General features: G+C 44.3%; 2 protein-coding genes and 1 pseudogene across 2 annotated transcripts; 1 reads left to right on the plus strand and 2 right to left on the minus strand.

Moving 5' to 3' along the window:
• Positions 1-1876: 1876 nt before the first annotated feature.
• Positions 1877-8027, minus strand: LOC115404591 (uncharacterized). Its single transcript, XM_030113999.1, has 5 exons — positions 7675-8027; positions 6558-6612; positions 6275-6351; positions 4354-4710; positions 1877-3820 (listed from the first exon to the last, which is right to left on the minus strand). Exons 2-5 carry the CDS (start codon positions 6593-6595, stop codon positions 3609-3611), a joined length of 684 nt encoding a protein of 227 aa, XP_029969859.1. The 5' UTR covers positions 6596-6612; positions 7675-8027; the 3' UTR covers positions 1877-3608.
• Positions 8028-15781: 7754 nt separating this feature from the next.
• LOC115404387 (anoctamin-4-like) lies at positions 15782-51698 on the minus strand. Its single transcript, XM_030113690.1, has 30 exons — positions 51390-51698; positions 49964-50038; positions 44388-44609; positions 40721-40723; positions 36137-36337; positions 35536-35687; positions 34930-35079; positions 34527-34627; positions 34289-34333; positions 33979-34110; positions 33797-33903; positions 33591-33646; positions 33289-33410; positions 33044-33178; positions 32842-32938; positions 32704-32764; positions 24750-24832; positions 22660-22800; positions 22103-22267; positions 21603-21639; positions 21335-21446; positions 20762-20819; positions 20240-20337; positions 20013-20155; positions 19553-19705; positions 19275-19422; positions 19048-19167; positions 18765-18870; positions 18446-18685; positions 15782-15798 (listed from the first exon to the last, which is right to left on the minus strand). Exons 1-29 carry the CDS (start codon positions 51616-51618, stop codon positions 18491-18493), a joined length of 3447 nt encoding a protein of 1148 aa, XP_029969550.1. The 5' UTR covers positions 51619-51698; the 3' UTR covers positions 15782-15798; positions 18446-18490.
• Positions 51699-63560: 11862 nt separating this feature from the next.
• LOC115404714 (NXPE family member 3-like) overlaps positions 63561-72089 on the plus strand; it is an 8853-nt pseudogene continuing 324 nt past the window's right edge.

The raw sequence follows: 72089 nt of genomic DNA on the forward strand, positions 1-72089 counted from the left end.
CAATAAAACACCCCATAATTAAAAAAAAAAAAAAAAACTCTAAAAATGAAAAAGCTTTTTTATTGAGGAATGAGGGCATTAGATGATACATGATTCATGGATAGAGAGAAGTAGCATCCACCAGCCACACTGAAATTACATACAAAATACGAGTTGGACTGACAACCTGCAAAAGCGGCAATTTACAACGAAGGCTTCCTATTTTCCATGAGTCACACATATCTAAACATACCGGAGACATTTGACACATCAATAAAACTTAGGGATGCAGCGATACTAATGTCAGTATCAGGTCTGATTTTACCCGGAGTGTAAAGATCTCTGATCCAGCTCGGCGAGGCCTACGTGGCGTCAGGTGTCAGCTACATCGCCCGCCGGTACGCAGCAGAGCAAGAGTTCAGAGATTCTTTAACATCATCCGGGAGTTACTAAAAGTAAGCTTGTTCTTTAAAAAATAGTATCAGTGCATCCCTCATGGAAATATATACAAAAATCCACCAATCATGTGTCCACTGTCAGAGATATCCACATTCTGGGTGTGATTCAGGTATTCAGTGACCTGAGGCGGTGTACCATGAAGAAAGGTCAAGACAGTCTGACCCCAACCCCGAAACAACCGCAGACGTTTATTCATAGTACACCGCTCTTACATTCAACAAATACATTTCACAACATATTCGTTTCGTTTCTCCTTCAGTGCTGACCTCCACAGTTCACTGAAGTGAGGAGCAGCTTGTTGAAAGCATCTGACCAGTGCCATCAGCAGGAACCGTTTCTTTCAGTCAAAACAAGCACCAGAATTTTGACTTGAACGAGAGACTCTCCTGATGGAGGCAGAAAGCTTTCTGCCTTAGTTGCGGTAGTCATTGTTCTATGACCTCAGTGCAATAAAAATCATTTCAAGTGAATATTCCATCATATTATTGAAGGATTCCTTATTGCACCAGCAGCACCAGTTCCTGGTGAGGTTCAGAGCAACACAGACGTGCATGAGTGGTGCTGTCCACCCATGAGTGTGTTGCTCTGGCAATGAGGTAGAGTAAAGTGCATTCCCCGCACTTTCTTCTCATTTGGTAAAGGAAAGTGATTCCACTACTGACCACATGTTCAGTCAGAGTGAGTGTCTCTCTCCCTTTTTTTTCCCTCAGGCTGTGTTCGCTCTCCAGAGTTAATGCTCCTCCGGTCCTTCGTTTAGCGCAAAGAATCTGAACCAAACAAGTCAGTTTGATGAGCAGGTTTGAGTTTATGCTCAAACCGGTTCTGTGGATCAGACCGAAAGATCTCTAAAGAACAGACAACGCAGGATGTGACAGACTTCAGACAGGGATGTCCGATATTACAGGTCCGCTCATATTAAAGGGACTTAAGGCAAGATTTGTGAAAAACTACACATGCATTTCCAGTTTTTTCAATGCTAATGGGCCGTGAAGCATCAAAAACCTAAAATAACATCCCCATCCGCGTATCTGTCTGTTGCCTTATACAGGCTGTGTGCCACAGACTTTGTTGCAGTTCGGGGTCTGAATTTCGTGGGGATCGTGGGGATGTGACGTAAACTGACGCTGTACGCGCATTCCCGACAGCTCTGGAACAGAAAGAACATGGCCGCCGTGGACACGGACTAAAACACTGCAGGTAGGGTTTCCGCCAGACCTTTTCAGTCCCTGTGCCCCGTCTGCACTAAATTGTGCAGTGCCCAGACAACGGAGAGGAGAAAACCCCCCCCCCAAAACTCTCCGACGGTCGAACACTGGCAGCTGCGTGAGCTGTGGAAGCACCCCCCGCCCACCCCCGAGCCGACGGCTCACATTAGTAGCATTCCCCGCGGCACCACACCCCACCCCAAAAACAACAACCAAAAAAAAAAAAACCACACTCGCTCCCCCCATCCAAACTTTGTTCCTGCAAGAAACCCTGCTGCAGGGATACAAATGGATTCTTCAGCAGCCATCAAACGACCTGCATCCAATCAAAGCCCGAAAAAAGTGCCACCACGAAGAAAAAAGGACTTTATCAGCGTTATCTCGCGAGTCAAAAAAACAAAAAAAAAACGAAGACGGTGCACGCTCCCGTGCCGCTTGGCTGCTGGCTGCAGTTCCCCACAGCGCCTATCGCGGCAGCACTGAGGAACATTTTGTAAAGTTGACTTCAGTCCCTTTAACATGATGATCTAACACTGGTAACGGATTTTATGGCGATAATGAAAACCCCATTAAATAATGCTTGTTCGAAATGGGGTCCTGAGAAGTTTACAGGCATCAGAGAGGCATCACAGTGGAATAATGAGAGTTAGTGTTGGGGAAAACACTCTGCACATATTCATCAGTAGATATGAGAACTAAGAATTAAGAGTTGGCCAATATTGGCGTATTGGACATGGAGTGAAAAACACAACATCGAACATCCCTGGTTTCAGAAGCTCTGCCTCCTTGAAGCAAAGTGATTCCTGTTGCTGGTTCTTTTTTCATATGAGAAACTGTTGGTGAGTTCTGATAAGAGTCCCACTCCAACACGCATCCTGCTACATTTCTACCATAATGCAACACGGCTTCAGAGCTCACAATTCTTTTAACACTTATTTGTATCAGTAAGAATACAGAGGAATATTTAGCTTTATTTTATTTCTTTCATCTTTTGTGAGCTCCACCCCGAAGTGTGAACACAGCCTGGAGGACCTGCTCACACGACAACTTTTTTGTGAAAACGGCAAACTTTCTCTGCGTTTTAGCTGTGAGTTAAAGTGACAACGGTTTTGTTTCCAGGATGGAACCATCTCTGTGTAAACAGGTAAAATAACAGTGGAGGAGATGGTTGTGCCGTTCTTTTGAACTCCAGCTTAGTCCAACATCCCTGAACGAGGAAGGAAGACAGTTTGAAGGCACTTCAGTGTTTACATCGTCTCCTTCTCAGTGTGTGTAGATGTGTGGTCGTGTTGGAGATCAGCAGTGACACCAACTAGTGGCCTGACATCCATTTTTCTGGTGTTTCCTTGTGTGTAAACATTGTCTTTGAGAGGTCGCCGTCTGAACACAAAACGTTTGTGAAACCAAAACGCAGAGAAAAGAGTCGTTTTCAGTTGATCGTCGTCGTCGTGTGAACGAGGCCTGAAAGTGCTTTTGTATAGATGAGCTCAGGCACATCTATGAAAATCAGACAGCTCGATAGCAGCAGATTTTCACTTTGATCTGTCCGCCATCTAATAAAGTGCTGGCAGTGAGGTATGATAACTTTTCATACTTCTCACTTTTCTGATATGGCAGCTTTTCAAAAAAATACACTTTTCATTTGTTAGCTTTTTTTGTAGCTGCCACATTAAAGCCTGGTCACTTCAGTGAATTGAATAGCTTAAATTCACTGGACTGGCTAAACAGTGAAATAATATATTTCACTTTTCATGCCATTGAAACTGGCAGCATTTGAACTGGCGACCGCTGACAGCAGCCTTGTAACAAACGGAGGTAGACTGTGTAGCGATCTGTCAGCTGAAAACCCTACATTCAGAGTTTCAATGTAGTTTTTGAAAAGTGGAAACATAACTATATATACATGATGTCTACAGATTGAAGAAATGTGTGGTTTCCAAACCTAAATCTGAAAACCTGGACCCTTTAACACTGACTGTCCTCATGGGAAGGATTAAAAGTGAAACAACGTATTAAAAGAGCGACGATCACCACTGTCATCAAACACACACATACATAAACCCCCATCCGGCTTGGTGGCTGGCTTGGTGGCTGGCTTGGTGGCTGGCTTGGTGGCTGGCTTGGTGGCTGGCTTGGTGGCTGGCTTGGTGGCTGGCTTGGCAACTCCAGTTCCCCACCTTCAGGCGGAAGAAATTTCATTCGACAAGAAACCTCAAATTTTTCTTTACTAACTTGAAAATTTATTGAAGTGATATCGAGCAGGGTTTTGGAGCTCACACACCAGCATTGCTCGCTGAGCATGAGTAAATTATGAATGAAGCATTAATTAACAGTGAGCTCGGTCCCCCGGTCTGCAGTCCACTGATCTACAGCAGATCACAAGATTCATTTATGTGTCAGGAAGAGGGAAACACATGTCTACGTCTCATTTGTTCATTCATGTTCATAATCTTAGTTCAATATCTGCTGTTCCAGAACCTTCTGCCAATTTGTTCCTCAGCTTTTAGACCACAAAAAGCCTTCTTTGTTTTCCTGCGGTCCTGGAGCAGCTTTCTGTTGTTACACAGTGACATCTAGTGGTCACTGATGGTGTGACGAGTCATTGACCAAATATGGCCAGAGAAACAGCATAGAAAGTTAGTGGAGAATGACTGATCTCGAGAACATCGTGTTTTAAAATATCAAACGAGCCACAGTGAGGTTGACCTACCTGTAACCACGAGATCAAAACTGGTGAAGTTGCTTTTATCACCAGCAGCGATGATGAAGACGTATCTGCCCGAGTCGCTCAGCCTCAGGTCAGCGATGGAACACTCCACCCGGCCTTCAGAGGGGAACTTGAAACACTCCAGACGGCCGCGGTAGTCGTTATGGACGTACTCCCTGGCCTCAGGATAACTGTCGTAGTTGTAGACACTCCGCACAGTTTTGGGGCACATCAGGTCCACGTACAGTGGTGGAGGGGGTCCGTCGGGGTCCGAGGGGAAAAGCAGCGTCAGCGAGACGTTTTCCTGCTCCTTCGCCTGGAGGAGCTTCGGAGTAACGCTCACCGTGAACCCCTGCTGACCTGCAGGTGACACAGAGGTACAAACAGGAGTAGAAGGTCAGGAGGTCAGAGAGCAGTACACCAGGGGTCAGGAGGTCACAGCAGTGCTGAATGATTCATCACACTGCGCTGTGTGTACTGCTGACGCCGTGGTGGACTGGAGCCTTCAAAGGTGTTGGAGGTGACGTGTTAATGCTACTGTAGTAACAATCCAGTCATATTGGAGGATCTTCTGTGGCGCTGTAGCAGCTTTCTGTGGCCATATAGTGACATCTAGTGGTCTGAGATGGTCAGCACAGCCCTATTTTCAATTTCTAAATTGTATGAACTATTAAACAAGTGAAGAAGATGGATTTGTAACACAATATTGTATTAGCGATTAGGGGTGTTTAAAAAAATCGATTCGGGGATATATCGCGGTACTACGTCACGGGATTCTCGCATTGATTCAAAATACTTCCATATCAATTTTTAATTATTTATTTTCTGGGCAAATATCCACTGCAGCGTCTTTTTGTGTGCTGCACTTTTACTCCTGGCCACTAGTTGGTAGCACACCACACCAGGAGCTTTGCAGTCTGCCAGAGCAAGAACAGCATCTCACAAGAACTGTCCTGAGTGGCTTCTTTACACTATAGTCTTGCGGTATTTTGTTCACACAACAGTCTCCCGTGGTGGAGGAACTGGAAGATGCTCCGAGGAATATTTATAAAGCTGAAATCTGGACGCGCTTTGGCTTTTACAACAAAGACGGAGGGACAGATAAGAGCCACGCCATTTGCAAAATGTGCTTCGAAAGAGTCAAATACAGCGGAAACACCACCAACCCACATGAATTTGAGCAGGATGTCCCCATGCAGGACACCCTGAGGGCCCTGGAGAGCTGTGTGAGGGACAGGCTGCGTCTCCCCAGGTGTGTGAAGGAGCGTTGCCTCCTCAGCAGGTCCTTCCTCCCTGCTGCTATCAGATTCTACAGCCAGCACTGCTCCAACTAGTCCAAACACACACCACACACTGTCCTGATCTATCTAATTCATAGCTATTAGTCTATATCTGTTATTTAATTGTATTTATCCTAGTTAATTTTCTATGTGTGGTTGGGCCTTGTAAATTCTCATATGTTGCATTTCTTTTCTATTTATATTCTTTTCTCTGTGCTGCTTAACATTGCAATTTCCCCCTGTGGGTCAAATAAAGGACTTTCAATTCAATTCAATTCAATTCAGTTCAATTCAAGGTTTGACTATGATTGCACTTTATTTTCTTAGAACATGTTACATTATTGAAGGTATATTTAGCCTTTATTTTTATTTATTGTTTGAACGAAAAAACAGCCTGCAACTTGTTTGCTGTTAAATATAGTTTCCTGAGTGCTGCTGTTGCATTTGGGATGAATAAAATGTGTTTCATACAAGTTTTCTCATGAAGTAGTAATAGTTTACAAATGAGTTGTTCCTAAAGTATCGCAATGATCGTCAAAAACACTGGTATCGAGATATATCGGGATCGTATCGGATTGTGACCCATGAATAGTATCGCCAGATACGAGGAAATACACACCACTATGCGCGATTCAGCTACTCACCAGCTGCAGGATTCGGGAAATGCGCAGCTATCATCAGAAGAAACCCCACACAGGTCAACGTCTTCCATCGATCCGGCCTTTAGAGTGAAGCCAGAGAAAAACGTTACATTAAAATTCAGGATGAACTGATGCCGAAACTAGTGTCAGGTATCAGGTCTGGGTTTATCTGATGTGAGCAAATCTAATTTCTAATCGACTAACTGGCACATGCTGCACTAACTTTAAATAAAAGTGAAATAACATATTAGAGTGCTCACAACATCAACCGTAAACAAACACCTACATGAAGCACAGTCCGGCTTGTTTCCTCTGGTTCCTCATCTCCAGATCGGCCTTGGCTGCAGAGACAAAAGAAAAAGATATTACATGCAAACAGAAGCCTCAAGTGTTTAAAGTTAGAGCTACAACGACACCGATACACCAGCACTGGGTCTGTCACTACACAGAGAACTTGGAAAAAGCTCCCTGAGCTCAACATCAAGCGTCAGCAGCATCAGCAGCAGAGAGACAAGAGAAGAAGAGCGATTCACAAGGGTTGGAAACCAGATGGTTTCATTCATGTTAATGAGAATGACAAACAGATTTCATACACTTTTCAATGACTTTTCCCTGATTGCTCCATAACTTTTCACCAGATTTCCACAACTAAAACACAGCTTCACTTTTTAATCCAGTATTCAAACATAAGGTATGTTTGCCATATTAAATAGAATAACGTATCCCAAAAGTAATGCTGAGTTTGTACACCCTGTTTTTGTTGCTAACAATCCCCTCTAACTGGGAGGTGCGAATAAGAATGACTACATGGGAAAAAAAAAATGGAAGACTCCTGCAGCAGCGGCCCGCCCACCGGGGACACTGTTTAATAATCGTCTTGTGTAAGCGATAGTGCTCATCTAAATGTGGCATTTTCCTGCTCGAGGACCACAAAAACTGCATTGACTGTCAGCAAAGTAACCCCAGCTGGTCATGCCGTTTTTATTTTCTTATAAAGTTTGGCTCTTGTCTTGGTTTCCTTGCACTACAGGAAGGCTTGGGAGTGCAGGCCTGCAGCCAGAGCTCCTGATCTGCCTCTGAAATCACTGCGGGTGTCTTCACATTGAGATACAGCCATAAAAAATATATATAGAACCACAACAACCATCCTAAAAACTTACGGAAAAGAACAAAAGTGCTTTTTAATAAGTTTGATTATTTGAGTTCCTTTGCTTTCACTTTCATTCTGAGTCATCCGTTCTTCATAAGGGAAAAAATACAAATATAAATCACATCAACCATGCAGTTAGAGGCAAATGTGCAGCAAGAAGCATGAAGTCAGTCTCATCTGTGCAGTTTTAAGGTTTGACAGTAAAAAGCGTGGAACGCGCGTGAAACACGGAAGAAGAAACATTAAAACTCACGTTTTTCTCCAGTAATCCTTCCGTAGGAGACACTCACCAGTGTTCACAGAGACATCTGCAGACACGGCAGTGGTTTTGTATCAGAATAACAACAACAGCAGAGAAAATAAATAAAAACCTGTAAAAAATAAGTGCGCAACACGCGAGAGGAGCGCACGATATGGATTATTATGCGCGATAAAACCACAAATGTCTCCAGGCTTCAGTTTGTTTCTTGTTTTATCCCTCACAGGTCCAAGGAGGACGACTTGTCCGCGCCAAAGTAACTATATTTTATAATTGTTCTTCGAGAGAAGCCGCACTCCGGAGCGCCGAAGCGTCACACACTCATCACACACACACGCACACACACTTCACGGCGTGGCCTATGTCAGCAGCAGCCAGTGGGCGGGCGGTCAAACACCGGTCTGTTTGACTGCAGTTGTTTGACTGCGGTCAAGCCCGCCCTCATTTCAGAAAGCACGGTCAACCTAGCACTCAATTGACTCTGTGGTGCGCGCATACTCTGTGCATTACGGGAACAGCGTTTTCACAGTGACTTCACAATAAAAGTTGGGTTAAGTTGAATGAGATCTTCCTTTTGATTTGGTTAGCCGAGTTAGTTTTCTTAAGTTTTCACGACCTGGAGTGACAGGCACAGTGAAACTGATATTCTACTGCGACAATACAAAGTATCAAAATAAACACGAACACACACCAAACACGAACAGACGCCCAAAAAAAAAAAAAAAAAAAAAAAAAAAAATCCTGTTGGCAACAACCCAGTCCACTTCTCACTGAAAGTAGGCCACCCCAGGGTGCAATTCACCAAGTGTCATCCAGATCTGATGTGTATTTTCAAAGTAAGAGCCCTCTGAAAAAGCGCATTTTTGACTCATCCAGCCAAATTCAAAGTTGCATTGCTCCAAAACGCCCTGTTGCCGAGCAACCATTCCACTTCTGACTGATAGTACGCCCCCCCAGGGTCCCAGTCACCAAGTGTCATCCAGATCTGATGTGTATTTTCAAAGTAAGAGCCCTCTGAAAAAGCGCATTTTTGACTCTTCCAACCAAATTGAAAGTTGCATTGCTCCAAAACGCCCTGTTGCCGAGCAACAGTTCCACTTCTCACTGATAGTAGGCCCCCCCAGGGTCCCAGTCACCAAGTGTCATCCAGATCTGATGTGTATTTTCAAAGTAAGAGCCCTCTGAAATAGCGCATTTTTGACTCATCCTACCAAATTCAAAGTTGCATTTCTCCAAAACGCCCTGTTGCCGAGCAACAGTTCCACTTCTCACTGATAGTGGGCCCCCCCAGAGTCCCAGTCACCGAGTGTCATCCAGATCTGATTTCTAGTTTCAAAATAAGAGCCCTCTGAAAACTCACATTTTTGACTCGTCCTACCAAATTCAAAGTTGCATTGCTCCAAAACGCCCTGTTGCCGAGCAACCATTCCACTTCTGACTGATAGTGGGCCCCCCCAGGGTCCCATTCACCAAGTGTCATCCAGATCTGATTTGTAGTTTCAAAATAAGAGCCCTCTGAAAAAGCGCATTTTTGACTCATCGAGCCAAATTCAAAGTTGCATTGCTCCAAAACGCCCTGTTGCCGAGCAACCATTCCACTTCTGACTGATAGGAGGCCCCCCCAGGGTCCCATTCACCAAGTGTCATCCAGATCTGATGTGTATTTTCAAAGTAAGAGCCCTCTGAAAAACGCATTTTTGACTCATCCAGCCAAATTCAAAGTTGCATTGCTCCAAAACGCCCTGTTGCCGAGCAACAGTTCCACTTCTCACTGATAGTCGGCCCCCCCAGGGTCCCATTCACCGAGTGTCATCCAGATCTGATTTCTAGTTTCAAAATAAGAGCCCTCTGAAAACTCACATTTTTGACTCGTCCTACCAAATTCAAAGTTGCATTGCTCCAAAACGCCCTGTTGCCGAGCAACCCTTCCACTTCTCACTGATAGTGGGTCCCCCCAGGGTCCCATTCACCAAGTGTCATCCAGATCTGATTTATAGTTTCAAAATAAGAGCCCTCTGAAAACTCACATTTTTGACTCATCCAGCAAAATTCAAAGTTGCATTGCTCCAAAACGCCCTGTTGCCGAGCAACCATTCCACTTCTGACTGATAGTGGGCCCCCCCAGGGTCCCAGTCACCAAGTGTCATCCAGATCTGATTTTTAGTTTCAAAGTAAGAGCCCTCTGAAATAGCACATTTTTGACTCATCCTACCAAATTCAAAGTTGCATTGCTCCAAAACGCCCTGTTGCCGAGCAACCCTTCCACTTCTCACTGATAGTGGGTCCCCCCAGGGTCCCATTCACCAAGTGTCATCCAGATCTGATTTTTAGTTTCAAAGTAAGAGCCCTCTGAAAACTCACATTTTTGACTCATCCAGCCAAATTCAAAGTTGCATTGCTCCAAAACGCCCTGTTGCCGAGCAACCATTCCACTTCTGTCCTGGGGGGGCGTACTATCAGTCAGAAGTGGAATGGTTGCTCGGCAACAAGGCGTTTTGGAGCAATGCAACTTTGAATTTGGCTGGATGAGTCAAAAATGCGCTATTTCAGAGGGCTCTTACTTTGAAAATACACATCAGATCTGGATGACACTTGGTGAATGGGACCCTGGGGGGGCCGACTATCAGTCAGAAGTGGAATGGTTGCTCGGCAACAGGGCGTTTTGGAGCAATGCAACTTTGAATTTGGTTGGACGAGTCAAAAATGTGAGTTTTCAGAGGGCTCTTATTTTGAAACTAGAAATCAGATCTGGATGACACTCGGTGACTGGGACCCTGGGGGGGGCGACTATCAGTCAGAAGTGGAATGGTTGCTCGGCAACAGGGCGTTTTGGAGCAATGCAACTTTGAATTTGGCTGGATGAGTCAAAAATGTGAGTTTTCAGAGGGCTCTTATTTTGAAACTACAAATCAGATCTGGATGACACTTGGTGAATGGGACCCTGGGGGGGCCGACTATCAGTCAGAAGTGGAATGGTTGCTCGGCAACAGGGCGTTTTGGAGCAATGCAACTTTGAATTTGGTTGGACGAGTCAAAAATGTGAGTTTTCAGAGGGCTCTTATTTTGAAACTAGAAATCAGATCTGGATGACACTCGGTGACTGGGACCCTGGGGGGGGCGACTATCAGTCAGAAGTGGAATGGTTGCTCGGCAACAGGGCGTTTTGGAGCAATGCAACTTTGAATTTGGCTGGATGAGTCAAAAATGTGAGTTTTCAGAGGGCTCTTATTTTGAAACTACAAATCAGATCTGGATGACACTCGGTGACTGGGACCCTGGGGGGGCGACTATCAGTCAGAAGTGGAATGGTTGCTCGGCAACAGGGCGTTTTGGAGCAATGCAACTTTGAATTTGGTAGGACGAGTCAAAAATGTGAGTTTTCAGAGGGCTCTTATTTTGAAACTACAAATCAGATCTGGATGACACTTGGTGAATGGGACCCTGGGGGGGTCGACTATCAGTCAGAAGTGGAATGGTTGCTCGGCAACAGGGAGTTTTGGAGCAATGCAACTTTGAATTTGGCTGGATGAGTCAAAATGTGAGATTTCAGAGGGCTCTTATTTTGAAACTACAAATCAGATCTGGATGACACTCGGTGACTGGGACCCTGGGGGGGGCGTCTATCAGTGAGAAGTGGAATGGTATCTCGGCAACAGGGCGTTTTGGAGCAATGCATCTTTGAATTCGTTTGGATGAGTCAAAATGTCAGTTTTCAGAGGGCTCTTATTTTGAAACCACACATCAGATCTGGATGACAATCGTTGAATGGGACCCTGCGGGGGCGGGGGGGGGGCGGGGGGGGGGCGGGGGGGGCGGGGGGGGGGGGGAGTTCTATCAGACAGAAGTGGAGTGGGTTGTTGGTAACAGGGTATTTGTTATTGGCGTCTGTTGGTGTTTGGTGTGTGTTGGTGTTTGATTTGATAGATTTAGTTCTGACATTGTCGCAGAAGATTATCTATTTTACTGTGCCTGTCAGTCCAGGTCGTGAAAACTTAAAGAGCGTAACTTGGTTAACCAAATCAAAAGTAAGATCACATTCAATTTAACCCAGCTTTTATTGTGAAGTCACTGTGAAAACGCTGTTCCCGTAATGCACAAAGTATGCGCGCACCACAGAATCAATTGAGTGCTAGGTTGACCGTGCTTTCTGAAATGAGGGCGGGCTTGACCGCAGTGTCTGTTTGCAGCCTGCAAACACCGACAGTCACGGAGAAACACGCCAGATATGAGAGTTGTGTGTGTCCACACTGTAAGTTTTAGCATATTTCATTCATGTAATAAATGTAAACGACTTCATTGTAAATGACTTCATTTTTGATGTCCTTTTGCCAAAGATTGTGTTGTTTGCATGAAGTGACTCATGAACGAATGAGTGTGAATGTCATGTGTGTATTAAATCCAGTTGATGCGTCCTTTAATCGCAAACTGCATCCTAAACGTGGAAAGTTTAAGGGACATTTTTATGATTTTTTTTTCAGGTTGAAGTTAATAAAATATTACATATATTTTCCTTTTGTTAGTCTTCCTGTGAAAATTAAAGGACTATATTAATTTGTGATAGTTTTTAGTTTTGTGTTTTTAACTGTGCAAATTTCTTTCTTCTGGTCCAGGTGACAGTTGCAATTCTGGCCGAAAAGCCTTTTTTTTTTTTTTTTTTTTTTTTTACTTAAAATGAAATGAAAATGTTGGCAAACATGACGAAAAACCTGTCGGAGGATGGTACAGTAAAGCTGAAAGCTTTTGGAAAAAGAAAAAAAAACAGCCCTCTCCTCTGAGGCATTCCTTCAGAGACTTTAGATTTTTCATCCTACACACACTCGTACATCTCTACTTTGTTGTCGGGGAGACCGGGAATCGTAACACTCTCAGTTTGACCAATCAGGAAGGAGCTGCTGTCCTCCATACAGCCCAGCCCACTTCTTAAGTGAGCTCACAGGGGAAGTTGTATGTCCCTATTGTAAAAGCTCTTTGTTTTAGAGAAGAAAAACTATTTTTCAGGCAAGAAAGTAGAAATTTTCTCCCTAAATATTTTTTGCATATTGTCCTTTGTGTTGCAGATACAGTTCTTTCACTTAAATAAGTGGAATTATTAGTTTCTGTAGTTTAATTTGATGTGTTGGATGTGTATGGATATTTTACTTAAATTTAGAGATTATGTGTGTATTATTGTGTGTACTATCCAGCTTCAGTGGCCAACTCTGACCAGCAGAGGGCACATTTGCTGGTTAGAGAGAATGGTGATAACTAACCCCTTTCCTACTGGCCAAAAAACCCGTTTAAACCGCTAATAATCGGCTCCTCATGACAGTGTGAAAGGGTTTAATCAGCATTTCGACCCGGGCCGTTCAACCCTGCAATCGACCCGGGTTTTAATCGGCTCGGCTTTCTATCTGCTTTCGTGGGAGGGACAGATCCAGGAAGTTACGTGATGACATCGACACAGCGTGGCTACGTTAGCGCGCTTGTTGTTATTTCTGGACACAGCTGAGATATCTTTTGTCAAGATGACCCAGTATTGGCAAGATAGTGAGACCAGAGAGCTTCTCTTGATCCGTGGGGAAGAGGAGATTCGTCCACAGGTAATGGGAACTGTGTTTACTTTCATTGTGCTCTGTTGCGCTGATGACATCATCACCGTGGGACACCATCAACGCGGGAAACAGCCTGCAGGCGCTTAAAGCTAGGGTTGGCGATTTGAATGAGATACATTTTTTTAAATACTGGTTAAAATGATCTTTATGACCCGATGGGAAACAATTCATAGCGTGTTCTTAAAGTAGTTTGGAAAATATCCGCCATCTACAGCAGGAGTAAAACGGGAAAAACAGCAACCAATCGTCTTGACGGGACACCTTTTTTTAAACCAATCAAATCCCTTCGCCGTTCGACCTGCCCCCTGCGCGTACATGTCAATGGCGTGCACTGACCCTGATTCAGTGCGCGCGTAGAAGGACGGAGCGTCGTTGCAGAATGGCGGAGAAGAATGTTTGGGGCTTTACTTACCGGTGAGTGCGCCATACTTGGCATAATGCAAATAAAGAAAAACAAAGAAACGAAGCGCTGAGGACAGGTTACGCCAGGAACGCACTGGACGCGGAAGTGCTGCGCGCGCGGAATGTCTCTGCGTCTCCGCTCGCAACGGAGCTCCTCCAATGGGGTGGGAGCTGGGCGGAGCCTTGGGAGATGCTACATTCGTGCTACATGCTAGTTTTCCAAGATCGCCAACCCTAGCTTTAAGAGGAGGACTCGTCAGAGTGACTTTTCAGACCGCTCAAACTCCGAACATAGGATGAATTTTGGGGAGAACAAACTTATATACTATGTTTTTGGACTTCGGAGGCCTGTATGACGTGACTGAAAAATAGCATAATGTAAGACCTTTAAACTCCTCGCCTGAGTGGGCAGCAAAGGCTGATGAGCCTTCACCTGCTGAAGAGTTCAAACTGTGGCCCCTCAGACATGTTGAGACCAGCTTGTCAATCCTTGACGATTTCTCAATGACCCTGAAGCCCTGGAAGAAGAGGACGAGTGTGAGGAAACCTTAAGACAGGAGAAGAAGAAGATCTAATTGTGGAAGAGAACCCGTCACTTCCTGGGTTTGAAGAAAGCACAGGCCTGGAAGAAGAAGTGAACCTGAAGGGCAACAGCCTGACCCTTCACCCCACACCTGGTTGGAGCTTTAAAAGAATGAAAAGTAAGGCAGGCATGGTGGAACAGTGGTTTGCGTTGTTCCACCAAGTGCAATGGCTTCTTCCCACACCCCAAAAAACATACAGGTCAGAGTTCATCCAACATCTCCTCCAGGTGTGAATGAATTCATTCAGACTTTGGAGAGCAGACTTGCTTCAGTAAAACCATTGAAAACATGACTTTTTTCTTCTCTAGATCGACAAACCGGTAATCATTGAAAAGGATTTACTTTAATTTATTTAAAGTAATTAAACTGCTTCATAAGAGACTGAAAAATGATTAAAAGTGAAAGCAAAGCAGAACTGTCACCTCTCATACCTCGAGTCGAACTGTATAGCTTTGTATTAGTCCTCCAGGCCGCTGTGGTTCTGAACTGCAGTTTGGTGTCAAATCTGTTTTCAAACAGGAAGTGAGGCAGAAAAATATCGGCAGCAGCTTCCTCCTTCTAAAGACATCCAGGTTGATTTTGGACAAAAATAGAAAAAAAAAAGTTGTGATAAAATGAGCAGGAGCTGTTGGAATAGAATTTCACGCCACAGTAAGGTACTTCAGGAGCGAGGAAAGACGCCACGCCAAAAAGTCAGCAGCAACCACTTCCTCTGTCCTCAGACAGTCAGTAGTTACCATGGTGGGGAAAACAGGTGATCTGATGAGCACCAGAGCAGAGCAGGAGTCTTGATGGGGAGCGTGATTGACTTCAATAAACTCAGGTGTGGCGTGGAGGAGGGATGGAGAGCAGAGGGGGCGTGGCCAGTCAGGCCCTGGAGCACAAACCCACAGGAGAGAAGGGGAAACAGCAGATACAAGAGGAAAGAGGAAGGACACTGCTGATAGCAACACTTTTCTGGGTAGTGAGTCGTCACATAACGACACTGTCGACATACAAGGAAGACAAAATCACATTTATTTACAATAAATAAGATTTATTACTGCTCTTATTGATCTAATTTGAAATGGAGAGCTTTTCCACTAGAAGCAGACTGTGCACGGTGTCACAGCCTGGCAGAATAGATCTGTATGTAACCTGTATCTTTATTGCACTACACTACAGCAGAGCAGATGGCCCGACATTCATTTAATTAGATTTATATACAGTAAAGCAAAAGTGAACTCCCTGGTGAAGGAGAACTGTAAACAGGGTTTTTTGTCATTCAGTGAGCTGAATCTCTTAAAAAAACTGAAAAAGTCGCGTCTGGCTTGAACGTTACATTCAGGATCTGAAGACGAACGCTGCAGGGAGTCCGAGTGGTGAATAAAAAGCAAAACGTTTTGCTGCCAAATGTTCCAGAGTCAGGTTTCTTTGAGTGCAGACTGCAGTTCAGAAACCGTCCAGCAGGAGGTGCTGCTGGTCCGACATGGCAGGAGGAAGGTTCAGTTCATGCAGGAACCCCGTTGGTTTCTCTCTGTGTGGAAAAAACACCCAGACGCCTGGAAAGAAAAGGACACATGCAAAGATGTTGTACTTCATTTGCATTTTGAAGAGTAGAAGTTGAAATTCTAGGACTGATTCAAAACTAGAATCATCTAATCATGTGCTGCAAATATTTATTCATATGTTAACAATTTCATGCTTTTGGTATTTCCTCTCTGTGGCCTTCATACATTGAACCCAGCAGGTTCGAGGAGACTTCCAGATCCCAGAGAAGCTCTGGAAAAGCTCATTTATAGAAAAGTATGCAACCAGGAATCAACCACCAGGTGAAGTGGAAGCTTAACAGGGTTGGCTTGTTGATTATTGAGCTCACTGCAACTGTGTGAAAAGCCAAAGTTTTTTCTGTTGTTGACATACTGTTGCCTCTCTTGTCTTCAGTTTGTAAGATAGTGTGATTCTTTAGTCAGAGTGTGAAGGGAAGGAAGAGACAGACTTATCTTAGAGCATACTGTTTAAAAATTAGTTCACAGCTCAAGGCAAGATGTTTGTGTTTTGATTCCAGTAAAGTGGAGCGTTTTCACAGCAGCATCAGAAAGAATGAAATGATGTAATTTCCTGTGGTGCCACTAGAGGGTGCTGTTTGTTTCTGTAATGAAACCATAGAGAAATAGAGAACAAACAGAACACAGCAGACATGGGATCTTTGATGGGAGTAACAGCGTTACTAAGAGCATGACTATTTTAGTAATCAAGTAATCTAATTACCTTTCCCAGCGTTGTAACGCCGTTAACATTACTGGCAATAATGAGGCGTGGTTCAGTTACTATAATTTACTACTTTCAGCTGGATTTTGCTCCTTCAGAGTCCAGCTGAGCATCAATTGTAATTATTGTGTTTATTTTTTCTGTCTTATCCTGTATTCATCCCGTGTAATGCACCGTCGCCAAATCAATCAATCAGTCAAGAAAGTATGAGGGAAGGAACCAGTTTGGTGTAAAGTGCGTCACTTGACGTGACAGAGATACAGCCATAGAGCCCTGATCATTCAAAGGGATCTTTAAAATAGAAGTACAGACATCTGTTGACATACATCTAGATGTATGTCAATAAATGTAGAAATGCAAATCAAATTTGATTGGTGTCTTGCCTCATGGAACTGTTGGGTTTTTATCTGTAAAAGTGTCGAGAAATGACTGTGTTGTACTTTGGCACTATATAAATAAGCTGAATTAAATCTAGAGTTGTGTTGAATGTATTCCATTACCATAATAATTTAAATGAAATACATAATGTGAAGTGATGATAATATTGACATTAATTTCTGAATTAAATATGACGCACTTCCTCATGCTTTGTAAAAAGAAACAATGTTGCTTTAAAACCGATACATTGTTGCAACTCCTCAGCCGGGAAAGTTCTGAATGACATCATCTAATTTACATAGCAGCTCATTTGCATATCTGGGTCAAATTAGATGATGATGTCATCTAAATCCGATACATTGTTGCAAATCCTCAGTCAGGAAAGATCTAAATGCGCCATACAGACATACAGCCATAGAGTCCTGATCATTCAAAGGCAGCTTTTAAATATACTGTATGTACAGACATCTGTTATGTTTTATTATTATTTTAAAAATAAAGAAATACTATCTACAATTCCAAATCAAATTCACAGCAACATTTGAATAATTTAATGTATCGTTTCCTGTTTGAAATTTATTCTGACAAGAGTCCTGAATCATGTATTTGGTTTGGTATTTGGTTTTATAATCAATAACTGAACATACAAATTAAAGTTCCATTAACAGAGGATCCAAATTCTTTGACATGTTTAAACATTTTTTGATAGTTACTTTGCCTTGTAATGAGTCACTTTCAAAATATTTTAACTCAGTTACTAGCTCAGTTACTTTTTTGAAGAAGTAACTGGTAACTATAACTAATTCTTTTTCAAAAGTTACTTGCCTAAAACTGCATGGGACCAAGTCACACATGTGAAAGTCTCAAGTCTTAACCTTCAAGTCTCAGGTCATTTTTTTCTTGGGTAAATCCAGTCCAAGTCAAAGTATTTTCATGTACTGTTGCAGCATAAAGAGTATTTATCATACTTATGTTGTACATACTTACTTTGCTAAGTTTTGAAAACATTTATGTCATGATCTGTTTAATTTAGCAATATTGGTGGAGTTTTTGCTTGTAAATACTCCATTTTTGAACTTGTTTGGTATGAAGATGTTACTGGTGAAAATGGTTTGAGCTCCTGTAACAGTGGGATTTGTGGCTGTGTGCAGTGTTAACTTCCACAATAAATAAAAAACAAAATTACAAATGGAGAACTGCAAATGCTTGAACCTTCCCAACAAGTCACAAACTGTGTTTCCTTCAACTATAAATCACAGATCGCCCGGCCACTGAGACATGTGGTGGAAAACTTATCTGTGTTTGGTCGATGAAGAAAAAAGTGGAGGTGATCTGAGATCGACTGACTCTGCAGCCAATCAGAGGAGAGAGCAGCAACAGGGATCCTGCCATAATGCCATTCTCAGCCTTTTCAGAAACCATCAGGTGTGTATTTGTGTGTAGAAGCTGCCTGTGCAGATTCAAATCTGATTTAATATTTGTTGCTTGTTCGATTAATTTTTTTCAGAACTCATCCCCTCATCAGAATTTGCACCTGCTGCTTTTAAATTAAAACCTCACAGGAGTCAGAGGACGTTCCACACACGTCTGTTCCGGCTGCTGCGCTCAGGGCCATTCCTTGTGATGGGTCCGGTCTGTCTTCTTCTTCTTCTCGTTTTTCTCCTTCTGCAGCCTCTCCAGCTCTGCCTCGTACATCATCTCCTGGATCAGGTATTTCTCCCGGCGCATTCTGTCCCGCAGGTCCTTGGGAAGATCCGGGATCAGGTACGCGATCAGGGTCTTTATGGCGAAGACCATGTGCTGCGAAGACAGAAGCAGAAGCTTCCGAGTTTTCACTCTGAGCTTTTTCTGCTTTCTGAATCTGTCCAAACACACTGACCTCAAAAACAATGATGAACGCCAGCCGAGCGGCCAGGACGTGCCAGAACTGCAGCGTGTAGGAGTAGGGCTCTGCGGAGTCTGGAGGCTCCCTGTAGTCCCGATACCTGGAGGACAGAGGAGGAGAAGGTTTGTTTCAGTGCGAGTGAGAAGAGCTGTGTGGATATCTTCTCACTGAAAAAGGCTTCTTGTGTAATCCTGGTTTGTCTGGAGATTCATGTGAAAATGGGGCGTTCTTAACTGTCTTGAGATCGCTCGGTCGCGGTTGCGTGTCAGATAACTACCTGCAGTACTGCACGGCTTCGCCAAACAGCTCGGAGCCGTTGGTCCTGGGCTCCGACGTCCTCTCAAAGTCAGCCACCCGGAAAACGGAGAGGCTGGCGTTGACGTAACCCATCATACACCTGAGGCAAGACGGACGTGGTGCCAGATGGGGCATGTGGGAAAACGTACAGGCTTTGGTTAAAATACCGGCTGCACGCCACAATTCGGCTAAAACTGCGTCACTCACCCCTGCCCCGCTCGGCCCTGGCCGGCACACGGCCCGTACTTGTAGGCGTAAACCAGGCGGGGGATGAAGTCTGAGGTAACGGCGATTACGAAGGCGTTGGTGATGACGGACAGGATGCCGATGCCCTCCAGAATACCGTACCAGATCCCTGCCGGGACAAAGCATCATCATTTCCCTTAAACTCACGCTGCTTTCACTGTGTTTGGTTAAAGACTAGAACATTTCTAATAACGTATTCCATTTCTGGTGCTGCTATGTGTCTTCTTTGTGGCGTTTACCGATGTCTTTGGCTTGTGAGGGCAGAGGTCGCCGCCACTGTGTGACAAACTTGTAGGCGTCCAGACGGATCTCGATGATGTTGTTGAGCAGAGCCAGGAGGGGGGCCAGAGGGAACGCCGCCACGAAGATGGTGGTGAAGCCAAACTGGAGAACTGAGACGGACACAGGACTTCAGCTCTCCTGATCACGGACAGGCATCACAGCTTAGACACAATCCAGCCCCCCCACCCTGGTTGGGAATCACTGACAAAGACAACAGTGACTCCAAAATAACATTTACTGAAGCCAGTCAGTCTAAAAAAGCTCAAATCAAATCAGTGACAGGATTATGTAACGTACACTGCAGCTGCCAGGTCAGAAAAGAATTGCTGAGAGGAGATTAAACTGAGGTTAAATGTGATGAGGTTTCTACTAAAGATTATCAGTACACGGCGTTCCGGGGCTTGCGGCGCTACGTACTCATCTCCAGGTATTCGTCGAAGAGTCCGTACGCGTTCATCGGCTGCAGGTTGTAGTCTCTCTCCCACTGGGGGAAGCCGGCCTTGGCGTTCCGGCCGTGCTCTCTCCTGAGCTTCCGCCGGGTCCACCAGTTCTGGATCAGCCTTAAAACAAAAAAAAAATAACCTCCTTTGTGTGTTGAAGTTAAATTTCAACAACAAAGGAGACAAAAACCAAGAAGAACTGACGGGTAGCCGAGCTCCATGAAGTTGTTCCAGGTCTGCTTCAGCACCATGATGATCCCCATCTGCATGCAGAGGTCGATGAGGCAGCCGCTGGGGTGGCACTGCAGCGACAGGGACAGAGAGCGCCGGCTAACACAGCGGTCTGCACAGGCTGGACACGCCTCGGCATCGCACCCGGGTCCCGTTTCACACGACAAGGCTTCGAGTGAAAAAATGCACTGAGAGGCAAGAAACTTCCTGCACTTCAGCTGCACTTATAGCGAACAAGAATTTTTCCATTTCTGAAAATTGTATTAGTACGGGTGGGGGGGCATTAGCTCAGCACCTAAAAGCGTCGGCTCAGGTCTTCTCTCCCCTCGGACCACTTCACCGCGTTATTTTCACCGCATGTTCCCATAAGAGCCGCTTACTGCTGATGGGCCGGTCGAACATACAGTATTAGCTTAATGTCCTATTTAGAAATAGAGGGATCCATAATGCTTTGCTGTTATTCCCCAGCGGGGGGAGAGGAAAGTCATGACTCACTTCTTCCAGTTTCCAGCGATTGATGAGGCGTAAATACGCACCAGGCCGCCCTGTGAATCTGAGAGGGACAGAAGGAGTCGGTGAGGAAGTGGAACTAAATCCTCCAACATTCTAATAAAGCTCTACTGAAACCTGCAAATCACTGAAATAATACATGGAAAAACGAGAAGTTTTAAGTAAATGTAACAAAGCACTTCTGTAACTTAGATATTTCAGCTTTATTGAGAATTATTTCATGCAAATAATTTCATTTTGTGTGCCTGACGTAGCAACATTGATATTTTCTTCACTATTTCTGGTTATTTGATACTTTTTATCTTTTGCTGCTACTTTACTGATACTCTCAGTTACGAGTTACATGACGCCTTCCTGTGCAAATTTTAGAAATTGAACATTTTGGGCTACAGAGAATGACATCAGTGTGTACAGTGCAACAAAATCAGTCAAATCAATAAAGATCATAATAATTAAAAATTGACTGTGTGATGGTGATGCCTTCAGAAGCCCCTCACTGGACACAGTTACCTCAGGCGCTACCAGCATGCATGTTTTCAGAGTGCCCGTCGTCCTCACCTCCCCAGAAAGAAGGCGATGTAGAAGGTGGAGCTGTTGAGGTTGACGAACTGGAAGAGGAACATCTTGAGAGTGAAGCTGTTCTCCCACTCCGACTCGGTCCTCGGCTGCTCTGTGGCGGCACAGAGAGTCGAGAATGAGTCAGAAAAAAACAGCAAAAAAAAAACAAAAACTGAAGCAATTCTGTCAGACGGCATAGAGGAGTCTTTATATTAAATATAGAATAGTTCAAATCTTCATTTGATAGACTCCCATCTTTCCAACTTACCTAAATTTGTAAGCAGGAGGGCTACTTTTTCATAGAGCTGAAAAAAGGACCAAAAAAAATTTCCATTATTATTAATACAACACTTCTGCTCAATGACACTGAAGAAGTGTTTAAAGTTATGGAGAAATTTTCTTCGAGTGAAGACAAATATTCACGCAGGAAGCGTGCTGTACTCCTCAGTGATTGCAGACTTTGTTAATAATCGGCTGCCTCCAAAGCTCAGTGAGCCACTGATGTCCTCACTCTGGCTGGTTTAAGATTCCAGCTTTTTCCAACACTTTCAAGCACATATATTCCTTTCTTATCCATTATTCTGTGATGCTTCGGCTTGTTTTCCTAACAATATTGACACTGTCTTTCTAAAATGCCTCCAGTATTTAAATACAAGTAAAACTAAATGTTTGCTTTTCAACACAAATATTCCACATGCACTTTATCCTGACTTGCACATATTTGCTACCAGGAGGAGGGAGCCACCGTGTGCCGCCGCCGGGACTCACCACGTTGAGGAGCATGATGATGCAGAAGTTGATGCAGACCGCCGTGCCCGTGGTGGCCACCTGAGAGTTGTTCCTGATGAGAGCCCAGCCGAAGGCCGCGAAGGTGCTGACGGTGATGACGCGATAGATGACGATGCCAAACACGGCGGCGATCACCACCAATATCTGGGGAAAAACACCCCCGCAAATTTACACTCTGTGTGAACGAAGAAGCAGATTGTTTTTGCAACTTCAGCACCATGGACAGCGCTCAAAATGATGAAGAGTTAATGGCGTGATAGTGGTTTTGATCTAATCTGCTCTTGTCATGTGGTGAATTACTGTCGGCCTCCTGATGGACGAAAAAATGATTACATTATGACATTTAAACTTTGCTTCTTGGGTATCTCTGCTGTTTTATTCTCTCTCGCTTCTCTATTCGCTTGAAGGTCTTGGAAAAAAAAAAAAACACCCTGAAAACCAAAGATAGCCTGCCGGAAGAAATACATTTCTTTCCTATAACCAAGAATAAAATGTGGATTCAGTGAGGAAGCAGGTCTCGTCGGGACTGAACTCACCATGAAGAATATTCCGGAGGCAGAGACGATGAGGCGGCTGTATTTGTCGGTGAAGGCCTGGTAGGGCTCTGGCTTCCCAGATATGGGGTTCATCCTCTCCTTCTTGGAGTATTTTGCCTCAAATTGGGGGCGTATCTCATCCTAAACAAACAAACAAACAAAAAAAACAAACCACACGTTAAACCGGATGTGTTTCTCGACGGCCGAGGCGTCTTTCATCCACCCAGCTCACCGAGCTCCGGCTACGCTGCAGAGAAAACCTACTTCCATAAGAAGTTTGGACCAGATGCCAGAAATGGAGTTTATTGTGTGTTTTGTCATCTGTTCTGCACAAAGCGAGTTGAGGCTCTGAGTCACTTTCACGCCCACGACGAGCCGCGGCTTCACAGACCACATTCAGCAGTCTAAGTATGATTGACACACAAAGGTCGGTGGGAAGCAGGAAAAAAAAAAAAAAAACAAACAAAAAAACATTTTAAACCCACTGCTTAAATAGTCTGAATCCGTGCAAGGTTTGAGTTTGTTGGAGCTTTTACTGCAGACGTGTTGCAGCTCTTACATTTTTGTCGGTGAGTCATAAAGAGACGGACGCTCTTCACCGCAGCTCTCAGGACATTAATGCCTGCAGGTTGATAAGGGCTGAGAAAGTAAACAGGCAAAGGTTTCCCCGCTGTGAAAATCCATTTAGGAGGCTTTTTCAAAACTGATGATTTATTTAATTTAGGAAAAAATATCGGAATAAATCGTCGAGTACAAGGTCCTCCCACTCAAAGCACCTGATTTATGCATTTATCTTTAAAATGCAAACAAAAACTGTACGAAAACCACATTCAATGAGTACATTTAATTAATGATGCTGCCGTTTCTTGTCAGATATACACTTCTGATGATGCTCATTATATAGAGCACTCTCGTTCACTTAATAGAATGGAAGTAACCAAAAGGCAAAGCTTAATAGGAATCTAGGTGTCTCAATTTAAATTTTCAAGGAGAGATTTTGGCATTTTTGAGGTTTGGTACTGCGGAAAAAGAAAAACTATGAAGCAGTGTTTTTGTCAACACTGACTGATTTTAGACTTAAATAAATCAAAATAACTTTAAATGATTGGCCAAAAGAGACAAAATAACAGTTGAAATGTCAGTTTTGTGCATCTGGGTAACAACCAAAATCAGCAAGTTTTCCAACTTGTTCTTCTGTGGGTCATAACTGGCAAAACCACTAAACCAACAAAAAAATGGCAAAAACTTCAGAGAAATTGCAAGTGATGCCTGAACTAAAATGACTCTGTCATCCCTGTTGTTGACTTTTCAGTCTTGTAATACATGTTTGCACCACTAGATGGTGTATTAACTCATGTATGTCACTCACAGAAACAACAAAAAGTATAGAGAGATTATCACACGCAGAAATAACCTTCCTCTCCTCTGTCTGTGGGCCGTGGCAGTGCAGCACGTCGTTCACGGCAAAATGAAGAAAAAAGCATCATGTCTGTATGACAAAAATTCTAATACGATATTTTGAGCAGAATTTGTTCTTAAATGAATCTGTAAGAAATGGACCCGTCAGAGATGGATGCACTAATCACTGGTGATCACAGCGAAAAGGAGAAAAAAAGAAAAGCAGTTTTAGGACTTCCTGGTAATGGGCCTGAAGATCCAACAATTCTGCAGAATAAAAATATAATAAAACGTGTCCATCTGGATCATATCTGGCTGTAATGTCTGTAAATTCCAGTGAAACTCAGAGTCGAAACAGACGTCAAGTGTTAAATCACAAATTATATTAATTCTCCTCCTTTATCCACTCAGCTGCATCTAACAGGTACGGCTCATGAAGACGTATCCCATTCACCAATGTTAATTTAGCAGCAGAACTTGTTTTATTACCAGGTTAACCAGATTAACTGTTGTAGAACGTGGACAACATCGCTAGTTAACAATGCAAGATAACCAGATAAACACCAACGAAGAAGAACCAGGTGAAGCACAGTCTGATGCCAGAATGACTCAACGCTGCCACCTAAAGTAAACTGAAAGCACTTCTTGCAACTTCTCTGACATTTAAAATAAAAACACAGTTGTTTGTTTACCTCTTCTTCCTCCCAGTCGATGAGGTCCCAGTCGTAAGCGAGGACGGCTCGCCGTCTTTTCCAGAACTCCAGGAAGACGGTAGCTGGAGGAAACATGGAAACAATTTAAAGTCTTAAGCTCTAATTAGCTGGACCAGTCTTTCTCAAACTTTTAGAAATAATTATTAAAAAAAAATAAAAACTCTTCCTTTTTGTTTGTTTTCTTCTTCTGTTTGCTTGAGAGCCACAAAGCTTAAAAAAAGAAAGATTTATGTTGTGAAACCTCCTGGACATGTTTTGGAAGTCCAACTCCTCGAGCAATTTAACTGGAACAATCCAAAAGCTATTTGGCTTTTTTTATTTACACACCGTGGAGCACAAAGTGAAAAAAACACAGTTGTATTGTTGCATTTAAACTTCAATAAGAATCTTTTGTCTTCTAACCTTATTTCTGATATAATTCAATAACATAAGAGTTTCAGTATAAAATCCTTTGGGGTTCACACACCAGCGATGCTACAAGCTAAACATGGTTAAAGTATAACTGATTGATTGATTACAGTTTTTTTTTCAATTGCTAAAACCCAAAAAGCAAAAATTAGGCACAATTTTCACAACCTTTACTTCTGTCCCCAATCTCTTGACTCAATTTGTTACTACTTTAGATTTCCTTATCATATTAGAACTCTAACTTTCCATCTTTACACTCCCAGATAGCATACGGATGTGGGCCACTTCAGGCAACAATCTGGCACTGTAGGCATTCTTCTGGGCCGCAAAAAACAGATGTAAGCCTAAACTGGCCCATGTGGTAAATACTACATTTGGCCCATACCTCATAAAACAAATATGGCCCATGTTTGGCAAATACGTGGCAGAGTAGGGAATACTTATTCTGTAGGTGAACCAAGGCTGGGCCACATATGGTTCGGCACACGTGGCCCACCTTTGCTGAAACTCATTTGGGCCACTTTTGGCCGAAAGACGGCAAATCAGCATCGACTAATCTGGATGTGAGCCTAAAGTGGCCCGCATGTAACATGGTGGGGTCCATACTTTGTGAAGTACAAATGTTGCAGGGCAAGAAAAGACAAGAAAAGCTATGTTAGTTTGCTTCTCTCATTGAACAGCTGTCCACTATTACTTGCTCCTAGTTGTATCTACAATTTCAATTAGCAGACACTTTTGTCCAAAGCAACGTACAACAGATATAACATACAACCATTACACTCACATTTAAAACTAGGGACAATTTAGGGTGACCAATTAATCTGACATGCATGTTTTTGGACTGTGGGAGGAAGCCAGAATAGGGAACCCATGCAAACTCCACACAGAAAAGCCCCAAGCCCTGGCCAGTACTTGAACCCAGGACCCTCTTACTGTGAGACGAGAGCATTAACTACTACGCCACCATGAATAGCTATGCAGACTGCTACTGCTTTTCTTTTGTCCAGATCATCCGTTATTAACTAAACCATAAACATAAGATAAGATAAGATAAGATAAGATAAGATAAGATAAGATAAGATGACTTTATATTCCTTTTTCAGTGGAATGTTCCATGATGTACCTGAACATATCACCCACAGTGACAGGTTTTGTTTGTTTGTTTGTTTGTTTGTTAATGAAGTCAACTACTAAGTCTGTATGCCGTGAAGGATCATATCTTTATTCAAACTCTACTTTCCGTTATGGTTTTTCCTGCTTCAAGTCGGAGTTTTCCAAATTACCGAGTCCTTTAAATGCATCATATTTGAATTGACGAATGGGCGCAAGGAAGCAATTGCTGCAAACCTGCAGCTGTGAATTCTATCCAGAACAGAAGAGAAGTCATGGTGAGGTAAGTCCCTGAACAAAAAATAAAGGAATGAATTAATCTGTCTGTTGGAAACATTTAGCTCTTATTGTTGGAATGTTACATTGTTTTGTCAGGTTGCCAGTGCTGCAAAAATGTTAGGTAGTTAACATTCACTTTTATGTAAGGATAAAGTGACCAGTGCTGAAAAGGCGTGCCACACAGCTCACATGTAAGTCAGCCACAATACCTATTTTGCAGTATACGTGTGATGCTGTTCTACAGCAGAAATCAAGATGAAGCTGTCACCATATGTAAAAAAAAGAAAAAGAGGGTGAAGTACAGAACAAATCTCCCCAATTCTAAATGAATTGAACTCTATGTTTTATTACTGTAACTTCAGGTTAAATGTGAAGTTTGTCAGAGTGTTTGATCAAACTGCTTTACTCAAGTTCACTTGGCATGTATCAGTGCCATCTTTCATTGTTGTCTGAGTGAGCAGATATTGGGTCAGTGATCAGATACCTTCAGATTAATTTTATTTAAAAAACCTTTTTTTTGTTTGGTTTCATGATAAGGTTTTTGTAGTTAGCACTTCACTGCAACCGTGTCCAGTAACCACAGAGCTGCTTTACTGAGTCAACAAAATATGTTCTTTTGTGCATTTCTTAAAGGGCCAGATGAAGATGAGACGATGCTGGGGCCATGATTGTTTTGCAGTGAGCGTTGGAGGTCAACAAGTGTTCCACTGAGTCAGAATTTTGTTATTTTTTTATTTTGTTTTGCCTATTTTGGGGCACAGGTAAAAAAAATAAAGGATCATTAGTTCTCTACTTTTCACAAGTTGTTTCTCGTGTCTGGTTTTTTCTTCATTTCTTCAGAAGGTATCTTCATCTTTGACCCTGATGAGTCCCAAGACTGGACCACTGCATGCCACCATTTAACACAATATCTGGAGGCACCGAAATAATATGTAGCCACAAATTCACACGACACCAGTTCTGCTTCATTTATATGATGTGTTCATGTTTGACCTAGAACTTTGTCATGGTGTAGGATCGACAAGATCTGCCGAGATAGCAAAAATTTTTCGGCCTATATCTGGCCCATACCTGACATGTTCACACGGCCCATGTACCACATGGACTGATGGCACTTGGGAGGTCTGCTCCTGTTTGCCAAAAGTGGGCCACAACCAAGCCTTCACACTGCCAGATGTCAACCAAAAACAGGCCAAATAAACTTGCACTCAACCGAATGTGGGCCACTGTATGCTTTTATTCTGGCCCATATACGATATGGAATGATGGCACAAAGGTGGTCCACAGTTGTTTGCCAAAAGTGGGCCACAACCAAACCAGCACAGTGCCAAATGTCAGCCAAGAGGAGACCAAATAAATCAGCGCTCACCCAAATTTGGGCCACTGTGCACAAAATTTTTTTGCTAGTGGCCCACATTCGGTTGAGTTCTGGTAGATTTGGCCGGTTTATGGTTGACATCTGGCATTGTAAAGGCTTGGTTGTGGCCCACTTTTGGCAAACAGGAGCGGACCTCCCAAGTGCCATCATTCCACGCGGTATGTGGGCCATATGAACATGTCAGGTATGGGCCAGATATGGGCCATAAGAATTTTGCTATCTGGGCTCTGATGTCAATTTCACATCACCTTGTTGTCAAAACACAACACACAATTTTTCAGGTGTGCACACACTTCTCACATGAAATCTCAACGCATCAATCCACAACACACAGATATGCAAATCTCTAAACTTTCGTCCCACAGCTTCAGTCAATGGAGGAGGCTGGTGGAGATGCGGGCTTTGAGGCAGAGCCGGCCCGGGCTTGTTATGCGCCCCAGACGAGCCCGAGATGAGCGCCCCCATTCAGTGGGGTGGGGGGACAGAGAGGAGGGCTCACATGTACCATTGGAGAAGGGGTGGGGGGGGTGGGGGGGGGTGGTGGCACGTGGACAGCGGCCTACTTCACCGATACCCAGAGCCACCTATACCTAGCCAGCCCTGCTTTGAGGCCTGTCAGGGCTTCATGCGGCTCTCGGCGGTTCTTCCAGCGCTGCTTGGACCTTGAGGACATCGCCTGCGATGATGAGGCCGTCTGGCCAGACAGGAACCGGAGGCATGATGCCCCATGATGCTTATGCTTGAATGGGGGGGTGGGGGGAAACATTTAAAAAAAAAATGTTTTGTCTGAAAATTTGTGACAGGCCAGCTGACAGCTTTGCCTGGGCCCGGGACAACATGATGTTAGTTGGGCCCAGTTGGACTAGGGGGGGGGGGGGTTTGGCGGTGTGGTACGGTGGCGGTGCAGAGCGGTGCCTGCATGCTGCGTCGGGATACGCGAGTGGGGTGCTGGATGGGCCCCCCCCGCCTTTAATTTTGAGCCCCCCCACCCCAACCCTGGGCCCGGGACAACACACCCGTCTGTCCCCCCTTGTCGGCGGGCCTGATTTGTGATGTTTTGTTTGTCTATGAGAGAAGGGGGCATTGTCATTACGTAATTCAGTTTGTTCCATTTCTGTAATTGTGTTTTCAGTTTTGCTCTGCAGTGTTCTGTGCATGCTTGGTAGTGTTCGGCCAAAAGCTTAGTTTATTCAATGAATGGTGTGTGTGTGTCATGTGAAAATATGGCTGTGTTTACCAAATGAAAACAGGAGTTCCATTTTTTGAAGATGTTAAGAGATTTGATGGCAGAGCTGTTTTGCAAGGGGATGTAAGGGTTTAGCAATTTGTGTGTGATGTTTGGAGTTTTGTGTGTGCAGTTTTGAAAAAAACATACAGTTTTGAAAAAACCTGTTTTAGCAATCGAAAAAAACTAACAGAGAACTCGGTCCCTCCATCTGCAACATGTGGCTCCACTAAAGTCAGGAAAAATAACTGACACCATGAGAAACGACAAAAAAAAAAAAAAAAAAATCCTAAAATACATTTAAAAATCTAAAATAACAACAATTCTTAAAAGAAAAATATTAAAAATTGAAAAAAGAAAAAAGAACTAAAGAAAATAATGATGATTATCATGATAATAATGGTGTTAATAATAATATATATTGATCTAAAACAGCTGAAAATGTCAACAAATGTTTACCATCCTATATAGTCTTTGAAGCTTTGTCAGCTGTTTGCCTCATTTTACAGGTTCAACAAGTTTTGTGGCTCCAGGTATATTTGCGCGTTTAATGTTTAGGAAGTAGCTGTCACCTGTCAGGCTGGAACAACTGCACAGCTTTACAACTCTTTCTGCATTGTGATGTAACTCCTAATTAAAGCGAAGAGACGCAGAGAGCGCGGAGGGTTGGTACAAACTGGACAAAGTCCTCCAGATAAGTTACTTATCTCTCAAACAGCGACCGGACTCACGAGTGAAGCCTGCCCCCGGGTCGGCGCGGCCAGCAGAGAGCCTCATTCTGCGTATCTGAGGGTCTGCCTCGCAGCAGGCTGTCACATCGATGTCCACGCTGAACGCTGCGATGTTTTGAATGAGAGCGAGGAGGAGCCGCCCAGCAAGGGGAGTCAGCGGGGAAGCCCACTTCTGAGGAGCCTTAATGAAGGGATTTACTGCAGCTCAAACCCCAAAGCATTGATTTGGACAGCAGCTCAGGAGCCGACGGGAAGGTCAGTACATTAACGGCAGATAAAAAGTGGCGTATAAATGTGTTTCTTGAATTGTTTTCTGAACTCCAGCAGTGCTCCGATCGGCCTGCACAGCTGTGAAAACATCTCGTCCTCTTTACTCGTCAGTGTTTACATTTTCCTGAACAACAATTCAGCTTTGAAGCCGCCTTATCAATGCTGCCGTTCTCTGACATAATCCTGGTTTATAGCATGCAGTTGGAGGTTGTGTGACATTAAAACCAGAATGTTATTTTGTTATTTATTGGTTTAAAGGGCTGCGATTACATCAGGACTCGATCAGGTTTGTTTACAGATAAGATAAGTGAAGCAGTGACTTTAGCTCTAGTTTAAATTCCTGAGTGTCAATCTAATATCGCACCCAAATAGCATCCAGTTTCATGTCAGGGGTCACGCTGGCTTTGATTTCCACTATAACTTCATATATTCTGCAAAGGGATCCAAAGAATATTTCATGTTTGGTTCAGTTTGTTGAAGTATTAATTATTACAAAATAAGTTGTAAAGCTGTGAGATAAAATGAGAATATTTGAGAATGTATATGAGAATATATTTTTCTGGATGCACTAGACTTTAAATAATGAGATGTAGATTCTGCTTTCACTGTCAGAAACAAGTGTTTTTGAGTCGAATGTTGTTGAGACGACTGGATCCGTAGCGACTCCCCTCCTAAGGCATGTGTGTCAACATAAAGATAAAGTCAACACATGGAAGCTGAATGACAACTCATCATGTCTGCGTCAGGCTGAACGGGGACGTCTGGAGCGCTGAGGGGCCGTGATGGACCAGACCCCGACCACAGGCCCCCCTCCTGCAGGGGTCACCCACTGGAGATCCTGGCCGCAGATGTCAGAAACTGGTTCGCTCTCATTTTATTCTACTTGCTTCTTTGTTTCAACAGAATTTCAATGAAAGAACAAATACATTTAAAGACAACTATCTGCTCTATATGCTCGTTACTTGTTTGCACTTCTCAGAGGTCTTTCGGGACCGAGACGCTGTTGAGTGACTGCTGTTATCTCAAGAACTTGTTGGCAAGTTTGACATTTAACAAAACATTCTGCAGACTTGGAAGAACAATAAGATCTGTACGTACGGCTGATATGGATGTCTCCTTTACTCATAACAACAATAATGATAATCTATCTCCTCTAGTTTGTAACATATTCTAGGCGATTCCATAGAATTTACAGGAGAGCCATAAATAACGCACTGGCTTCAGCCTGTTCCTTTTCTTGGTCATTTATTATGAACAGTACTTGTTGATGTTTGTATTTTCTGTGTTAATCATTCATTCATTCATCCATTCAGTCACTCAGCTCTGACAATTTATGACATCGACTGCAGTACATGTATTTGACCACTAGGGGCGCACTTTATGCTGTGCTATGTCAGTTCATGGGATCAGGATTAGTGCAGAGGTAGAATGTGTTGATATTAAACGATTATTTAAGGAGTTTGACAAATTCTTCTGATCATAATTTGAATTAACCTGCTGTATAAGTTGTTCCAGCGACATGAGGCCAAATATTCTTCCACATTTTGTAAAAGCATAATTCATTCAATGTAAACTTTGTAATGAAACATAAACAGGTCCATAGTTCTAGTTATTTATAGATTCTAATCCTTTTATTCACTGGTTCGGTCGACTTCAGATCAAATTGCAGTTTGTTGATCGGTGAAGTGAAATGAGTTTGACGCCTCTCGTTTAGCTTATTCTCAGTTTATATATGGCTGCAAACCACCATCAAACATTAATACGTGTGAAGCCGATCGTGTTTCTGCAGCACTGAAAACATGATCTGAATAATTCAGAGGCTCATTTGGAGGCAAACGTTCCTCATTTTCAGCCTTTTGTTTGAGCTCCTGTGCTTCTGCCCCTCTTCTCCCTCCGCAGTTCAGAACGCCATCGTGGTGCTGGGCGTGCTGACCTTTGGCCTGCAGCTGTGTTTAGTCGTGTTCTTCATGCTGAAGTGCTGGAAGCTCGACAGAACGCGACGGAATGAGAAGTCCTGCGGTGAGCAATGATGCTCGAAACAATTCTGATTTATGTCGAGGAGAACCGCAGCTCGACGCTGTTGAGTTCAATAATTTTGTGTTTTCTTTCTTCCACCCAGACGTCTCCAAACATCAGATCTACACGCCGCCGCCGCCGACCGGCTTCACAGCAGTGAGGGTAGACGAGGACGGGTCGGACTTCCTGTGTCCGCCGTCCATACCCTGGGACCTTTACCAGAGCGGGGGGCCTCCCCCGGCGCTGAATTTCCTGTAGTGTTTTTACTTTCAAAACAGGAATTTTATATGAAAACTGTCTTAAAAAATTGAGATAATTTCGTAGTAGTTTCAATGTTTTGTATATAAAAAATAGCATACAGTGATTTTAACATGTCATGTACAATTTCAGAGTAAAATAAACCAGATATCAGATCACATTTAACTATTTCATGGAAAATGCTTCCTCATTTCATGAATCTTGGTTCATCTTGAAGCTTTCTGAATGTCTTAATGTGGACGATTAAAACAGACTCACCCCAAACAGCCATGAAGACGGCGAAGAAAACCGTTGCCCCGTTGTCGAAGAGATGCGTAACCTTAAAAAAAAGAAAGCAGAGGATGTTATAACAGAGATTCCAGGTCTGTGTTTTCGGGATCGGTGTGTTCCCGGTACCTTGGCGTAGATGCAGCTGTCGGACAGCCTCAGGTAGGGGCAGTACTGGTCGCAGATGGGACACATGATGACTTCGGTGGACTGGCAGATTTCTTTACTGGAGGATTCACATGAAAAAAAACCCAAAACAAACAGACGGAACATGTGAGGATGTAAAACGGGGATTTCTGCTGCTTCTGACGGAGAGGAGGCGTCTGTTTACCTGACCTGGCAGTGCTCCAGAGTGAAGATGCCGTACAGGAAGACCAGCAGGCCCACCAGAGCCGCGGGGAACAGCATCCCGGTGTACCAGCCCAGCCAGGCGAAGTACAGCCCGATCTTCTCCCCGAAGTACCTCCTGCAAACACACACACAGAGAAACTGTTAATGGCTAAGCAGCACTTTAATCTGTTTGTTTGTGAGTGTGTGTGTGTGTGTGTGTGTGAGTGTGTGTGGGGCTGCAGTGACCTGATGAGGTCCAGAGGTTGGTACTTGTACCAGACCCCCCACCAGGCCCAGCACTCGTACAGGAGGTGGCGGTGGTTCTCGGCGCCGTGCGTCCTGATGGGGTTCTTACTGTGGTAGCTGCCCTGTTGGAGTACGCACACATACACACACATACACACACACACACACACACACACACACACACACACACACACACACACACACACACACACACACACACACACACACACACACACAATCTTTAGAAATGACTTCTGCAGGTGGCACACTTCAATGAAAAAGAGGAAATCATCCGAAATTACCTCGTGAAGAGGGAACGCCGCCTCGTAGGAATTATTGCTCAGAAGACGATTCAGCCCTGAAATCAGGAAGAGGCAGAGAAACGGACTGCTGGTGCAGCGAGACGAGGCGGAGCAGCAGATGTGAACAGACAGCGCTTCCGTTTTTAACTCTATTCAGTCCCACCTCAGCTGTTCGCCCTTCGCCTCACGCCGTCGGCAGAACTCACCCATCTTGTTCTTCCCCTCCTCGTATTTGACCCGCTGCAGGATGTGGTGGACGATGCGACTTCTGGTGGCGTTGTTGAAAAACGTGTCTTTGTTGTGGATGATGAAACTGCAGTGAAACAAAAAGTGAGGAAACGCGGCAGCTGGAAGCGTGAAACAAGGTCTGAGTCATCTGAAACCGTACTGATGGATCCGGGATCGACTGAAGGGGGCGGTGAAGCTCTCGTTCTCCTCCAGGTCGGGTAACCTGTCGTTGTCGAACTTCATGGGCTTGCGGGGAAGCCAGCCTCGAAATTTATTTATTCGTTTCTCCATTCTGTAAGTTGAAAAGACGAGAGAGAGTCAAAGTCTACTCATACACTTTAACCCATTTTTCCCCACACGATCAAATGTAGCATATTTTGTTCAAACAATAAAACAGAACAATAGATTTCAAGCCACGACTGTATAAATGCTCCAAATTTAAAATAATTTTAGTGATTAGAAACACTCGCCTGCTCATGAACTTGTGCCGTCTGTGCATATAAAAGATTTTCCTCCTGGAAAATGGGAGATCGGGAAGAAAATGGGTATCAATTCCAAATTAAAAAATATCATGTAACCGTGGCAAGCGTCCATTAAGAGTGTTTGTTCTCATGGATATGGAAAACTGAGTGTATCTGTATCCATCACATGCACAGCTGCAATTCTCCAATTTGTGTTTCTCACTTAACACGGATCCAGGTGTCTCACCTGAAAGGCATGCGGATGTTCATGAGCTCCGCGTAGCGACAGAGGACGTCCCACGGCGCGTGCACCTTCAGGAAGATCACGTCGCTGTTTGTTAACGACGCCTGTCGAGAAGCACACACACACACACACACACACACACACAGAGAACCTCAGCCTCAGTGTGCTTCACCTGCTCGCTGCGCCTGAGAGAGTCTGTCTAAAGGTTCATGAATCAGCGGGTAACTGGAGAGAGGCCTAAAAATAACAGCAAGAAAAGCAGAGCGAGAGCGGCGGGCTGAAGGTTGGGAGGGACGACATCAATCGTCTTCCCTCACGACGACGCTGGCCTCGATGTGATATAGAAGTAAGACAGATCCCAGCGTGCACACTTTCCTTTTTCCCCACCAGTTTTCCAGTTTCCCACCTCCTTTTCCATATGGAGTCCTTCCGCCCGGATATTCCTCTCGAACACTTCCCTCTTCTCCGACTGGGAGCTGGACTTCCTGTAAACCAGGATGTAGTCAATGCGGCTCTTCCCGTCGCCGAAGCAGAGTCCGCTGGACTTACTCCTGCCCTGGAGAGGACGGATGATCAGCCAGTCAGTCAGAGGAGCCACTTTCTCCAGAGATGTTGGTGCTGCTGCTATGAAAGACGGCTCACTAGCCTGAATGAGTTTATTAAAACATGCATGAAACATGCAACAGCAATAGGTTGGTGTTTTTGGATATTTCATGGTGTTTTGCATCAGAAAGCATGGATTTGACCCCCCTTGATCCAGAGTTTTCAGTCTTGCATTACCTCTTTGTTCCACTAGATGGTGTATCGAGTCACTTAAAGAAGCAGCAGAAAAAATAATTATAGAAGACTAACATTGTTTTTTACGTCAGTTGATTAAGTGATCTTTAAAGAATCCAACCCTCAGATGACTGTAATCTAACTGTACTCAACTAATCTGCCTCCAGCTCAGATTTGCTGCAGATTTGCATGCCTTTCTCTTTAAGTGGATGGCTCCTGTAGCGTCAGCACTGACCTCTGGGAGGCCCGAGTCGGACTTTGTGTTTTCGTCGAGGATGCTGCTGTTGGTTCCCGGGTTCTGCAGGGTGGAGTCGTCGTCCCTCGACGGGCTGCTGCTGCTGCCTTCAGTCCGTTCCCTCTCCAGCAGCACGTTGACGTCCTTCACAGCTGGAGGGGGGATGGAACAGATACAACAAATATTCACATGTTAATAAAAGACACAGAAATTAGCATCAGGTTGAAGCTTTTTGGTGAATATTAACTTTACAATGCAATATTTTTTATACTTTTCTTTCTTTTGAACCCTCTAGTCAGTGACTGTCTTTGCAACCAGATCATCCTGAGTGCATTTTTCCATGGTGTCAGCATTTCTGTGACCTGCGGCCAATGACATTCCCAGAGGTTCATTAATGAAAGGATGCATTAGAGAAATGGCCAAATTAACCAGAACCCGCTTTTCAATGGAGAAACATGAAGAGACTGAAACATGAAAGCTGAGTTTGTGATCATAAAACTAGGAATTTAGGTGTATGAGTTGATTTTAAAATGTTCTCTGACTGATTTCTCTTGATATCAAGGTGAGGATTTAAGGATCAGGCCCAGTTCCTGGATCTTACCCAGAGGAGGAACGTCGTCCTGAGTGCTGGAGTCGGGCGCTTCAGCCGAGGACTCCTCCATGATGTCGGCCGTCCGGCGGCGGGGGAAGGCGAGGGGTCTGTCCGCCGCCTGGTAGCCGGAGGCCGAGGGCTGCAGCGGGACTCTGTGCTGATGGGGGCTCTGCCGCCGGGGCTCAGACCCATGAAGAGATGAACTCACACCTGGACAGAGTCAGAAGACGAGGCTTTAGCCGTTAAACTGATTCGACATTCTGCATGCTTTATTCACCGACCTTAAAAGACCTTTAAATAACACACACTCTCCTTGGAAACACAAACTAATAGGGTCTATTTATCAACCAGACAGCCTGTTTTAAGGTGAGATACTATTCAAAGCGGTGCAAATGAAGCTCATCTGGATTGGTTTGGATCTCCTCTGGAGAGCAGGAAGAGGTCTGAGAGGTACGCCTGCTGTGACAAGAAAGGTGACTCAGCCAAATTTTCCTGCTGAGCCGAAGCAATGGGGACAGAGATAGAGGTCGGGAGAGCGTCTCGGCTTTTAATCAGCCGCTGAATGCTTTGGAACTCTGGAGTGTGTGGATGCAGGTAATAGAAAGACGATAAATTTCATTCCAGTGGAAAATAAGTGCTCAGCATCCACCTGCTCTATTCAGAGTGATGGTGAATATGCCGCTAAGCCGGCGACCGGCTTTCCAGTCTGGAGCTGCAGCTGTCACGTGAATTTGACGAGCGAGGGTCACCAGGAGTCTCACCTGGCTGAGCAGGGGCCAAGACAGAGTCGGGACCTGAGTCCATCGCTGGACAAACAGATTTATTTTAAGAAGCTTACTCCCCAGAGAAAAAATAAAAAATATTCCGATGCACAAATACCTTTTTTCATATGAGCTGTTGTTTCTATTAAAAAGATTAGAATGCTTTTGTTTGTTTTCATCGTTGGGTGCATGATGAAAATATGAGGGTTATCGTTGATCTGATCATTCGAGAAGAGACACAGAACTAATTTACAGACGAGATGTGTTGAACTGCTTTTGGAGAAAATTTGCACAAGATTTTTGGATGAGAAAAACTATTTTGAAGCTCCTGCTTTAATTATAAAGCAAGTTATCTGACTTGTTTTACCCAGTTTAGTCTTACAGTACAAGTTTTCACCACAAGATGGTGTATAGAGCAGATAGCGGAGATCACAACACAGTATCTTCTTAGAATATGAGGCACAAACCTGAGGATTATGGTTTATACCATAAAAAATTTGAACTGAGCAGGTTTCTGATTCATTTTCCAAGAGACACGAGATCAAAGAAGTCCAATGGTGTCATTGAAAGAAAGCAAAAAGTTGAAAACAATAACTATCGTCCCTCAGGGAGCTGAGACGACACAAATTAGGCAGCAGAGCTGCTGTTCAGACGGTCAAACAATGTGTCCATCAAACTTTAACAACCTTGTGGTTCGGCGGTAAGTTAATCCAGGGCGGAGGTCACGTGGTGCCTAAGCTCTGACGGGACACAGACGAGGGAAGCAGATGGTTTCCGACACAACTTGTTTCCCGGCGGCGGTGGAAGTGACCAGTTAAACACATCCCTGTAATTAAGAAGTCTTTCAGGGTTCCTGGGTTTTTTACTCTTAGTTAACTAGAATTAATACAATGAAATGTAATTAACTTTTAAATAATTGATCATTTTGATCAGCATTCACAAAGATAATTAGTTTCTAAATACTAAAATAAATTTTATATTTACATTCACTTGAAAAGAAGAATTTATTTTGAAAAACACAGAAACTAGTATTACACATATGTAGCTAATCTATACAGTTAAAACTGAATTAAATGTCATCAATATTCAGTAAGATGCATTAATAGGATGCATTAAGATGCATTAATTTCAAAGGATGAGTCCAGTATGAAAACAAACATTTAGCCATTTGCCGATACAGAGAACTGATTCAAACACTTTTTAAACTCTATAAAGCCAAATTCAGAATACTTATACAAATGATATTCAGTGAATACCTCTATATCTTTGGGAATATTTTAGATACATTGTTGCATTTAGAAAAGAAATACAAAGGGGCGATAACAGAAAGACAAATTTAAAAAAATGCCTATAGGTCATCTCACATCTGTGGTTTACTCACATTTCAGTTACATTGAGCAAACGTTCGTGAAAGATCTTGCTAAATAGTGTGTCAGCACAAACCACAAGAATTTCAAGCTTCTCAAGGTAAAAGTGAAGGTTTGTTTTCCAGCCGAAGGATATCTGATCAAAATTTAACTCAGCAAAATCCTGAATACCAATGAATGATTGCTGCATCTGCAGACTGTCAGACGAGTAAAAAAGCAGACAGGATTCTGTAGAGAAAACCTTAAAATGGACCTAGAAATATTTCCATAAACCACCAACTGTGAAGAAATTCAACCTTACTAGCATCAGACCTGTGTGAAGAATAATCAGAGACGACGTCGCCTCATCTGAGGTCAAACGAGTGACTGACAAAGACAAAGGTTCAAGACACCTGAGCATGTCGTGAAGTCATTTGTATTTTCCTGTTTACTGTGATCCCTTCACATTTACCAGTATGCACAAGAGATTAATAAATCCTGCTACAAAGTTTACAACCAGAATGGGACATATTTCATGATTTCATGATTCAAAGCCAAAAAATATCTCAGTGCATTGAGTTCTGTTGACAGATCTGACTGGATAGTCATACAATGTAATATTTTTGCTGCTAGTAAAGGCTGCTGAACATTGTTTATCACTGACAATCAATATCTGGAACGGTTTTTCATACTATATCTGACTTAATACAATTTCAGGTGATAATAAGTGTTTTTTTTAATCTGTATGTATCATAGAAAAGCCGTACATTTGTTTTCATCAGGGCTGTAGGATATTCAACACAGTTACAGTCAATGACATGTCATTCATCCATCCATCCATCTTCTACCACTTATCCGGGACTGGGTAGCGGGGGCAGCAGTCTAAGTAGGGATGCCCAGACTTCCCTGTCCTTAGACACTTCCTCCAGCTCTCCTGGGAGGATCGCAAGGCGTTCCCAGGCCAGCCGAGAGACATACAGTCCCTCCAGCATGTCCTAGGTCTTCCCCGGGGTTTCCTCCTGGTGAAACACCTTCCCAGGGAGGCCTCCAGGAGGCATCCTAAAGAGGTGCCCAAGCCACCTCAGCTGGCTCCTCTGGATGTGAAGGAGTAGCGGCTCTACTCCGAGCTCCTCCATGGTGACTGAGCTCCTAACCTGACCTCTAACTTAGCGCCCAGTCACCCTACGAAGGAAGCTCATTTCAGCCGCTTGTATCCGGGATCTTGTCCTTTCGGTCATGACCCAAAGTTCATGACCATAGATGAGGGTGGGGACGTAGATTGACCAATAAATCGAGAGCTTCGCCTTTCGGCTCAGCTCCCTCTTCACTACAACGGACCGATACAACAACCGCATCACTGCAAAGGCTACACCTATCCGCCTGTCAATCTTACGCTCCATCCTTTCCCCATTCAAGACCCCGAGATACTAAAATTCCTCCACTTGAGCCAGGGTCTCTCCATCGACCTGCAGAGGTCAGACGACCTTCTTCCAGTCGAGAACCATGGTCTCGGATTTGGAGGTGCTGATCCTCATCCCTGTCATTTCACACTAGGCTGCGAACCGCCCCAGTGCATGCTGTAGGTCCAGGTTTGATGAAGCCAACAGGACAACATCATCTGAAAAAAGCAGAGATGAAATCCTGTGGTTCCCGAACCGGACCCCTCCGGCCCCTGGCTGCACCTAGAAATTCTGTCCATAAAGATTATGAAAAGAACCGGTGACAAAGGGCAGCCCTGCCGGAGTCCAACATGCACCAGGAACAGGTCCGACTTACTGCCGGGAATGTGGACCAGACTCCTACTCCGGGCACACAGAGACCGGATGGTCCTTAACAAGGCGGTCCGGACTCCGTATTCCAGAAGCACCACCTACAAGACACCACGAGGGACACGGTCAAACGCCTTCTTCAACTCCAGAAAACACATGTGAACTGGTTTGGCAAACTCCCACGAACCCTTGAGCCCCTATGGAGGGTCAAGAGTTTGTCCAATGTTACGCGGCCAGGACGAAAACTGCATTGCTCCTCCTGGATGTTCGACTATCGGTCGAATCCTCCTCTCCAGTACCCTGGCAAAGACTTTCCCAGGTAGGCTGAGGAGTTTGATCCCCCAATGTTTGGAGCACATCCTCCAGTCACCCCTTTTTAAACAGGGGGATCACTACCCCAGTCTGCCAATCCAGAGGCACCGTCCCCAACCGCCACGCGATGTTGCAGAGACGTGTCAACCAAGACAGTCCCTGCACATCCAGAGACTTTAGATATTCAGGGCGAATCTCATCCACCCTCGGTGCCTCGTCACTGAGAAGCTTTCCAACTACCTCGGTGACTTCAGCTTGGCTGATGGACGAGTCCACCTCTGAGACCTCGGCCTCTGCTTCCTCCACGGAAGACGTGGTGACGGGATTGAGGAGGTCCTCAAAGTATTCTTTCCACCGTGAGTTCTGCAGCTCCCCACCTCCACTGTAAACAATGTTGGTGGAGACCTGCTTTCCTCTGCTGAGGCGCCGGGCGGTTTGTCAGAATTTTTTTGAGGCCAACCGATAGTCCTCCCACACCTGAATTTTTGCCTCCACAACCACTCGGGCTGCAGTTCGCTTGGCCTGCCAATTCCTGTCAGCTGCTTCTGGAGTCCCAGGAGCCAACTAGACTTGGTAGGACTCCTTCTTCAGCTTGACGGTAGCCCTTACTTTCCATATCCACCACCGGGTTTGTGGGTTGAAGCCACGACAGGCACCGGAGATCTTATGATCAAAGATTTGGGCAGCTGCTTCGACAATGGAGGTGGAGAACATGGTCCACTCGGACTCAATGTCCCCAGCCTCCTTCGGGACATGAGAGAAGCTAACTCGGAGGTGGGAGTTGAAAACCACGCTGCCAGAGGGTTCCACCAGACGTTCCCCACAGACCCTCACAACACGTTTGGGTCTGCCAAGTCTGTCCAGTTTTCTCCACCGCCAGCGAATCCAACTCACCACCAGGTGGTGATCGGTCGACAGCTCTGCTCCTCTCTTCACCCGAGTGTCCAAAACACGCAGCCGGAGGTCAGATGACATGACAATAAAGTCGATCATCGACCTCCGACCTAGGGTGTCCTAGTGCCAAGTGCACTTAGGTCCAATAAGAGAACACTAGTCGGGTTCAGATCAGGGAGGCTGTGCGTACCAATCCCCCCCCCCTCCCACCCCCCACCCCCCAGCCCCAGGTCTTGCTCTTGCTGCCCACGTGGGCGTTGAAGTCCCACAGTAGAACAGTGGAGTCCCCAGATGGAGCCCTGTCCAGCACCCCTTCCAGGGACTCCAAGAAGGCCGGGTACTCTGCACTGTGAGGCACCTGTTCCCGACCCGAAGGCGCAGAGATGCAACCCTTTCGTTCACTGGAGGGAAAATCCAACACATGGCGGCTGAGCTGTGGGGCTATGAGGAAACCCACCACCAGACCACCACCTCTCACCACGGGTAACACCAGAGAAGTGGAGAGTCCAGCTCTTCTCGAGAGGTTGGGTTCCAGAGCCCCGGTTGTGTGTGGAGGTGAGCCCGACTATATCTAGCCGGTACCTCTCAATCTCCCTCACAAGCTCAGGCTCCATTTCATAATATATATGCTACATATCCCAGGACGTTTCTAAACTATTAGAATTAGTCAGCCATTGCCAAACTCAAGAACAGAGTTGTATAGTATGAATAGGGTGACCATAAACCATTAAATATATTAAAATCCTCTGATGTGCATCAAACTCTAGAATGAGTTTGCTCACATTTTCTCCCTGTCTGTCAGATCATTGAAGAATTTAATTACCCTGTAATATAACTTTTAATCATTCTTGATTTAACTATTCATACTTTTATGGTGATCCAGAGTGAAGGATAACATCCCATCTGAAGATGATGCAGTTCAGCTCCTGATATTCTCCTGATATTCTGGAGTTGATCAGATCAGCTGGACTCACTGTGTCACTTTCAGCAGCACGGCTCTTTTTTCATCTACACTAAGTCTTGTCAATAATTTAAACTCATCAGCTGAATAGTTTTGAATCGGGATCTGCAGGATTTGGAGCAAGTGTCTCATGAAAATTAATGCCGGCAGACGCAAGTAGGCTGCGCCTGTTATTTCACAGCGTCAGATGCAAATTTAATCCACATTTCACATCTTCAGTCATTATGAAGCTGGAGGCACAGATCCTGGGGAACTAATCCACAAAAATGAAGGCTTCCAAACTATCATCAACTCTGGAAACTTTTTTTTAAATTAAGCTACAATAACTGTCTTCTTGCAGTCATTTCCAACAACAACAACAACAACAACAACAACAACGTGGCTCCTTGCGTAACACTAAAACCTGCAGATGACAGCTCACACTGAGTGGAGGATAAAAGGTTGCAGAGGTAAAGAAAAGGAGACGATGTGTGTGTGTTTGTGCATGCTGTGTGTGTTTTATGTGTATGTGTCAGTCACTCGTTCCATCTGGACGCCCCCATCATGCCCCGGGGCGCATGTTCTCCCCTGACAGCAGGCAGGAGAGACTTCACGCCTGCCGACCTGCGACTGGTGCCAGGAGGAAACGACACACACACGCATAAGACACACACACACACTACGCAGAGATGTGACCCATTTCTGTGTTTTACAACTGATGCACCACGGAGGATGAAGGAGCAGAGCGATGAGGAAATGTAGAACGGGGGACGTGTGTGTGTGTATGTGTGAGTGTGTGTGAGAGAGAGAGAGAGAGAGAGAGAGAGAGAGAGAGAGAGAGAGAGAGAGAGAGAGAGAGAGAGAGAGAGAGAGAGAGAGAGTGTGAAGGTCATACGTTTGCACGGTCACAGTGAAGTGCATGTGAGCGACGAGGCACGGGACTGTGACAGGACATGAGACGGAGAGAGCAGCGCAGCGATAAAACACCCGAGGCTGCTGGGAGACAACTTGAGGAGACTCACCGAGCGAAGGAGGCAGAAGAGGAGAGGCGGCTTCACCCCTCAGAGGAGAAAGGGGGGGAGAGGGGGGAGAGGAGGAGGAGGAGGAGGGGGCTCCCCAGCCAAGCTGCAGCAAAAGCCAAAACCAGCCGAATGACTTCTCCTCACACACACACACACACACACACACCCCCGGATCAGCCCTTCTCCCCCTCCAGCCCCGGCATGCAGACGTCCTCGCTGGGGGGAAACAAACAAGCCCGGAGCTCCACGAGGGAAAGCAGCATCCCCACTCTTTACTCCTTACTCCTCATCGCTTCGACACCTCCACACACACACACATACATACACCTCCACAGACACACACACGTTCTGACAGCGCCGTCATGAGAAGAATCCCATGTCATCAGAAGCTCCCGAAAACTGTCAAAGATCCTCTCTGAAGGAGAAAAAACACACACATACACACACAGAGAAGCACGAGCAGGATGTTTACAGTGTGAGGGAGAGAGGGAGAGAGAGAGGAGGCGCACGCCACTCACTGGCATTCCTGATCAGGCTCCCCTGGCAGCCAATCAGAGGTTAAGCTGCTCTGGCAGCGGCCAATCAGAGCAAAAAACAGAGAGGAGGGGGGAAGTGACCGTGTTGCTGCAGCCCAAAACAATCACAGTTCACACTCATGATATTGTCAGTGTGTGCCTGTGATGGAGAGTCAAGGACACACACGCACACACACGCACACACACACACACACACACACACACACACACACACACACACACACACACACACACACACACACGCACTAGTTGTCACTAATTCATCATTAACCTGTTCTTCCCTCTAAAATGACTGAACAGCTCTTTAACCCCAAGGAGACACACATACAAGCCTCTCCTGAGATTATACAGCAGGGCTGTGAAACATAAGGCCCGCGGGCCAAAACTGGCCTGCAAGAGGATGGAGTGAAGGACATCGTTCACAAGACCGCCGCAGTGTAAATGTGAATCTTTTCTCAAACGAAAAATTGAAAACTTCGCCTTTCAAATTCTGGAGGAAAGTTTCTCCTTTCCTCTTCTGCTCATGCAGGATTTTTCTCTTTTCTTTTATTTTGCTATTTCATCAGTTTTGATGAGTTATTACACATTATAACAGACTGTGCTGGAGCTATGCTCAGTCAATATGAGGACGTGTGTCGTCAGAGGCCATGTTTCTGGACATCAACGGCGGCTCCACTCACTGCTGCTGTCACAGAGGGTCTCCTGACTGGCGCTGCAGGTGGGCAGCGGGGTGACGGACAGGGACGCCGGGCAGGACGCCGGCTCCAGGTGCTCGCTGGCTGGCGGGATGGCGGACGCCTCGGAGTGGACGCAGTCCGGACTGGGGAGGCTGGGGCCGCTGTCCGGGAAGGGGCTGTTCCAGTGGGAGAACCCGATGGCCACCTGACCCGCCTGGTCGAACCCTGGGGGGGGGGGGGGGGGGGGGGGGGTCAAAAACAGAACACAAACAAGGAACATCTCTGATTATAGCCAGTGCTGCCCTCTGGTGGTGGAATATGTCAACTTCAGCTGGGAGCCAGCGCTCCACCTCTCCTCAGCAGGTTTTCACTTTGCAGCTTCAGGAGGCCTTGAAGAGCCTGACCCTGCTCAGCTCCGCTCTGGAAACGCTGATTTATCAGATCTAAAGCAGACTGAGCCAAAACACAGCTGCAGTACTATTATATCAGGATAAAAAAACTGACAACTTCATGTACGGAGAGACTTTCCTCATGGAATTTATGCTCAGATCTTATTTTCTTTTAGAACTGTAAAGGTTTCCACTGTATTTGTGATTCACCTTATATAAAAATATAATAACATGTTGCATTATGTGATAAACACAACAGAAATCAATATATATTAAAATTACTCATGTTAATCATGGAAAATGCTTCCATGGCTTACTTAAATTGGCTGTGAAAACTACATCAGGCGTCACAGTTTTCCTTCAAATAACAGTCTGAACTTAAGGGTCTGTGGGGATGAAAAAAACACACCATATGCAGTTATTCTTCAGAGAAAAGCACAGTAAAACATTATGAAACATTAAAGTCTTGTCATCAAACCTCTCTGATTCAACTCGATCTATTTCCTCCAACCTCAGTAATGCTCATGACGTTTGAAGCACAACGATGAAAGTGGACACAAGCAGCTAACCCAGATGATGAACAGCGACACAACGCCGCCACCATCTGGTTGAACACAGAAACGCTCCTGTGTCCAAAGTCAACCTCGCTCTGTGTCACTGCTGACTGACCGACTGCAGGTTTGTGTTCTGGTCTTTACTTCATTATTGTCACGACTCAATTTCTATGTATGAACATTATGAGAGAACTGAACACACACACACACACACACACACACACACACACACACACACACACACACACACACACACACACACCACTAAAAAACAAAGCCAGCAGATTTCAGAGGAACATCAGCAATGAACAAACTGGACACGATCGATAGCGGCCGCTCGCTCCCGGCGCTGCTCGCTCCCGGCGCTGCTCGCTCAGCTGGAGGACGGAGACGAGGTGAAACCAGGTGACGCCCGGCGTCTCCCAATTAAAGGGCCATTCATGCCGGACCGCTGCGTGACCCCGAAACGTTTGTGCCTCACTCAGCACTAATGGAGCAGGGAGAAAATTCTCACTTTCGTTATTTAGGCAAGTAAAAGATACTGCTTCTCTTAAAACTACAAAAATGGAGCAAAATCAGTTACGGGGCAGGAAAGAATATGTGATCTGAAAAAGGGTTTCAAACATAAGGCCTGCCAGCCAAGAGCGGCCTGTCTGAGGGTCTAATCTGGCCCACATGGACAGAGAAGCAATAAAAAGAGGAAACTATGTCTAGAAGTGACTATGTTGGGGCGACAGTAGCTCAGTTGGTAGAGCAGGTCGTCTTATAACCAGAAGGTTGGCAGTTGGATCCCCGCTCCCGCAGGCGTAAAACTGGCGTTGTGTCCTTGGGCAAGACACTTCACCCACCTTGCCTAGTATGAAAGTTGTGAGAGTAAATGGTTGGTGGTGGTCGGAGGGGCCGATGGCGCAGATTGGCAGCCTCGCTTCCGTCAGTCTGCCCCAGGGCAGCTGTGGCTACAGCAGTAGCTTACCACCACCCAGTATGGTGTGAAAGGGTTGATGTGATATTGCAGTGTGAAGCGCTTTGGGCTCTGTCAAGCAGGGTAAAAAGCGCTATACAAGTGTAGTCCATTTACCATTTATGTTGTAATCTGTACTTTTGAAATAAAGCAGAATTGAATTGAAAACTAACTTTATTTTCTCTTATTGCAATAGAGAAACAGCCTTAACATCAGTTACTCTGTGAAGGGGATTTATTTACTTATTTTTTAAAATCTGTAGACGACAAGAATCCACAGAAGATGTTTGCAAAAGGTTTGTTAATTTGAAAAAAAAATTGATTTGAAAAAATTGAATTTGTTCCAGCTTTCATCTTGAATTTCAAAAAATTAAAACCACTGCACTCGAAAGAAAAATAAGTCTATGAATTTTTTTCAACTGTAATATAAATTTGATAAAGCTCTGGAATTATTTTTTATAAAATCATTTATGTTTCATTTTTTTTTTTTACTCATAAATATACTTTTTAAAGTTTACGGTGTTGTTTTCTTCAGTTGCCAGGATGAATGTTCTCGGATTAGAATCTATATTTTTCACCTTCAAACCTTTCTTTCACTTTCAGCTCACATTTTTTCGGCTTCAGCATTTTGGTCTCTGACACCAAAGTCCTGTTTCCAGCCAGGTTTTCCCAAACCCCAAATCACCGTTTCCCTCCTTGTCTTCAGATATTGCTTTGGAGCCATCAATCTGAGGACCAGGAAACAGAAAAATGTTTATTCTCTGCTCATATTACTGACCTCAAAAGCAGGACATATATACGGTATCAGTTTCTGCTGTGAAACACGCCGCTCTGACAGGGAGAGACGATCCAGAATAACCCGCAAATATGTGTTTGAGAGGAGTGTGTGTCGTCCACTTCACAGCTGAGCACACAGGAGATGTCCAAGAGGAGACGTGCTGTGGGTCTACACGGTCTCCAGGAGCACTTTAAGCAGCGTTTAATGTTTAATGTGGCTGTTTGACTTTTCCAAACGAGACATTATCCCACAAATTATTCATTCTGTGCTCACAAGCAGAGATGATGGATGACGGGATGATCCCGGACCCGGAGGAAGAGCAGCTGCTGAATGGACGATGCGTTGTGTGTGTTTCTATCCCAGTGGGAGAAACTACATGTAGCACAGTCTGTGGGCACCGAAACAGCTGGTGATGCATTCAATGACACTCCAGTCACCTCTAAGAAGTTTGGAAATGTCGCTTGGACCCATTACAGCTCGTTCCTCTGCTTCTCAAACTAAATCATCAACGTCTTCTGCTCTCAGCCTCCCATAAAAGTCACCTGAAATGAACGAGGCGGCGCTGTAATCCACACCTGGCGAGCATCTGAACGACCTCCAAAACTCACGATGCGCGGGACATAGTGTGTCCTAAGCAATATCCATGTCGCAGTCATCAGAAAAAAAGTGCCGCTGTGGCTCTCTGAGGAGCGCCGGGCCCAGATGAACGGCCCGACGCACTCCCAGGAAGGGAAACAAACGCAGGTGCAGGAATCTGGGCCGAGAAACAACCTGGAGGCTGCGAGCCGACGGAAAACCACCTGGATGGGACGCCACCGGCTTTACACTTCATCATTTCAGCAGACTTTGCAAAAGAATTCAGCACATTGTAAAACTTAAACAATTTTGGCATTTATGAGAGAATAGAGAGAGATCAGTTCCTCTCGAATCCCCTTAATATTGAATCTCACTCACAGAATAGCAAAAATCTCAAACTTTTGTTTTTTTGATCTCATTCTGGTCAAAAATAAATGGGCAGGATCAAAAACAATATCGTCTTTTAAATCCCACACCCATTTGGAGTCTTAAAATTAATCAGAAAGTTTGATCAGATTAATTTGTCTCCTTGAGGATCACTCAGAAAAGTTCCATTTGTTCTTACTGCAGCAACCCAACCATAAAAATGTGGAGTTCATACAACTCATGTGCACAAAAAGTTTCCGTTGCCCGTTGTGTTATGAGGTCTAGCTTGAGCTTCCTAAACATGATCGAACACAGCAACCACAATCAGATGTTTCAACAATCACATGAAAGAGTCACTCTCAGGGAATGACCATAAGCAGCTTCCTTCTGTCCAATTTTCCTTCAGTCAAACTGAAAAATCAACGCAAAGAAAAGAACCTTTAACAATCTGCATTTCTCTTTAACATTTTCATCTCAGAAAAGTTCAAACAGCAACATGCTGAAAAAGAAATACGTTCACGCGTTCACGCCATAAAACCTGACTGAACCTTAAAGATCACAGCCGTCTGACCATCTGCTGGAAAAACCCGCTACAAAGAAGAAGACTTGAATTGATGCAGGAATACGATCGATGTTAGGAACCTACAGCGATGCTGACTTGTGTTTTCCTCTCAAACAAAGGCCAGGGCTTTTAAATCACAGGCAGCACACCGGCTCTCTCTGATGTCGGAGTGCGGAACGCGCTATAGATCTTTTCCTTTGTAAAACCAACAGAGTGAGTCTCGGCGGTCCGCAGCTCTCCCTCAGCACTTCATTAGTTCAGTTTGTTGTTGTTTTTTTCAGTAGGTACAGAAGGAGAGGAACACCTGCATGCAGCAGCAGCAGCCTGGGGTGAACCCCTCACTGTCACACACCAACAACTCACACACACACACACACACACACACACACACACACACACCAGGAACATGTCAGATCACCAGGTCTGGACTGACAGTGCCTCAACTCGCAGACTGATTTTGACTTCAGCTTCACTCTGTGACATTTTAACCAAAAGCACCTCTGACCTTTCACGACCTTAAATTCGTCCAAAGCTGCAGCCATCAAATGGAACTGGCTGGTTTAATTCCAGGTCATTCATTCATTCATTCATTCATTCATTCATATCATTAATCACTGATTGGTGGAATCGCTACTCAGTCCGGCCTCCTCGGGATGTTTCAGCTGTTTATCTGCTCTTTTATTGCAGTTTATTTACTGAAAAGGGTCACGTATATTGTTGATGTATTTTCATTTAGTATTGGAGTTTATTCAGCTCTTTTCTTCTGCTTCTGAGTAACAGAGGGCGGCGTCTGAGCCAGCCGCCACTCACGCCCAGCACGCTGTTCACAGGAGTGAATGTGAACCCCACACAGGTCAGTGCATGTATATCAATTTTCAAGTGGTTGTCCAATAGGAGCCGACATCATTTGGAGAAAATCATGAGTGAAGGAAGGAGATTGAGTGAAAAGACGCTGATCTGGAACCACATATGAACGAGGCCTGGCTCTGGAGTGAAAAATCAAAATTGTGACGTTCACACGATCACAGGACAGATCAGATACGAGTCACTGTGAGCAGACAGTCAGAGCTGAGTCACATTTGCCTGCAGTGTGAACGAAGCCTCTCAGGAACTGAGATGTTTTGGGTGTCCGTTTACATGACAACTTAACTTTTTGAAAACAGATGAAACCTTTCAATGCATTATATGATTTCCACAATATCCATTCCAGTGTAATAAAGTTGCTTTCCCTGTGTAGTTTCACGGTGTGGCAGTGCATTGCCCTTCTGCCTGCTGCCGTGTGAAGGTTGCACAGATGTGTCTGTGGCCTGATATAACCTGAGATATTTTGGTATCAAACAGCTGAAGGAGGGAGAATTCAGGAAAGAAACGGCTTCTTGAACAAGGTCACTCACCGATGGTGATCTGACTGACGCAGCTGTAGAAGGTTCCTGAAGAGACATTGTAGCTGCTGCTGCTCGGCTCTCGGTCTGCAGCAGGAGGGAGGGAAGAGGGGAAAAGTTTCACCTGAGCCTCAAAGTGCCATGAAAGTTTTCAAATGTGCTCAACAAGGTGATTAAAGAAACATAATGACCATGCCCCTGCAGCATTACGGTAAAGAACGTCCTAATCGTGCAGTGTTAGTGTCCTGATTCACACTGAGCTACAAAAAGTCTTTTGACCTTGGCATAGTTAAGAGATAAAGCCCATGAGTGCAGCAGCTTTAGTACCTCAGTGTACCGGCTCATATAGAGAGAGAATGAAATCATCCACTGTGGAAGAAGGCTGCGAATAAAACTCATAACCCTGGATGTGGAGAACGAGCTCATAAACCTGCAGGACGGACCGGAGGAGAAACCGTCACGCACTCCCTTAATGTGAAAGGAATGACGCCTGAAGTGCTGAAGGAGCGCGTTCGTCACCTCATCTGGACACGTCTGCAAGTCTGAGGAGCCGCTGTAGGCCGGCGGTATGTGTGTGTGTGTGTGTGTGTGTGTGTGTGTGTGTGTGTGTGTGTGTGTGTGTGTGTGTGTGTGTAGGGGGGGGGGGGGGGGGGGGGGGGGGGGGGCTCTGCCAAATCAAATCAGCCACTTCACACTTGCAGAAAGTAGAGCTTCATGAAAGGAATGGAGTTCAGTTAATCAGTGTGATTCAATATTCACATTAGATTACAAACATCAAAAGAAACATCATCAGCTGTTTATTCACACACTGTAAAGGTGACAAAGGTTACAGACCTCCTCAGCACTCAGAAATGTGTCCTCATGCACTAATCTAAGAGCTCCGGCTGCATCAGAGGAGAGCCTGCAGCGCCGCGCGGTGATTCATCACCGGCTCCCAGCACTTCAGGCTGCCTGGGACAGAGTTTGGAGATAAAGCTGCAGGTATCATTTGTTCTCCAAAGCTATTTGCCAGTCAGCACGTTGATCTTCTGAGTGGATCCCCTCCACACCTATAATGTGTCATCACATGAAACTTTAACTTATTTACCTACTGCAATGCAGTGAACATCTTTTCATTCATCTTGTGGTCTTTATTTAAAAAAAAAAACACTAGTGTGTAGAGAGAAAATATCGAATTACAAATGTTTATTTCTTTCTTTAACATTGTGGTGGACAATGTAAGAGATTCTAAAACAGAACTCTCCAGGCTGCTCAGCTGTAATTGATCACAAACAGAAAGCGGGATGCCTTCAGTCACTTCTGTGAGCCTTGATCTGTAAAAATCAATCATCTGGAGCGCCACACCCTTATTATAGCTTATATTATCCAGAAAAGCAGCTGTGTCGTTCCTGATGCGTGCATGCTGCCTCTTTCCCTGTCCTCGCGCTGCATGCTTTACCTGCGGACCCGGAGGAGAGGCGCGTGGCGATGGCGCGCCGCGGACTGCGTGGACTTCCCGGACAAACCCGCATCGCCTCATCCTCACACTGCAAACAGACGACCTGGCTGTCCTGGTTGTCTCCCACCTTGCTGCAGCCCAGATGCTCCCCCCCGGCCTGGATCTTCATGGCGGTGCCGATCTGGTGGACCAGTCGCATGTCCGATGGCCCCGCTTCATGATCCAGCATCGTCCTCTCCGGCTGCGCTCATTACGCACGGCTCCTGCGTGCGAAGGAGACAACTTCTCCGATACTTCAGGGTCCGTAACTCCACCCACTGCACACCTACCTCTAATCACAGTGACAGCCAGCCCTCTGCGGCTCCCTTCAGCTCATCCATCCGCTCCCCCCGGTCCGTGCCGCGGCGGCGGCTGCTGCGGGCTTTACGCGCGGCTGCGGGCGTGGCTGCTCCGCGTGGGTGATGAGGCATCAGTGTCACTTCCACTTCACTGTCACAGCTTTATATTAAGCTTTTGAAGATGTGCAAAAGTAGATTCTGCCTATTGCCTATGTGCTCCCTTATTTTCCATTTATCTGTTGTTTATGTGGATCCTAAAAACTTGCCCTTCACTGATAAATGTGCAAAAATAATAATAATAATAATAATAATGATAATGATAATGATAATAATAATAATAGTTCCGTAGCAGCATTTCAGAAACGTTGTTTCCCTTGTTTCCAGCACTGTTGTCATGTAAACAAACATACAAAATGGAACAAAAGTTTTATGTTTTCACTTGAAAATGTTGTGAAAATGGGGCCTGAGTTAGTTAGTTAGTTAATTAGTTAGAAATTAAGCAGCTTTCTTTCACTGGATGTTTTGTTATAGCAGCTTCTTTTATCGTGATTCATTCTGGACACATTATAAAAAAACAGTTGCTTCCTGAAAAGTTTTCTCTTTCCATATTTGTGGTCATCGCGCAGACCGAACTGGACTGGACCCTCAGGCAGACACTTTCTGGTTCCCAGCCCCTATGTTTGACTCCACTGTTAAATAACAAGCAGTCCACTGCTGAGCACGCTCAGAGGCTTGAAGGGAGAAAACACTTTACTGGAGGAAGTCCCTCTGGCTCCAGGGAAACATCCCAGATCTGTCAGATAATAGCTCAGCTCCCTCTGAAACCCTTTATGCTGCTCCACATTTGCAAGCTAAGAGAAGCTGAGAATCAGCTGAGCGAGGACCGTTCTGCCTCCCAGTAATAAAGCAGTGTGTCAGCTTCTGTGTGTTTGGCCTTAAATCATCTGGGGTCGTACTTCTAAATATGCCATGCGTAGAATAGCTTGATGATTTGCTTGTATTTGCAGTGTGCTTCTCTATTTGCTTATGAGTCAGGGCAATGAAAAGGTGGTTTTAATGTTTCTCCAGCTATAAACCTCTGTGTTCTGCACAATGAAGAATAACAGCAGTGGCTCACAGAAAATAAAGAGTACAATGAGTTTAAGGCCACTGCATTACAATGGAACATTCATCCTGAATTATATGTTATACTTTATGTCTCTCTGGTTCTCAGATTTGTTTACTAATCAGGTTACCATATGTAAAAAATTCTTCAGTTTCCATGAATAAAGTCCATGGATTTGATCAACCTGGATGCTGTTCCCTGTATTGTCCACTGAGGTCGACTCCTCACTCCTCAGACTTTCTTTATGACAAGCATGTTCAATCTCTTCATGTCATATTATCATCTGACTCGGTCTAACTGACGCCAGACAGATCAGGATGAGATCTTATCAGGAGTTTATGCCTCATAAAATATCTTGTGGTGCATGTTTCCAACAATATGAAGCATAATTAAGGAAAATAAAAATACTGTGAATGGCTGGAGAGGAGTAAAACCTGCCCGTTTTACGTTATCATGACGAGAAGCAGAGGATCATTCAGAGGATCACGTGTCGATATGAGGCGGTGAACAGGTTCATTCAGCCAGTTCAGTTTACGGAACATTGGGCTTCTTATCATTTGCAAATGTGAGAACAGAATAATCGTGAAGAGTTTATCTGAAAAGTTCAATCTGCTGATTTAAGTTAAATTTGACGTAAAGTTTCTCTTAAATTAACAACTGAAAATGGAAATGAAGACCGGCTGCTCCAGTGTGCCTCCCGATGGTGGTGGTGCTCCACTGCCTCTAGTGTTGTACCGGACTGGCTGGGCCTGCCAGCTCCCCGCCAGCTCTCAGTCTGCAGCTTTCTATGCAGTGGGTCATGGAGCTCCAGGTCTGTAGATTCAACGTAGCTGGTCCTGGATCTTCAGCCTTTGGATCTTCAGCTGGTCCCAGCTTTTTCGGCACCCATAACGGCAGTGGCAGCGCTTCACCCGGCTCACGCTTCACCGCCGGCCACGGCAGCTCCTCTCTCACTTCTCTCCGAAAGGGACCTAGCCCCCGGTAATGACCTCGTGTCTTCAGTATCTGTTCGACCGTTGTGATTCCCAGCATCTTCAGCATCTGTCCAGCTCCTCGTGTCTTCCTAAGTAAAGAGTTGCAACTCACCCTCTGCTGCCTGCTTTTGAATCCTTCCACGCTGCACCGTGATGACATGGAACACGATAACCAGGTTGCTAGCATAGTACACAGAAATATCTGTGCCGAGTATGGGCTTGTCTGAAACTCTCCAGGACACGCTGGTTCTGCTGGACTTGCCAGAGCAGTTCAGTCCAACCCGAGCTCGGAACTCCCTCTCCCGGGAAGCTCCGGGTCTGTCCTGCTCAGATTCCAGCACATTCAGATCCTGCCCCAGCCTCCCCGGTCACATCACACGGCACAACACGTCCTGTGATTAGTTGAAGAAGACTTGACAGAAGAAGAATCTGTCGGTGTGCATTGTAAGAAACTGAAACCAGAATAGATTTTTGACTGCTCAAGCACAAGTTTTTCTTTGCACAATTTTCATTTGTCCATAAAGTACTACTAGTACATGCTTGCGCAGTTGATTTTTCTGTTGAACATGTTCTGAATCCGGGCGCCTTATATGTTTATTTGCACTCTTAAAATCTGCATCTTAGAATGGGTTCCAATGAGACCCAGGATCTTTTTGAAACATCATCGCCCCCTGCTGGAATTTCCCCGATATTACAGTTTTTCTGCAGTTTTGCATTATCTTCATTTTTTTTTACCAGTGGAGGTTGGCACCTTAGTGCTACACAGACCGATAGTACCCCACATCTACACTGACTAAGAAAACAACTGCTTGCCTAGTGTTCAAATATCTGAAGGAGGAAATTACTGTAACGGTTGGAGATTAATGAGGTGCAGTGTGCCTCATCCATGATACAAATATGCTACGGCAGAGGTTTTCAACATGTGAGGAGCATCTCTTCTGGGGGTGCCAGAGCACTTCAGCGGAGGGGCGGTGTGAAACCAGAAAATAAGTTATTTGTTTCTAAATTTTCTTCTAAAATGTGCAGCAGGTCAAGTGCAAATTGTGGCCATGACAGCTTGCCGTAGCACTTCAGGCATCTTGCTACTTTGCCAGGGCACTTCTGGTAACTTGCCGAAGTGTCCTTAGGCAAGACACCGAACTCCTAACTCAGGGGTGAACAATCCTGTTCCTGGAGAGCGCCTATCCAGCATGTTTTTCTGCCTGCTTCAACACTCCTGAATATAATGACAGGCTCATCACTGGATTTTATTAAGGCCACCACACACTACAGGATTTTTCAACAGAGGACAGATCGCACCCGATCTTCCTCTCCTGATCTTCTAGTGTGTGGTGTCGCTCTGGAGCAGACCACACACGAGCAGATTCTTCAGCCGAGAATCGGCTCCTCACTCCTCCAAATCTCGCGTAGTCCATCAGTAACTTTGTGCTGTTTCCCTTCATTGCTGTTTTTACATTCATCTCCACTTTCAATAATAAGCGGAGAACTCATACTTTCCCTCAGTTCATTCATTCACATCGGTATCACTCCTTCAGTGCAGTGATCTGGATTGAGGAAATGCAGTTAATCCAGGAGCGATAGGATTAACAATCACTTTCTGCACGGCTCAGTTTAGGAGCTCTGGCTTTTCTGTTTCACTGTCATATATAGTGAATATATTTCACAGACATATATTCATCCAGCTCTGACAGCTGTGAATGAATTTTTTTAATCAGTGGCACCTTGGTGAGACGGAGCTGTTCAGCCAATCAGGGAACTTTATTCCGAAGGTGTGGACAGGTCTACCCCGAGCTGATCGGCTCCTCTCGGAGCGCACCACACACCACAGGATTTACGATAGGAAATATTAAACATGTTCATTATCTACGATCTCCCCTTCCGACGCCTCCCGAGAGGAAAAAAAAATCTCTCGGAACACACCGCACACTACACGAAGATAGGATCCGAACTCATTTGCATACCCCCAACAATCGGACCCTGTCGACATCGATCGGGAGGAGAAGATTGGGGCAAAATTCGGCCCGATCATCCTGTAGTGTGTGGAGGCCTTAAGGCGCTTGGCAATGACAGAATCATTACATGCAGGTGTGGTGAAGCAGGGGGAGAACAGAAACAGGATTGGGCACCCCTGCCTGAACTGCTCCCAGTGGAGGGACTGACTCCCTTGCGTGGCCGCTGTTCCACTGGTGTGTGAATGTGTGCGGAAATTGGGTAAATGTGATAATGCAGTGTAAAGTGCTAACTGCAGCAGTCTATTTACCATTTAGGACATGCTTGCACAGTTGATTGTCCTGTGCTAACTTTCCCTTTGCTTATGGTGAAATAAGACAAAGCATGTTTTATATTTTCCTTTTCTCAAAGTGTGCACCATTTGTTTTGTTGACAGCATTGCAAACAGGACCAACCAGCCTTTTCTTAGTTTCAACTTGGTTAAAAGAGACAATTTGACCTGGTGAGGATTTGAGGAACTGTTCATCTCGGTTGGGTTCATGGTTGGTTTTGGTCTTTGGTCACATGGGGTCTCTGATTTATTAATTTCTAAGCAAAAATATTGGTAATCTGGGTTAACGTGACTGTATATTCTAAAAAATCTATGGCATATATCAGTAAAATTGGACTGCTGGCTGTCCCCTCCCCTCCCTCATTGCGACTGTTCCTGGTGCCTCAGCGGAAACTCAGAACCTCATCAAGGACAGATCACAGCCAGTTCTCAGCTTGTTGATCTGCTGTCCTCTGAGAGGCTTTACAGATGTATTAAAGTGAGAACAGACTCCAAAACTGCTTCTTTCCAAGAGCCATCGCCGTCCTAAACTTTCACCTGAAACAACTGCCCAACAATATAATGCAGTTCTGTCTCTGCTGCTGTTTACTAAGTCATTTCCATTCACCCTGTACAATACAGTCATACTAAAGTGTGCAATCCACTTTTTTTACATTGTTCTTTAAAGTTCTTTCACATTAAAAAAAAAATATTAATCCTTTGTGATATTTATATTGTATATTTGTTATATTGTTATATTTGTTGTGCATGCACTGGAAAAGAGAAACTCTCCAACTGTATAATAACAATAAGACCATTCTGACTGTAATGGCTCCAGTTTCAGTGTTCATGTCATATGTGGAAATGAATTATAATGCTTCTCTGTCAGAAGTACCATTTGAAATGTGTATTGAAGCCTGCTGTTGTCTTGAAAATGATAATATAACAATAATCTGCATAACTCCTGTGTTACTCCACTGATCACAGATGATGAGGCTACAGTCCAGTGAAGGCTGGATCAATTAGAAATAACCACATAAGATGTTTTTGTTTTCAGCATATCCATATTTCTGTTGATTATTTTTAAGTGTATAAATTCAGAGTGATGAGGAGATCAGTACAGGGCGACCCCTGCTGGTCTTTTTTTTTTACTACTTTCATGAAGTCGTGAGGTGAAAAAATGCAGTTTAGAGTCCAACAATTAGAACCAAAGAGCAGTAAAGCACAGATGAATGATGTGTGTGTAGTAGTAATATAACTACTATGAGGTATTTACAGTCCTGACAGGAGAATGGAGCAGCAGTCAGACATTTACTGCTGTGTTGAGAACACTTGTACTTTGAAAAAGCGGCGTAAGCCCCGCCCACCTGTCAAACAGGAAATAACGAGTGGAAAATCCGTTTTGGCAATCAGAACAGAAAAAAGAAAAAAAAAAAAAAAAAAAACAGAGTAGAATGGTCCCTCACGGACCTAGAATGAGAAAAGAGAAAATGAACTGTTTAATGGAATCTGATTATGTCAGTTTGACAGGAAATCAAACTAACGAAAGGTACCTTGTCCCGGTCCTGTGGCCCGATCCAGCAAGATTGACCGCAAAGCTCTGAGTGGCCATGAAACTTTGAATAATTGCAGAATTTTTTTTTAATTATGTTCAACAAATCACATCTTCAAAAAAAAAAAAAAAAAAAAAAAAAAAGGAATTAAGAAATTTGGTGGTTAAACAGCCCAGTTTATCTACTGCTCCACTAAACTGAAAGAAAAAAAAATTATGAAATGCCTCACAGTAGCAGCCTGGTGTTAACATAGCAGCTGTCTTCAATCACTAATTTATTACAATAACTGTCTTTAAGACAGGAATATTAAATATAGTGAATTATATATTAATGCAATTTTGGAGGGCGTCTCTAAAAAAAACAGGGCGCCTCACGCCGCAACAGGTTGTGTGGCTGCTGACAAATGCAAACGCGAAGGTTGTTACAGTCATGCAACATTAGAATTATTTTTTAATGTTATTGACAAGGAAGTTATTTATTTGAAATGTCAGGTGTGGCGTGGGGTGTGTGAATGGGCTGAAATGTGTGTGTGTGTGTGTGTGTGTGTGTGTGTGTGTGAGACTTGAGATCCCTGCAGTGTGCAATGATGCATAGGTGTTTGTTTTTTTTTTGCTTGTTTTGATGTTAAGGTTTTATTTTTTAAAAACAAAGGTGTGGTTCTTGTATATGCAGCTTGAAAAAGGTGTGTTGTGTTTAGAGAAAATGGAGGGACATTATGTGCAATGTGTTTCAGCAATTAAAAAAAACAACAACTGTAAAACACAGAGGGTCAGACTAACTTACCCAACCACTAGGTTCAACTTCCCCCTGACCTGGGGCAAGCATTCTGATAGGAGACTACTGTATTCCATACAATTCTATTTCTTTGTCATTTTTCCTTACCTCCAGGACAACATAATTATGTAAAAAGTGGCTCATGTTACCACACTGTCCCCTGCTTTTATGGCAGAGGAGAGTTGTTTCAGCGCTGCTCTCTGAGTCTACCTCCATTCTGTCTCTTCTTCCACCTGAAGTTCAACCAAATTCTAAAAACTCTTGGATTTAATTGTTTTGTTTTCCACCATGTTAAGCCAAGGTAACACTCTATATTCTTCTTCTTACCTCACTGATCTTGAAAATGAAATGTTGGTTTTAATTTTGTCAGGTTGTACTTTGTGATTTTTGTGTTTTTCTACCAGAGTACTTGAGTTTAACAAAAGAAACTTCACACTGGTGTCACGGGAGCAGGTTGAATGACCAGTAAATTTGTATTCTTTTTACAGGTGTGATTCAAATGCTTTATTTAAAAAAAAAAAAAAAAAAAAAAAAAGCATTTTTGTGTTCAAGTACAAAACTTTCTTATAAAATAAAATTTCATAAACGTGTTAAAAACAGCATGCACAGACGTCTTCTAAAACAAAAGTCGAAATGGCAACATTTTTCTGGTAATCGAAAGATAAACTGTACAGAGTAATATAACACAGTCTGAGGGAAAGTTAATTGTTAGAGTTAAATGAATAATAACTATTAACATATTTCACAAATCAAACAATGTAAGTCATTACAAACATTTTATAAAATTGGTGTTTTGTATGGAACAGAGATCTTTAATTTGAAATATTTGATTGAGCTTACTTATGCTGTTTATGATGGTGGTGTTTCAGTTTTTTTTTCTATCAACCTGTTGAGGCACATTTTATGTGTACTTATCAGAACAATGAGAAAACTGGACGAGACATCAGGTGTGGATCTTATTACCTGATCCAGATTAATGCACTTTGGCTTGTGCCTTTATTTCTAGATAGCTGCAGGCTAATGTCATCGGGTTACAGGGAGTGGATTCTAAAGTATTGCTTGCAAAAAAAACACCAGGTTGGAGGACATGTTCTTTTAAAATGTGAATGCTTAGTGTTTTTATTAGGTCCTCACAATGAAATGAACAAACTGAGCAAATATTTAACACCTTTCAAAAGTGGCGTCATGAACATGTATGAGGCATAAGCTTCACTCTGGGTGGGGCTCACACTCTCTCAGAATGACACTGTGAAATCACTCTTTTTTTAGTGATTTTCAATGCCCTGAACTCTGAGACTGTAATACATGTCACATTTTGGTCTGCAGCAGAAGTATTTGAACAGCACTCTTTCTCTTCTTGGATGATGGATGTGAAGAGCAATTTGTCTCCACATAATACAGTAAAACTACAAACAGGACTCCACCTGACTGGGCAAAACAGTTTTAACATTCTTGAATGCAAATTGTGGGTATAAGGGAAACGTGTCATTAATAATAATAATAATAAGAATGGATTTTATTTATAACACACATTACATTTGTGGGCGAATCTCAATGTACACAATCAAGAAGACAATAAAAACATGTTCATTCTTCAAAGTGACCTGCTACCTATACACCTGTAAAACACACACACACACACACACACACATACATTAATTTAACCTGCCAACGCCTCAATCAGTGTTTGTCTACTTTTTCTTTTCACAGTTGCACTCATGCTACACAGTCATGTTACTGTAGCAGTATTAATGAGGTGCAGGTTTTCTCTGTCAGCTTGACTCTGGCTTCTTTGCTGCATATCCGAAGCAGGATGGTGTAAACATTTTATCAAACCTAAATCTGCTCAGTCCTAAAGAACTTGTTCTAAGGTAAGACATTTTTTCATGTTAGTTTCATGTTGTAGATTTCAAGACTCATATTTCTGTAATTGTGTAATTTCTCTTTTACTTTTTTGCATGAGTTGTGGAGAAATTACATATTATATTAGACTTTTTAAACCATCACTTAGTTAAAAAAAGTCACTTTTAACTAATCTTTGAAAGAAAAAAAAACAAGTAATTTTCTCTTACTCCAGAGACACAAAAGCATGCAATTGGTTTATATATGAAATCCTTCTTGGACCTCCAAAACAATCAAACAAAACATAATCTAAGCTAAATTTTTTGACTATTGGATGGAAAAGTGTAAAAGTAGATTTTTGTGAATGTTACTGTGTTTGGCTCATTGGGTCCAGTCTTTGAGAACATTGCAGAATGTTGTTCGAGATTACCCAAAGCTCAAATAGCCCAAATAATTCAAATATTGGCATTATCTTGTAAGGAGTGCTTGTCTTGGTTGTCAGATGACTAGTAAGAGATATTCCAGGTTGTTGAAATTATAAAGTCTGCTACATTGCTTGTATTGTGAGTTTTTTTTTTTTTTTTTTTTTTTGGGTTTGTTTTCATCTTCTTGTCCTGCACCAGCTGAAGTGGTCAGAGTACTCCACTGGACCCAGAGACCACCCGTCATGGAGGTCAGACCTTCTCAAAGACAAAAAGTCAGCATATTTTACTCCCAAAAGTACGGCTGCATCTTCCTGTTCTTGATTGTGGGTGTTCTGATCTTCATGCTGTTCTGCACGGACATCATAGAGGTGAGAATTTTCTTCAGTGCAAAAACAAGTAGGTGACCAAATATGAACTGTTGAATGTTTCATTAACCAGAATGCGATTTACTGGGTGGAGTGGAAGGGATATTTTCCAATACCCCCTTCAGCAACAATTAAAAACATTTGTCTGCCCGATAATGTCTCCCCATTCTCTTGTATTATATTGTATATATACTATTGTAATAGTGTCAAATTGCACAGTGATCAGCCTACTACCCTCATGAAACAAAAATCTAGCACATCAGAAAATATCATGCAAGACAGTGTATTCAGCAATGCATTCCCATGTATGAGATTTAATAATTATATTTTCTAACATATTGCAAGATACTGAAAACGGCAATTATTTGTATATCCATCAATCAATCCATGGATTCGCCGGGGCCTCCTCTCTGTGAGACATGCACGGAACATCTCCCCCAGGGAGGCATCTACACAGATTCCCAAGCCACTTCAACTCCCTGCTCTCTGTGTGGAGGAGTAGCAGCTCCACACCGAGCTCCTCCCTGGTGACTGAGCTCCTCATCCAGGTCCCGGTTCAATGAAGCCAACACAACAACATATTTTACAAAAAGCAGAGATGAAATTCTGCAGTCCCCAAACCGGTCCCTGCCACTCTGTACCTACATATTGTGTCCATCAATATTATAAACAGAATTGCTGATAAAGGGCAGCCCTGCTGGAGCCCAACATGCACAAGGAACAAGTTCGCTTCCTGCTGGCAATGTGGACCAGACTACTACTTTGATCATACAGGGACCAGATGAACCTTAGGAAGGGGCCCTGGACTCCGTACTTCTGATGCACCCCCTATAAGGTACGACAACAGACATGGTGGAATGCTCCTCTCCAGTACCCTGGAATCAACTTTCCTCAGGAGGCTGAAGAGTGTGATCCCCCTATAGTTGGAGCAAACCCTCTGGTCCTACTTTTTGAAAAAGGGAACCATCATCCCCATCTGCTGGTCCAGAGGTACTACCCCCGACTGCCACGCAATGTTGCAACTGAAACAATCCCGACACATCCAGAGACTAAGTACCCATCCACACGAAGATGAATCCAGGCCAAAACTCAAAAATATTTGATCAATTTACCCTGTCATCCACACAAATTCAGCATTCCGTGGACCTGAAACCAAACATTTTTGAAACCAGGTCCCAGGGTGAACAGATCTGAAAACTGTTGAATCCATGGCTCCGTAATTACTCCTATTTTGGAACGTTTCCTGATACGCTTGTGTCATCGCGCTATGTCGTAACAAATGCGCATGCACAGAACACTGTAAACAACAATAACAATGGCGCTGTGCAGTGTAACAGACGTCCTGCTGAAGACTGCAAGCCTTTTGCGGCTTTTACAGCAAAATATTGCACTCCTTCAGTACCACCGGATACAACAAATCAACATGGAGAACACAATGCTTCATGTAATGTTGGATCGACCACGAAAAAGATAACGAAGGGCTACTAGGCAGAGGTGTTGGGTCAGACCTGGAAGAACCAGCAGCTAGGGCATGCGCTATGATATTGACATGTATTTCCAGCGGTTGTCAATGAAACACCACCTAATGGCCTGGCATGTTTTTGCCTGACTCACAGCCCTGCCTGTTTCCATTCTCAAAGTCCTTATTCTCCTGGGACTTGGTAGTTTAATAGTTGAGAGTAAACTGGTACAGCAGACCAACTTGGTAGTCTGTTCCTACGAATGTTCATGTACTCAGCATGACAAAAACAAGCCACAGCAACTACAAGTGGCCCAACATGAAAACGTCATTAATTAAAGTTTTTCTGTCATGTCAGTGTAAATGGACATCTTTTTCAAAGTGTTACCACATGAATGCGAAATTTTGCTGAAATGGAAAAGCAAAAACAAAGCGTATTCACCTCAAACATTGAGATATCCCTTTACTTGAGTTTTCTCTCTTAACACAGTTGTGAAGACACTCTTTGATGGTACGAGGGGGTACCGGAAAGAAACCTGACTTTGTTTATAAAATTAAAACAAGAATGATTTCACAGTTTTGGTTGTTCAATCTCGCTACAGCATGTTCTTGTGCAGATCTCTGCAAAGTATCGTCTCACAAAGTTACACAGGGAAAGCACACACAGCACTGACGTCAACACAGCAGGACCCCTTCTTCGGAAAAGCACAAATGGCAGAACACATCACTAATGCGATCAGCGCGCAAGCATCAGATTTTGTTTTTTGCGTGGAAAAACTGCCTCAGAAACACTCACCATGGTCCAGGAGGCGTATAAAGATGGTGCCCTAGGGAGAACGCAGGTGTACGAGTGGTATGGGTGCTTTAAAAGGGGCGAAATGTCCATTGAAGACCAGCCCCGCTCCAGACGACCCGCATCCTCACGCACGCAGGAAAAGATCCGCGAGGTGGAAGCCGTGGTCTTGGCTGACAGGCAAAGGACGATCGGGGAGGTGTCCACCTTGACGGGGGTTCCGTGGAGTTCCTGTCAGGAGATCCTGTCCCAGGATTTGGGCTTGCGGCGGGTCGCAGCGAAGATGGTTCCGCACGTCCTCACTGCGGAGCAGAAGGCGGCCCACGTGGATGTGTGCCGGGAAATCCTCCAGCACTTTGAAGAGGGCAAAGTCATCATGGCGGATGAGACCTGGTGTCATGCCTACGATCCCGAAACGAAGCAGCAGTCGAGCCAGTGGCAACACCCGGACTCCCCTCGGCCGAAAAAAGCACGCCAGTCAGCGGTAAATGCCATGTGGTAAATGCCATGCTGATCTGCTTTTTCAACGCAAAAAAGGGTAGTACACAGCGAGTTTGTGCCACCGGGCAGTCTGTGAACTAGGACCACTACATCCAAGTCCTGAGGCGGCGCCGAGAAGCAGTGAGGCAGAAGCATCCGGAGCTTTGGCGGGATGGCGAGTGGTGGCTGCACCACGATAACGCGCCGGCGCACCGGGCCCTGCGCGTAATGCAGTTCCTGGCAAAAAACGGGATGACCCTGCTGCCTCATCCGCCCAATTCGCTGGACTAAGCACTGTGTGATTTTTTGTCTTTTCCCAAGAATGAAGAAAGAGCTGAAGGGGTGGAGATTTGCGGACGTTGGGGAGGTTAAAAAAAAAATCGAAAGACGCTCTGCATGGCATCCTTACACACGAGTTTTCAAACGCTTTTGAAAGCTGGAAAACACAGATGCAACGGTGTATTCAAACCAGCGGGGATTACTTTGAAGGCGACAGCTTTGAATAATTGTTAAAATAAAACAAACGAAACGTTATGACCAGTGTCCGGTTTTTTTTTCGGTTCTCCCTCGTATTTCTTACATTTCTCTGTCTGAGCCCTATGTGCTTTAAAAGAAAAAAAAATGTACAAAATGCATCACAACATAACAAAAATATTTAGCATGTCTTCTTGTGTTTTTCTTTGAAGGTTCGTCATTTGTGGCACACACAATTAGTAACTTTCTACCAGTTCCAGAATAAATCCAAGCCCATTGCCAACATCTCAAGAAGTGTCACCAGCCACCACAGCTTGTGCAGCTTTCGACCGATTTCCCCTGAAGAGGCTCTTGAGGAAGAATTCATACTTAAGTCCATTGCTTGGCCTAAATATCCATCAATTAAACATTTTTCTTCCTTGCCAAATACCAGCCATCCAGCCTGTGGCAGTTTCACCATTCTCCCAAGAAGAGGAGGAGGAAGGCGCATTGGGGATCAGCTTGAAGTCTTGATCCAAATACAAGACTGCCACTGCTGTCCCAAGAATTATGGGGGGGACGTTTTACTGGCGAGTCTTCACAATCGTGATCTTGAGGCTGGTGTGGCAGGAAAAGTGGTGGATCACCTCAATGGAACCTACTCTGCTGTGTTCACCCTACTCTGGAATGGAAGTGCAAAGATTGAGGTAACTCTGATGGGATGTAGATGTTGTTTTCTCTTATTAACATAGTAGCCACACTTACACCAAGGCTGGTCAGCAAATAAAGTTAAGCAACAAAATGAGATGTTAGACCGTTCAAAATCTTATAGAATTTGTAGATATTTTGAGGACATTTTTGTGTGTTTTTTTAAACTGCTTCATTCAATTTGACAAACTTTCAAGATGACTTAAATGGATCAAAAAATCCATTGTGTTTTGCTATAACATATTAATAACTGATAACTTGTATAAAAATAATTACAACTCAGTTACTTTAAGTGAAGTTTCCAAGAACTTTTTACTTTTGTCATTCATGAAATTAGATGTAACGCTGCTCTCTCTCTATGTCCAGCACCTTGGGTGAGCTGTGAACTTTAGCAGGTTTTTTTCCCTGTGCTCTTGAGATAAATTTGTGGTCTTAAAGCTACACTACCTGATTCTCTGGATTTGAACTGTAAACCACGTCCCCTTCTTCGCGCCACTCTCACACAGTCCCTCCCTCTCCCTCTCTGGCACCTCCTCCGTGTGCGTGCATGAGATTGATGACATTCAGCGAATCAACTTACAGTCCAAACCCCCCCCCCCCCCCCCCCCCCCCCCCACACACCACACACACACACCACACGGTGCTCATTTCATGCACAACAAATACGCAAACTCAGGGAGCTTTCCCGTTGCTCCAGACAGTTTAAAACCCTTACAGAAAATGCGGCACATACATTGTCAGTCTGTTTTATTTAGTATCAAAGTTTATTTGATACTTAGCTTTGCCTGTGCTAAGCCCGCCCCTACTCACCTCGAAATTTGATTGGCGGATCAGGACCCGGAGCGTGCTAAGAGAAGGCGACTTTGTCTTCCGGGTTTTGCCAGGGTAAAATGCTTATTTATAAGGCTGAGAGAACTCACCGATGACAGTGCTTGAACGAAATGACTACTATTACATCACACTGTATGACAGTAAAGCTAAACTTACTCTAAAACAAGAAAAAAAAATTGAGTAGCACAGCTTTAAGACAGGGGTGGCACACATAAAACCCATCAGCCAAAATCAGCCATAAAAGCCTCCAATCCAACCCAACAACCGACTAAGCAAATTGTTAAAATTTGGAGAAAACACACTTAAAAAATGCTAATTTCTTAAAGTAATGGACAAAAACAACACCGAGACACTGAGAACATTGTGGAGAAACTAGCAGAAACCTCAGAGACAGGGTGTTTGTGCAAACATGCACAATTGCAATAGTTTTTGACATTTCACTGTATTTGTCACATTAGCTGCATGAGGACTTAAAGGCAGGCATCCAGGGTTGAATTAAACCTCATTTAACAAAAGCGGATTTACACAGAAACAGAGCTCACGCAGGTGAGAGCACTGACACATTCACTACTGCATACACAGACAATGCACATGAAGAAAGCAGGGCTTAAACAGGGAGACACACAGGTGGAACACATGAGGCTGATGGATCAAAAGGGGAAAGAAAATTGGAGGACAGAGACAGGGGAAGGACACACTGAACAGCAAGCTGGGCTGGAACACAGGGAGGAGCAGAGAGAGACTTGGAGTCAAAGAACACATGGGGAACAGGCAAGAGTCAGGGACACGGGAAACTTGTGGACCAGACTGATGGGACCGGGGGAACTCAGAAAAATATGATTAGTTAGTTTTAATTGAAACGAACATTAGAAAGTAACATAAAATAGATGGAGATTCTCTAAAAATTTTTCCTTCATAAGATATAATTAATATTTGGTTTCATACAGACTACAAAATGGTCTTTCAACTGAGTGAAATAACGCAAAGGTCTGCATATAGCTGTTAACAGTTCTGAATATTTCATATTTCACTTTTCACAGGATTTTGAATATTTCGCTGTCATGCAGTTTAACTCATGGCGAAAAATTTTACCCATCAGGTGACACTGGTTCACTCCAGTGAGGCAGTTGAAGTGCTGAGCAGGCAGACCAGCGAACACCCCGATCGGATATACTTCAAGAGCCTCTTCCGCTCGGGTTCGAAGAATCTCTTCGCCAACTGCAACGTCTGCCTGCGGTCGAGCCAGGCACTGCAGTGCAACTACACCGATGTCCGTACGGGCGAGCCATGGTTTTGCTACAAGCCAGAGAACCTCAGCTGTGATGCCAGGATCAGTCACTCCATGGGAGGATTTAAAAGAAAACTCAGGCCGAACGAAGTGAATCTCTTTGTAAGGTGAGTAATACCCCTTCCCACTGAACCTAGCAAACAATCGGCAATTGACTTCTGTCCCACTGCCTGCACACCCGGTCGAATCGCTTGCAGGCGAGCTGCGTGGTTGCGTTTTCCTGCGCTGATGATGTCCCATGTTGATGACATCATCAGCACGATGGAGCACAGCGAGGTAATGTCGAGGAGCAATCCCCATTACCTGTCGGCGAATCTCCTCTTCCCCACGGATCAAGAGAAACTCTCTGATTTCGCTATCTTGCCAATGCTGGGTTATCTTGATGAAGGACATCTCACGCTGTATCCAAAAACAAGCGTGCTAACCTAGGCATGCTACGTCGACATCATCACGTAAATTACCTCATCAACCCGGGTCTGCCTTTCCCACTGAAGCTGATCGGAGGCGAGCCGTTTAAACCTTATCGCACTGCCATGAGGAGCTGATTATTGGTGGGTTTAGATGGGTTTTTTGGCCAGTGGGAAAGAGGTATAATATTGTTGTATTGGCAAAGAGTCAAAAACCAGGCAGTCAAAGAACACAAGGAGAAAACACAAGGAATTGCAGGATGACTGCTTGCATGAACTGAATAGATCATCTGGCACAGGTGGACAAGGAAGTTACACATTTATGCATACTCAGGGAGGAGGAGCTGACAGGGGATTGGGATAATGGAAAGGCTGAGGGAGTGAAGTGAGGTGAAAGAGCGTGAAAGAGAGACAAGCACACAGGAGGGAAGAAAGACATACAGAACACAGGGATGACAGAGAGGAGCAGAGAGTCCTGGCAAGTCGTTTGTTGATAGAGGTAAATAGGAGTAAATAGACATACACTGCAGGTTCTATCTCCCTGCTGTTGAACTGGCTCACATGAATGCGTCAGATGATTGGATAGTCTAACTTTGTCATTAGGTGTGGCTCCCTTTTTGTTAAAGCTAGGGTTGGCGATTTGAAAGAGATACATTTTTTTAAATACTGGTTAAAATGATCTTTATGACCCGATGGGAAGCAATTCATAGCGTGTTCTTAAAGTAGTTTGGAAAATATCCGCTATCTACAGCAGGAGTAAAACGGGAAAAACAGCAACCAATTGTCTTGACGGGACACCTTTTTTTAAACCAATCAAATCCCTTCACCGTTCGACCTGCCCCCTGCGCGTACATGTATGCGTGCACTGACCCTGGTTCAGTGCACGCGTAGAAGGACGGAGCGTCGTTGCAGAATGGCGGAGAAGAATGTTTGGGGCTTTACTTACCGGTGAGTGCGCCATAACTTGTCGTAGTGCAAATAAAGAAAAACGAAGAAACGAAGCGCCGAGGACAGGTTACGCCAGGGACGCACTGGACGCGGAAGTGCCGCGCGCATCGCGCGCACGAAACGTCTCCGCGTCTCCGCTCCCAACGGAGCTCCTCCAATGGGGTGGGAGCTGGGCGGAGCCTTGGGAGATGCTACATTCGTGCTACATGCTAGTTTTCCAAGATCGCCAACCCTAGCTTTAATGCCCAAACTAAAAAAGCAAACAAAAAATGCTGCAACTGCACATGCACAGCACATCTGTAGTAAATAATTGTTCTGCACATGGCGTTGTTAATATTGTTATTGTGGCATCCATAGTGTCATGAATCCCAGTCCATATTCTCCTGGATTTGATAGTTTTTTGGTAACACTTTACTTCAAGCACCCCTGCATAACACATTATAAGTACATTATAGCATTGTATAACTAGAATTTGCCACCCAGAGAGCGCAGACCTCCGCCACAGTTCAAATCAGTCACCAACAACAATAAAAGATTCCTGGATCCAGACAGTGATCCGGATCATCACCAAAATTGAATGGATTCTAAGTTAGCCCAAGGCCCACCTTTCCACAAAGTTTCATTGCAATTCGTCCATAACTTTTTCCATAATGTTGCTCACAAACCAACCAACCAACCAACAAACTGCAGTGATTACATAACCTCCTTGGGGAGGTAACTTCCGCTTTGTCATGCTGTCAATCAGTGTGTGCGCGCAGCCAGAGGGACTTTACGCTTACCTCAGATATATTCATTGTCTGCTAAACATCCACTGTAAACAGCTAAACATGTAAGATGCTGTAGGACTCGGAGGCACTCATTTTGACCCCAAAGGTGATGCGCAAGGACAATTAAAGGGGCATGGCTTGGTAGCTCACAAAAGCAGAGGGAGGGTGGAACCTTGAGACGTTGGATTAAAAAAACCTCTCTCTTTCAAAACTCAGGGGAGCCATCTTCTCCTTGTGATGTCAATATGGTAAAACTGACCGTTTTCTCAGGTACGGGAGGGGCTGCCTCTTTGAGCAGCAGAAAAACGAAGAAAGCTCAAACACACAGGCAAGAAGGGAAAAAAATGCTTTGGGGGTGTTTTTGATGAGTACATAAGTATACAACAAGGTTAAAACATACAAAAAGTGAATTTTGCATGATACAGCCCCTTTAAGACATTCACTGAGGAGTGGTTGTGGTGGTAGTTCATTGTAGCCAGTGGCAGTAGAAGCTGGTAGCTGGATTCTACGCTGCTGCTGGGGAAACCTTGCTCCTTTAAAATCCTACAATGCACTTTTTGGCACTTTTTGCAATTTTTTTCTTTGCACAAGAAAATAAAAAGAAGTGGACCACTCATCTCCTCATGGCTTGCTGTTTTCCGTTGCTTGCGCTACACTACTTACAATCATGACAGCTTGATACCCCGACTGCATCATCTGGTTGGCATCAGTGGGTGGACTCCATACCCCCGAAGCACCGCCCACAAGGTGCCGCAAGGGACCCGGTCGAACGCCTTCTCCAAGTCTACAAAACACACGTGGACTGGTTGGAAAAACTCCCTCGGACCCTCATTATCTGATGGAGGTATAGTATTGGGCCAGTGTTTCCAGAACGAAAACTACATTGTTTCTCCTGGATCTGAGGTTCGACTATCGAGCAAATCCTCCGCTCCAGTACCCTGGAATAGACTTTCCTAGGGAGGCTGAGGAGTGAAATCCTTCTACAGTTAGAACACATGTTCTGGTCCCCTTTTTAAAAAGGGGAACCACCACCCCAGTCTTCCAGTCCAGAGGAACCCTCCTTGACTGCCACGAGATGTTGCAGAGAAGTGTCAACCAAGACAGTCCCTGCAAATCCAGAGGTCCTAAAGATAATCTCATGTACTCCCGCACCTTGCCACCAAGGAATTTATTCAACTTGGTCACCTGTCCATATGAATGTCTGTGTACTCACTAGTGGTGGGTGGATCGATCCAAATATTGATAGTATCGATAGCAAGGTTAGTATTGGTATCGGATCGATACCAGCACGATGAGATTGGTATTTTTTTCCTGCTCTGGCACGCCCCTCCCCTCCTCCCTCTGCTCTTCAGCAGTGAGGGAGAGGGAGAGAGAGAGAGTGACAGCGAGTGAGGAAAAGCGAGGTGGACAGATAAAGAAGCGCTGAGTGGACTTATTTGACAGCTTCAGACCAAGACACTGCATCGTGTCATGTGTGCAGGAAGGTAATTCGCTGCTGTGGTAACACCACCAATAGTATAAGCAGTATAATCTGTCATGTTTGGAATGATCATGCCTTAATGACAAACCTCTGATTGCTTGAAAATGCTACATGCCAAAGAACTAAAATCTCATTCAGAAACTTGCTCAAAAGCCGGTGGTGAAGAATTATTATGAACGTATGGTAAAAATGAAGGTACAGTATATTCGCACAAAGTAACTGGCAATATTGGATGGAAAAAAAATGGTGCCATTTAGCAACATGAATCGCAGATGAGTAAAGCTTCCCTCCTCAACTATTCATCAGGTGGCTCTCCACTAAATTAAATTCTACTTTTTTAACTCATCATTTGAGAATATTCTCTTTCTTTAATCTTTCTCATATTTTAGCTTCCAAAGTGCTATTCTTTGAAATTTTGTCCTCATATTATTGTTAGCAGCTAATATGTGTTTTCCTTCAGTGGCGTCAACATGAAAGTCCCATTCAGACTTCTGGACCATCGATGTCTTCGTGCAAGGTCATCTAGACTTTGGTCCAACAATTTGATAAAAGAACTACAATGCAGAATATGGATTCTTTTAGTGTAATGGTTTTTCTATTGTGAATTTTTTATAGATGAACTCAATTCAACGATGAGCAGTGGGAGGTGGAGACCTTCTGGTTTTTACTACAAAGGTGTGTGGAGATCACTCGGTGGAACTGCAGTTCGGGAGTTCGACGCAAAGCAGATGACTCAGTGTCTTAAAGGCAAGCAGGTCCACATGTATGGAGACTCCACCATCCGGCAGTGGTTTGAGTATCTGAATCAAGGGCTGCCAGGTGAGTTACACAACAAGTAGTTTTCTAGTTGAGTCCTGAGTTGTTGTTGTTTTTGTTTTGTAATGAAACTGCACACAGAGAACAATATGCTATCAACACTACAATTGGAAGACATATCCATTTGGACAGACAATCAAGTTGGATTACTATTTCTGGTGACTCTCAACGATAAACCTCCCAAGTCCTAGAATTGAGTCATGACACTCTGGAAGCTGCCACTGTTGTTATCGTTCAACGACTCACACTTGTAGAAGAACTATTTGTGACAGTCATGGTGCACATGTGCAGTAGTAGCATTTGAAAAGTTCTAGAAATCGTTCTCAGAAAATTGTGTTTTCAGTGGTTATGGGGCCTCTGTGGTATCATTTGACTCCTGTTTAACCATTTGTCTTTGTGTTTACCTCAGGTATCAGACAGTTTAACCTACACACTTCAAAGCAGTCTGGACCCTTCGTGGCCTTGGACTACACCAACAACATCATTGTGACATTTCGCTGCCATGGCCCTCCGATCCGTTTTGGAAACGTTCCGATTGGTGAGCTACGTTACATAGCCAACGAGCTGGATAGCGTTATCGGAGGCAGCAACACCATCATAGTTCTTGGCATAGGTCACACTTCAGCACTTTTCC

Source organism: Salarias fasciatus, chromosome 17 (assembly GCF_902148845.1).
Source record: "Salarias fasciatus chromosome 17, fSalaFa1.1, whole genome shotgun sequence".
In the NCBI taxonomy this organism is placed as follows: domain Eukaryota; kingdom Metazoa; phylum Chordata; class Actinopteri; order Blenniiformes; family Blenniidae; genus Salarias; species Salarias fasciatus.

Bases quoted from the DNA above. Each gene is read 5' to 3' on its own strand.
- LOC115404591 (XM_030113999.1), bottom strand. From the start codon at position 6,595: ATGAGGAACCAGAGGAAACAAGCCGGACTGTGCTTCAT. The intron at 4,711-6,274 runs GTGAGTAGCTGA...TGTCACCTGCAG, and splicing joins TTTCCCGAATCCTGCAGCTG to GTCAGCAGGGGTTCACGGTG. The intron at 3,821-4,353 runs GTAGGTCAACCT...TTCCGCCTGAAG, and splicing joins TTTTGATCTCGTGGTTACAG to GTGGGGAACTGGAGTTGCCA.
- LOC115404387 (XM_030113690.1), bottom strand. From the start codon at position 51,618: ATGCTGGATCATGAAGCGGGGCCATCGGACATGCGACTGGTCCACCAG. The intron at 24,833-32,703 runs GTGAGTCTGTTT...TGTTTCCTCCAG, and splicing joins CGTCTTCATGGCTGTTTGGG to CTACCGTCTTCCTGGAGTTC. The intron at 19,168-19,274 runs GTGAGTGACGCA...GTCTTGCCTCAG, and splicing joins CAGGGCCGAGCGGGGCAGGG to GTGTATGATGGGTTACGTCA.